General features: G+C 33.8%; 4 protein-coding genes across 6 annotated transcripts; 1 reads left to right on the top strand and 3 right to left on the bottom strand.

Annotated features, from left to right (window-relative positions):
- Positions 1–2735: 2735 nt before the first annotated feature.
- On the bottom strand, positions 2736–13350 carry LOC134257882 (kelch-like protein 26). The gene is made up of 10 exons (XM_062740460.1): positions 13313–13350; positions 12872–12996; positions 11751–12663; positions 11417–11578; positions 10630–10784; positions 9395–9500; positions 9098–9268; positions 7479–7622; positions 5535–5622; positions 2736–4498 (listed from the first exon to the last, which is right to left on the bottom strand). Exons 1-10 carry the CDS (start codon positions 13317–13319, stop codon positions 4423–4425), a joined length of 1947 nt encoding a protein of 648 aa, XP_062596444.1. The 5' UTR covers positions 13320–13350; the 3' UTR covers positions 2736–4422.
- A 5960-nt stretch (positions 13351–19310) lies between these two features.
- LOC134257883 (uncharacterized) lies at positions 19311–30307 on the top strand. Its single transcript, XM_062740461.1, has 7 exons — positions 19311–19810; positions 20743–20874; positions 20982–21144; positions 25460–25619; positions 26048–26177; positions 27276–27404; positions 30005–30307. The coding sequence occupies exons 1-7, from the start codon at positions 19426–19428 to the stop codon at positions 30187–30189; spliced, it is 1284 nt and encodes a 427-aa protein (XP_062596445.1). The 5' UTR covers positions 19311–19425; the 3' UTR covers positions 30190–30307.
- Positions 30308–30719: 412 nt separating this feature from the next.
- On the bottom strand, positions 30720–46958 carry LOC134257885 (heat shock 70 kDa protein 12B-like). The gene is made up of 4 exons (XM_062740463.1): positions 46575–46958; positions 46092–46310; positions 31916–32072; positions 30720–31822 (listed from the first exon to the last, which is right to left on the bottom strand). The coding sequence occupies exons 1-4, from the start codon at positions 46956–46958 to the stop codon at positions 30759–30761; spliced, it is 1824 nt and encodes a 607-aa protein (XP_062596447.1). The 3' UTR covers positions 30720–30758.
- A 6180-nt stretch (positions 46959–53138) lies between these two features.
- On the bottom strand, positions 53139–58745 carry LOC134257881 (heat shock 70 kDa protein 12B-like). 3 transcript variants are annotated; one of them, XR_009990023.1, is made up of 7 exons: positions 58689–58745; positions 58441–58527; positions 57680–57989; positions 57312–57530; positions 56862–57021; positions 54581–55701; positions 53139–54262 (listed from the first exon to the last, which is right to left on the bottom strand). XR_009990023.1 is itself a non-coding variant. In XM_062740459.1 (6 exons), the coding sequence occupies exons 3-6, from the start codon at positions 57983–57985 to the stop codon at positions 54632–54634; spliced, it is 1755 nt and encodes a 584-aa protein (XP_062596443.1). In that variant the 5' UTR covers positions 57986–57994; positions 58441–58527; positions 58689–58745; the 3' UTR covers positions 53139–54631. The 3 variants fall into 3 exon arrangements, 2 of the variants coding, with proteins under 2 accessions (XP_062596443.1, XP_062596442.1); XM_062740459.1 differs by having other exon boundaries at positions 53139–55701; positions 57680–57994; XM_062740458.1 differs by having other exon boundaries at positions 53139–55701.
- Between the last annotated feature and the right edge of the window lie 3124 nt (positions 58746–61869).

Raw genomic sequence — 61869 nt, 5'->3', positions numbered from 1 at the left:
ACCTGGAGAAGATCGGTGGAGAAAGGAAAAAAAAAAGAGAACAACTGCTCATGGGGACAGTTCCAGACATGGACACAAGATAGACCAACATGACAGTCTCACACCACTCCCGTCCCCATCAAGTTCCAAGAGCAACGGACAACTCCCTCCTCTATCAAGTTCTAAGAGCAACGCACCACTCCCTCCTCTATCAAGTTCCAAGAGCAACGCACCACTCCCTCCTCTATCAAGTTCCAAGAAAACACACCACTCCTTCGTCTATACAGTTTCAGAGAAAAGTCAAGGGAACAACACCTGACCCACTTCATTTAATGCCTGAAGCATGATCTCCACTACATTCATTTAGGTCATTATACATGTCTTCTTGAACAATTCAAGAAACAACACCCCACCAACTTCCATTTAATTCCATGGCAAAGTCAGAAAACAACACCCAACCAACTTTTCCATTCATGTACAAATGTAAATGGTGATCTCCACTATGCCCATCTAGACCAATATTCTAGGAACAAGTCAAGGAATAACCCCTCAAGTCCTTCTCCACTTAGTTCCAGGAATAGGTCAGGAAACAACACCCTACTCTCTCTTCCATTAAGTTTCGGATGCCAGTCCCAGCCTCTCCTTCAAGTTTTAGGAACTACTCTGAGAGCAACAGCCCACCACCTCCTCTATTAAGTTCTGGAAGATAATCAGACAAATAGCACCATCTGATGTTCAAACCTGGTAATCTCCACTATGCCCATTGAGGCCACATTAGGGACAAATTTCACAAACAACAAATTTGTGAAATGGCTTTTAAAGTAGGAGACAAAATAATACTAGTTCATAAAATTGTTTTAGGTTTATTTTATGCCAGTACATTTGAAAGAGAGGACTTGTTTTCACAAGAGGCAGTTGCACCTCAGATAATTCAAATTTGAGGTGTATCAGAGGATTCCATCAAAACAACAATCGTTGTAGACACATTTTTCACGTTCAAAAAATAAGGATGTGTCAACTAGAAGAGGCAAGCAAGGAGGAATTACTTAAAATTCTTCTAATTGTAAAAGGCTTTGAAGAAATAGAATATTGTGATAACATCATGAGAGTAATACGTAAAAACTGTCTTGATGTAAAGGAAAGCACATCATTTTTTAACACAGACATTGATACATGTACAATGTGCATGATTTTATTACGTGACAGATTTAAGCATCAAAACTGAGTTGGATGTTTTCTGCACGGCCATCTCATGAGTGCAACATCACGATTTTGAAAATAGAATTCAGCATTTAGAAAAATTAATGGCTTGTGTGAGATTCCTTGTGATATTCAAAAAAGAGCTCTTCCGATGCTTCAGATTTCAGATTATTTCCAGCTTTGTGAAACAATCAGAAATGTGTTGAAATAATTACTATGGCCAACTGGTACATGTAAGTATACAAGAATAAAATAATATTATTATATAATTTATTTAGAGTCCCTATATAATCTATATAAACACACACACATATATATACATGTATATATATACGTGTATATATATATATATAAACGCAAACAGTTCATAACACTACATATTCACTGGATATTGGGCCGTTTTCACCTGATGGTCACTGCCCATGAAAGGGCATTTTGACGTCACAATCAAAACCTCAATCAACATTGTAAACAATGGTTGCAGTGGCCGCAGCCACCTATGACATCTAAGCAGGAAAAATGTTCTAAAGACAAACCTTTCATAGGATTATATTTTCAAACATTTAGACATCTTTCATATAGCGAAACTCAAAGGAAAACACGGAGGTTACAAACTGTACTCTTGAGATTTTTTTCATTTTCAAAGACGGAGGTTCGGAAATTAAAATGGGGTCGTCATGCAGCCTTCAATGTCTTATTTATGCAAATACAGACTATATAATAAAACAATTATTGACTCTTTTGGTGTTGAATATGGTTTATAATTGTTAAATGCACCAGAAAAATATCAATACTGATATTTTTCTGGTGAATAAATAAACCATATTCAGGGGCGGATCCAGCAATTTTTGAAAGGGGGGTTCCAGGGTTGTTTCCCTCTTACCCCCCCCCCCCCCCCTCAATACATACTCTCAAGCAAAGATTCACAGACTTGTATGGAAATATCTAAGGTTGTGCTAAATACTATCTTTGTTTTATGGCCTTTTTTTTTTTTAAAGCGTACCCCCAGTACGAACAAAACAACAAATACAAAATAAACAAAACAAAACCAAAAAAAAAAAAAAAAACAAAAAACAAAAAAAAAACGTTTCAAAAACAAAAGAAGCCTTAAAATTGAATGGATTTGTATCATTTCCGAAGAGTATAAAGAATTTTCTTTAAGAATTTGAAAAAACTTTTTTTGGGGTGGGATGCGGGTGGGCTTTAAAACAGAGTTACATGTTAGTTCCTTCAATAGATCTAGATATGATAAAAAACGGTACAAGTATAGCCAACACAGCCAAAGATCGCGGGAATCCAATATCATATTAAACTTTGCATGCTACATACAAGATCTAGATATATAAAAATAAGTAGAATATTTTCTACCATTCTCTCATAAAAAAGTATAATAGAGAAGGTGATTGGAGGAAACTTAATGTGTGAGAATCTCTGTATTCAATAAATAAGTGGGACATACAAATACAAATGTATATAATCTCGGAAAACGTTTTATCCGCTCTCACTCTCCAAAAAATAAAGGGGGGGTTCCAACCCCCAGAACCCCCCCTCTGGATCTGCCAATGATATTCAACACCAAGAGTCCATAATTGTATAATATACTAAATATATTGTAACTGTACTTATTCCATGGGGGTCATAATTTCATGGAATCTCAATAAACAATCTGTTCAATCTTTGTGAAGAAAATCCTAGATCAGCAACACTTCATGCCTGAAATGTACTTAAAGTACATACGGACAAGCTTCTGTGGATTAAGACTGAACACATAACATAATACCTTATGGAAAACAAAATTACTTCCACTATAATAATATAATAGATTTCTGAGTTAAAACTTTATAGATCATTGCAACATTTTAATCAAATGCTAAATATATCTCAGATATGAAAAAATCCATGTTTTAGTGGAGAACATGGTACGTCTGTAGATCACTTAATTTTTGCGACACCTTATTTTTGCGAGATAGTCATTAACTCTTGATAAGCGAGACAAAATTTTCACAAATTGTGGTTATTGCTCTATGTAATCTTAAGGAATTCTATTATACACAAGAATAAAATTTTCGCGAGCATAATGTCTCGCGTAATTACGCGAAAATAAAGTTCTCACAAATAAAAAGTGATTTACAGTAATTAAGACACTAGGAACCTCAATGTGAGTAAATGCTTTCAATGAATTCCCTTATAAATTCTTTTAACATATATGAATGTTTTATCAACTCACAACTTCATTATAATTCAACAAATAATCTTGGGATTGTTTTGAACACTGCTCTAGAACTCATTTCCCTCCACCAATCCCATCTTAAAGTTTAGGTCACAATCAGTTTTAGGTAATTGACTCCTTGTAAGCAGATCAGTCTTCTCAATTGTTACAATACATCATAACAATATATTATGTTATAATATAACCCCCTGGGGGGGATAGGGTATGCCAGGGGCTTCAAATAGGAATCCAAGTTTAACATTGAAATATTACAGGGAAAAATTCAAAAATCTCAAATCTTCTCAAAAACTACTGAGTCAGAAAGCTGGAATAGGGTGAGACTACAATAGGAAGTCAATTTTTTTCCATTGAAATATATAGTATAAATCTTTTCTCCTCAACCACCGGGCCAGAAAGCTGACAGATGTAACATGTGGAAGTTTCTTGAAGTAGTGTAGATTCTTAATTGTCCAATTCATTACCATGGGGCCACAATATCAAGTATGAAGAAAATCTGATGAAGAAAAGCAAGGTCAAAGTTATTCAGGTGAGTGTTGTGGCACATGGGCCTCTTGTTAAGCACATGGTTCCTGTAGTTTATGTGCAAAAAAGAAAGTTTTTACAAATCCTTTCAAGTAATGTAATACAGACATATTAGATGACTTATTTATTCTGGAGTTACTGCTCCAAAATTCATTAAAAAAGTACTGGTATAAGTAAGATATAAAAAATAGTAAAAATACAACTAAAAGTAAATGCAAAACTTAACTTAAACTGTGGGCTTTTGAAACAAGTCATGCATGTTCCTACATGTAATAAACAATACACAGTGATTCCAAAAACATTTACACTGCTGAAAAGTTTAGTGTACTACAATGCTTCCTTCTTATTGATTAGCACACTTCTTGTCCAAAACGATATCAATAAAAAAAAAATAAATGTAAAAAAATCATTAACAAAGCTATCTTCCTATCTGAATCATCACCATGAGACACTTGAAGATGAAGGCTTGTAGAATATACTGGAGTTACTGGTTAAGAGTCCTCTGGTATTGTGCTGTAAAACCTGTCCAGCTCATTACTCAGATCTTCAAAATGGTTATCATTATTCCTATCAAAATCAAAGACAGAAAAAAATGTATGATAAAAATAGATAAATTTTGTTCAAAAAGTTATCACGTACAGCTAAACTTTAAAAATTATCCAGAAATCAAAAGTCTGGCTGTTCTACTTTCCAAAATTCTTTTTTTTTTTTGTTTTTGTTTTTTTGGAACAGTACTGATCTGCTATTAACAAGAGATGTTTGTAAAACACTTATGCCCCCCTCCCCCCAAAATTGGAAATTTTTCTAAATCCAAAAGGGCATAACTCTGTCAAAAATAGTGCGATTGTACCGAAAACAGAACTTGACCTAGATATTAATCTGATAAATCTGTATACCAAATTTCATCTCAGTATGTGCAACCTCTACAAGGAAAATGAACGAAAACTGCAAATAATTGGAATTTTTCTAGGTCTAAGGGGCATAACTCTGTCAAAAATGGTGTGATCGTATACAAAACAGAACTTGACCTAGATATTCATGTGATATATCTGTATACAAAATTTCATTTCAGTGTGTGCAATGGTTGCGAAGAAAATGAACGGAAACTGCAAATAATTGAAATTTTTCTATGTCCAAGGGGCATAACTCAGTCAAAAATGGAGCGATCGTACCCAGAACAAAACGTGACCTAGAAATTTATGTGATATATCAGTATACAAAATTTCATTTCAGTGTGTGCAACGGTTGCGAAGAAAATGAACGGAAACTGCAAATAATTGAAATTTTTCTAAGTCCAAGGGGCATAACTGTGTCAAATATGGTGCAATCATAACCAAAACAGAACTTGACCTAGATATTCATGTGATATATCTGTATACCAAATTTCATTTCAGTATGTGCAAGGGTTGCGAAGAAAATGAACGGAAACTAAGTGGACCGACAGACCGACCGACCGACCGACAGACAGCAGCAAAGCAATATGCCCTCCCTTCTTCGAAGGGGGGCATAAAAATGTATGTTTCAGTGCATTAATAACTTTTCCATGCTTGCTAATAATGGTTCAGGGATATATACATTGTACATGTATAATCATAATACTTACACAATATTAGCATATTTAGCGAATATTTCATCAGTTTCCATCTCCCCTTTACCAGTCAGTTTCAATGTCAAGGCACAGCATGACTGGACTGAAATCCAAAAAATATAGGTAAATTCAAATGGACTAATAAGTCATCAAATCATTAAAATAGGAGAAAACTTAATTGTGGCTATTTTAAGAACAAATTAGAGTAACTGTTTCATGATACTTTCCCTGCCAAATTGGAATTGTGATTTATACATTCATAATTAAATTCTTAACCCCCCCCCCCAAAAAAAAGAAGTAGCACTTATAAGGGACATTATTTGATTACATTTCAATGGCCTGATTAAGGTTCCCATTGATGTCTTAGTATTTATAGAGACATTATTTTATTACATTTCAATGGCCTGATTAAGGTTCCCATTGATGTCCTAGTATTTATAGAGACATTATTTTATTACATTTCAATGGCCTGATTAAGGTTCCCATTGATGTCTTAGTATTTATAGAGACATTATTTTATTACATTTCAATGGCCTGATTAAGGTTCCCATTGATATCCTAGTATTCATAGAGACATTATTTTATTACATTTCAATGGCCTGATTAAGGCTCCCATTGATGTCTTAGTATTTATAGAGACATTAGTTTATTACATTTCAATGGCCTGATTAAGGCTCCCATTGATGTCCTAGTATTTATAGAGACATTATTTTATTACATTTCAATGGCCTGATTAAGGTTCCCATTGATGTCCTAATTTATAGAGACATTATTTTATTACATTTCAATGGCCTGATTAAGGCTCCCATTGATGTCCTAGTATTTATAGAGACATTATTTTATTACATTTCAATGGCCTGATTAAGGCTCCCATTGATGTCTTAGTATTTATAGAGACATTATTTTATTACATTTCAATGGCCTGATTAAGGTTCCCATTGATGTCCTAGTATTTATAGAGACATTATTTTATTACATTTCAATGGCCTGATTAAGGTTCCCATTGATGTCTTAGTATTTATAGAGACATTATTTTATTACATTTCAATGGCCTGATTAAGGCTCCCATTGATGTCTTAGTATTTATAGAGACATTATTTTATTACATTTCAATGGCCTGATTAAGGCTCCCATTGATGTCCTAGTATTTATAGAGACATTATTTTATTACATTTCAATGGCCTGATTAAGGCTCCCATTGATGTCTTAGTATTTATAGAGACATTATTTTATTACATTTCAATGGCCTGATTAAGGTTCCCATTGATGTCCCAGTATTTATAAGAGACATTATTTTTATTACATTACAGTGCATGGCCTGATTAAGGTTCCCATTGATGTCTTAGTATTTATAAAGACATTATTTTATTACATTTCAATGGCCTGATTAAGGTTCCCATTGATGTCCCAGTATTTATAGAGACATTATATTATTACATTTCAGTGGCCTGATTAATGTTCCCATTGATGTCTTAGTATTTATAAGTAACATTATTATATTACATTTCAATGGCCTGATTAAGGTTCCCATTGATGTCTTAGTATTTATAGAGACATTATATTATTACATTTCAGTGGCCTGATTAAGGTTCCCATTGATGTCCCAGTATTTATAGAGACATTTTTTTATTACATTTCATTGGCCTGATTAATGTTCCCATTGATGTCTTAGTATTTATAAGTAACATTATTTTATTACATTTCAGTGGCCTGATTAAGTCTCCCATTATTGTCTTAGTATTTATGAGACATTATTTTATTACATTTCAATGGCCTGATTAAGGTTCCCATTGATGTCCCAGTATTTATAAGAGACATTATTTTATTACATTTCAGTGGCCTGATTAAAACTCCCATTATTGTCTTATTATTTATGAGACATTATTTTATTACATTTCAGTGGCCTGATTAAGGTTCCCATTGATGTCCCAGTATTTATAAGAGACATTATTTTATTACATTTCAATGGCCTGATTAAGGTTCCCATTGATGTCCACACATCCTCTTTCGGGTCATACATCTCTATATTATCAATTCCATCATCCTCATTATCTGTCTCTCCAGTCTTTTTACCGCCGACTAGTAAAATCTTGTCATCCATAACTACAAATCAGTAAAATCTTATCATTCATAACTACAAACTGGTAAAAACCAGAAGTCTCTGTTGAGACTGTAGCTCTACTGGTTTATACTTAAAACAAAGGAAGAAAAAAGTAGCAGTTGGGATTTGAAACTTTAAAACAGAAATAAATAGAAAATTGATCCTTGTCAGTCATCAAAATTAAAACTGATGCACAGAATTATGTATCTTAGTGTAGTCTACTTGTGTGCAAAGTTATACTGAAATCGGACCAAAACTGTAGGAGGAGTAGCATTTTGAAAGCATTTCACAGAAATTTCTATTTTAAGTAACCATGGCAACACCGTTCATCGAAATCAAAAACCGATGCACAGAATTATGTATCCTTGTGTAGTCTACTTGTGTGCCAAGTTATATTGAAATCGGACCAAAACTGTAGAAGGAGTAGCATTTTGAAAGCATTTCACAGAAATTTCTATTTTTAGTAACCACGGCAACACCGTTCATCAAAATCAGAAACCGATGCATAGAATTATATATCTTAGTGTAGTCTACTTGTGTGCCAAGTTATATTGAAATCGGACCAAAACTGTAGGAGGAGTAGCATTTTGAAAGCATTTCACAGAAATTTCTATTTTTAGTAACCATGGCAACACCGTTCATCGAAATCAAAAACCGATGCACAGAATTATGTATCTTAGTGTAGTCTACTTGTGTGCCAAGCTATATTGAAATTGGACCAAAACTGTAGGAGGAGTAGCATTTTGAAAAATTGTTTACAGACAGACAGACGGACGGACGGACAGACAGACGGACGGACGCATTACTATCGCATAAGCTCTTCTGGTCTCTGACCAGTAGAGCCAAAAACTTATGTCTGATGTGGCTAAAGGTTTGTGAAAAAAATATGTACATAGTCCCCCAAATTATTAAATTTTTTAAGTTAATCATAGTATTCATACCTAAGACTTTTTAAAAACTTCTGATGCTTGTCCATTAGGAGTCAGAGAAAAAATGGTTTATCAGACTTGTCGAAATTTTTGAATCACTGTCAGACATTTGGTCTGACACAGTCGAATGTTTTGTCGGACCAGTCAAACTTTTGTCAGACCAGATACTTGTATCCGTTATTTTGATGCTGGTAAAATCATATGAATAACAGCAGCAAAATGTCCTTTCTTATTTTCAATAGACTTCAATCTAACAAGTTTCCTGTCTTGGGATCTTTAATATTTTTTTATGACTTTGCTATAACAAATTTACTTAGCTATCGTCAACATGCTGTGTAACGCGGCCATTTTTTCTTGTTTTTGAAAAATCCCGATCCCGACCTTTATTAAATTTGCATTACGCTAAATTTTTTTTCAAACGTCCATTTTCTTAAATGTTATCGAGGCCTTGCCGACAGGACCGAAAAAATCTGGTTTATAAAATCAATTAAATTTATATTATTTAAAATATTTCCAAAATTAAGTTGAAAACTTTAACAGTATCTTACCAACTGTTGAAGCAAAACATACAGGCAATGGCAGAGTGGTACAAATCATTGTCCAGGTATCTTTGTCCACACTGTATGTTTCAATGGTGTCCAGAACCTCATATGTACCCGAGACACCACCCAGCACGTATATCGTGTCATTAACGTTGGCCATTCCATGTCCACTTCTCTCTGAGGACAAAAGATTTAAAGAAAAGATTATTTATAACTCCAAGCAGAGCCTATTTTTAGCAATACTTGCAGGTGTCCATATTTAATACAAAGTGATCTTGATCTTTAGTACGTTTTATGCCATACCTTTCAACATTGACGTCCTCTTGCGCCACCTGTTGAGTTCGGGACAGTAGCACCACACCATGTTTGTTATGTGGCCCCGTCTTTTTTCTCCACCAGATATGTATATCTTCAAAGATTTCAAAGCATTCCAGATATATAATTACAAGTTATACTTGTCAGTATTAACAAAGAGATTAACTTTCAGTACAATAACCCTTTTCACAAAATAATTATCTTCAGTTTTTGAGTAAGTTTTAAATTTCATCTAACAAAACAAATTTTCTTATCAAAATCAATTTTTCCAAGAAAGCTAAAATTGTTTTGTTTTTTTAAAATCCAGTTAAAGCCGCTTAACCCGAAACAGGCACATATTATCTTACACAATAAAAGTACGTCATTACATAGATAATATATAAAAATAAATTACAAGATTGATTTAATTAAGTTTATTACAACAATCCTTACATGGAAAACGCATATCAAAAACCATATTGACAAACAGTAGTTCCTGACGGAAGTTTAAGATCTGTTGTGAAGTCAATTTTGAAAAAAATAAATTTATCGGTTATATCTAATAATGAAGATAATTCAAACCCGAGTATTTTTTTTCTCTATTAGTAGAAGCCTTAGTCATAATACATCTTTTCAAAATTAAGAAATTAATTGAATATAATCCATAGTAATTTTTATATTAATATGCATATTTAAAGAATAAAGGAAAATCAGATATTTTAAATGATTTTTTTAAAGGAGCTAAAATATTGTCCGTGTACAGATAAAATATGTACTTTGTTGTGGAAAAAAATGCTTGGGTTTGTTCTTCATGAGATAAACATGTAAGCGATAAATTTAATTTTTCGAAGGTGATTTCACGCGATATCAACAATGATCAACATAGGATTATTTTTAGTGTGACCTAACAAAAATTATTTTTTTAACTTTTGAATTTTGATATCTTTTAAAAGAAAAAGACGTTGGGGATATAATTTGACAAAAGTTGAAACAATTTATGGACAATTATTTTTCAAGAGGAAAAACGAATATGTATTTTTAGCGATTAGAATCAGACCAAGCGGCTTTAATGATACATTGTTTTTAGGTAAAGAGATATAAATTTAGACATTGTTGTACACCTTAACTTACGATATCCATGTTAAATTTGCTTGACATGTTGTAACAGCTACATGCATAAATGTTTGTACACATACATAAATGTTTTTTCAATTATAAACTTCTTATTTCAGCATGTTACGAACCTTGTTTTTACAGACCACAGCAGCATGGGAGTCTAGAGAAGCTGATAATCCGCGGACGTACGACCAGGACATCTTATCCTCCTCATCACAGCCCAGCCTCTCCACAGAGCACAACTTACGTAGGCCATCAGATCCACCAATGGCATAGACACATCCTAAAACAGTCAACGATAAAACAAGGCTACAGATGGCATAGACACATCCTAAAAACAGTCAACAATGAAATAAGGCCACCAATGTTATAGACACACCCTGTATTAGCCATAAAATAAGCCCACCAATGGCAAAGACACATCCTAAAAATCAACAATAAAATAAGGCCACCATGCAATGACATGGTCTTGAAAACTTCAAAGATAAGGTCACAGGGTGTAAAAAAAAACATAGTATATCCAGAAAGGTCTTTTCACAGGTAATATACCTGTTTAATGTGAAACCTAATTTTTTTCCGTTTCAAAAGTTATGAATAATTTAAAGTTAGCGGGTATGCTAAAATTATTGAAAATATGTCAAACTTCAAGATCAAGGGGTAAAAAAAATTGTAGTACATCTGGAGGGATCTTGTCACATGTCATTAATATACATATGAAATATGAAAGCCCCATCTCTACTCATTTAAAATTTAAGACCAAGGTTAAAGTTTTTGTGACAGACAACCCCACACAGCTGTACCATTATTGCTCTTCAGGTGAAACTGAACTTTACATGCAGTCATGTACGCTTTAAATTTAGGCTAGCAAGAGAACTTTCCTCTAGAATGGAAAACTTCAAAAATGCTTCATTTTACCTTGCAGGAAGACTGCTGCATGCTTGACCCGAGCATGTTGCATGGACGGCATATCCCTCAGTCGACAGTCGCTGGCTGTAAATAACCAGGTCCTTTTTGTCACGTGTTTAGAAATGAGTCCTGTCTCAGTCACACCATATGTGTAGCCTCCACACATTATTGCTAGGAAACAAAAAGAAGCTTGTATAAATAAGCTACTGTCTGACAGTAGTTTTGCCTTCCACACAATAATGAACATGATACAAGATTTGAATTCTTATATCTTAAATACTGAGAATTTTTTTTTTACTTCTTATAATAATACATCTTTTAATGAACTGAAATCAAGTTTTACCATTTCCATTCACTTCTGTCAAAGCAGCATGTGACGAGAGTTTTGCTTGAATCTCAGCATCTCCAAGAGGAAGCCATTTCTTCAGGTTAGAATCATAATAATGGTTCCTATGCCAACCCAAAATATCATTTCTGAATAACATTGGAAAGTCTAATGCATCGTCCCAATAGTCATATGAGAATTTTATTTCCCCGCCTATTTGAATCAATGATTTTTTAGTGCCTCTTATTCGGGTCCTATGGGTGTCAAATGTAAATCTCTTCTCATAGTTCCCCAAATAAGAGTCGGCAAACTTGATAACTTCCTTTAATGCTGGTATCGTCTTGAATGGTTCACAGTTTATAGCATACTGCACAGCAGGCCATCCATCAATGACGTACCTGATTTTTTCAAACACCTCCAGGGCTGAATCTTTACGATTTTCTGCATCGTGATTGTACCAGTTCATAACAAGATGTAGAAGTATGCATTCTGAGGTTGTATTCAGAGCATCGTCACTGAGGTAATCTGCCAGTGTCTCACTGTCCAAATCAAGAAATTTATCTGTCAGTCCAAACTCTAGGAAATTAGTTAAAATGTACTTTCTGTAGTAACTTTTTAGTTGAGGTATTGAATACAGATCTGCTATCCTTAGCAACTCCTCAGCATTTTCAAACGTTAGCTTGTTCTTTAGATACTGGACACAACAATCAACAGCCGGCATGATCTGAAGAAAAGTTGCTGCATTCATCACTTCATAAATGTTTCCAAGGTTCAAAGTCATTGTTCCACAGTACGAGAATTTGATGAGAGGTTCAACTCCCGCAACTGAGAGGCTTTTTAGCTCTAAAATACCTTTTTTACTTTCCAGCATGTCATGTTCCAGCATGGCCCTGAAGTAGTCACTTACACTCGCCATCACAGCTTTATGGACCTGATGAATTAATTTATTTCCAATAAAATTCAATGAATTTTAGACCATGTTAAGTTAAAATAAGTACTGCATACACCTATATTTAATAATCCAATTTGAAGACAATCCTAAACATGCTAAATTGTAAAAAAAAAAAAAAAAATGAAAGGACATAGACACATTTGACAGCCGTTTGATACAACTGAAGCCTGAGTCAAACAAACCATACCTTAAACACTCTTTTCTCGACCGAGACATTAAAGTCACAGAACTTCTGCTCCTCATACAGCTGTAGGAGACTGCTGCTCAGTTTCTCACAGAAATCTGGAGAGCTACATTCTTCTTCCTGTAAATCTATATCCAAGCACAAAACATACACATATATTCACATCAATTTGATTAATTAATATTTACATATGTGCAAATAAATATTGTATTATTGATATGTAACGTTACTTCATCGTAGGCCTACGCGCCAATGATCTTTGATGATGTATTGAGCAGTGCACGTGCAGTGCTGCACATGGCATTCAATGAGAATATCTTGATCTTTTCACATAAAACAAATTATACGAAGAGGATTATAAATAAAAAAAATGATAATTAACCTTTCCTCATCATAAGATATAAAATAATCCTACAAAATCCTACAAATTACTGTTTTACTTACCACTCATCTTCTGCGAGTGTTGCGAGTTCTTCTGTTTGTGGAGGTAGTAAATCTACTTTCATTTTCACGAAACCCGCCAAAGTTCTGCAATGCTTGTTAGTCAGCCCGCGGGCTGACTAGTTATGGTACGAAGAACTTCAAATGCGCTTGCGCGTTTTGGAATTCTGGGAGGTAGTTCTGCAGCAAATCACACTAGCTTTCATTTCAGTAAAATCAGTATAGAATAAACAAAGAAATCCCTATTTAACACTACGGTAATCTGTAAATTTAAATTCAACTTAAATAAGAAAGTCATTATGCTTGTTTATTTCTAGAACCTTTGTGTACAATCCTACTTCCCATTTTTAAAACCTCGTGTAATTAAACTGGTTCGCATCTGAGTGAAATGTGTTCTAAAAGCAAAGTTGTATGAAATATCGCACAGTGTTTGATGCGTTAATTGAAGGACTTTTGCAAAGTATATTGAAGTTATTTTATATATGTATTTAAATCTACGACACAAACATTGGATTAATAGAGATTTTGAAGTTATTCAGTTTTTATTAGTTTTACTTTCGTTTTCATTACATCATTTCGATCCCGATACAATTAAGTGAACTGACTTATTAGTGCATACAGCGGATACTTCGATGGCTGAGCTTGCTCGTTTGTAATGTCCCCCGCTGGAAGTGGAGGATATTATTTTATTTCGGTCTGCCTGTCTAAACCCCTGTCTGTACTTCTGTCTACAGGTAACACTTTCAACTCCTTGAAATAATTAGAGAAGCCCTTGAGCTTTTGTTGTGAAATTTTACACAACTTACTATTGAAAACCTCTCTTGATTTTGAGGTAAAAACGTCAATGGTCAAGGTAATGAAAACAAAATTATGTCTGTTTGAACACCTTTGTGTCCATGCAATATCTCGATAAGCCCTTGAGCTTTAGAAATGAAATTTTATAGCACAACAACCTATGCTGAAAAGAAGACACGTATAGATTTATTTTGACGTTCAAGGTCAAGGTAATAAATTCACATCTCTGTGTGAGTGTGTGTAAAACTTTCATTTCCAGTCAATATCAAAAGAAACATTTTTGCGTTTTACAATCAAATTTTATACCATAACTCGATCCACCATATGGTCCCGTGACCACCCCCCCCCTTTTTTTTTTTTTAGATCTGCGCAATCCATGCTTTTTTCCTAAGTGGGAGACGCAGATTCTCTGAATTAGTTTGTTCAGTGAATGAAACTATTTATGTTGTGGCAATCAGATTAAGAGATTTATAGTTTTCTTACGTTATAGAAGTTTGATAAATGAATTTGTTTACCAGTCATCGTGTTGTTTATTTTGTTTCAATTCTACTTTTTTTAAGTTTCAAGTTTAAATTCAGCTAGCTAGGTCAAATTAAAGTAGTGATAGTTAACAAACTTAAATAAAAATACCCATGTCTTAAATTATGCAAAGATTAGGCTAAAAAAAAGCTTACATGTTACCTGTTTGGATGAAATTTTTCTAATTTAAGAGTACTAGAAAATGTACGTACTTGTTACATGTATTTAAGTGGCTCTTTATTGATATTCTCAATTAAGGGTTCAGTATGGCTGTTACTTTATCGCAGGGGCAAGGGTGTCTCTGTTGTCTAAACACAGTAGCACTAAGTGATTCAACCTGCAACATGACAAACTCTGACAGGGTGAAAGTGAAGCTTACGAGGTTCCGTTTGGTGGCCGCAGGATTGTTGAAATTGCTATGTCCCCTATCCTCATAAATTAAACTCCATTAGATCCGATGAGATAGGTTTATAATTTCATGGAATTATGTTTTGTGAAGTTGAACTTAAATTTTTATTACACTATATCTGTCTTTTGATTAAGAGACAAAACATGCAATACCGGTATAAAGCATTTTTTTCAGTACCGTAGTACACGTATTCTTCAAAACATTTTCACAAATAAGAAAAATCCACTGGCTGACTCTCTAAGCTTTTTTTAAAAGCTAAACTTGTTCAGTTTTAGCCTAAGTGGAAGGAGGGACATACTAAAGACCTGATATACTAAAGACCTGATATTGACCTGATGGAATTTTTTTTAAATAATATTATTAGAAAATTATGAGTTGATTATGATTTTTCAAAACTAATTATTGATTATCAACCATAATTCAATGATAAAATGAACTTTATTTAATAAAACATGCATAATTTTATGAAATATTCGCTGAAAACGTTAACCTGATAAATTTCAATTGACCTGATAATTTTTGAATGACCTGATAATTTGTATTAACTTCATAAATATGCTTGAATTTATGTTTTAATTGACCACATATATTCTAATTACATTGTTTTACTATAATATAAGTGTTTTATTTCAAATAATATAAAATATTGATGCAATTTTATGAAATATTCGCTGAAAACGTTGACCTGATAATTTTCAATTGACCTGATAATTTTTGATTTGTATTAACCTGATAGATATGGTTAAATTAATGTTATAATTGACCATATATAGTTCAACTGCATAGTTTTACTATAATATAAGTGTTTTATATCAAATCATATAAATATTTGATGCAATTTTATGAAATATTCGCTGAAAACGTTAGATTGACCTGATATATTTTGAATGACCTGATTATTTTTATAAACCTGATAAATATGGTAAAATTTATGTTATAATTGACCATATTTAGTTCAACTGCATAGTTTTACCATAATATAAGTGTTTTATATCAAATAGTATGAAAATTTGATGCAATTTTATGAAATATTCGCTGAAAACGTTGACTTGATAATTTTTGAATGACCTGATTATTTTTATTATCCTGATAAATATTGTTAAATTTATGTTACAATTGACCATATATAGTTCAACTGCATAGTTTTACTATAATATAAGTATGTTATTTTAAATCATATAAATATTAGATGCAAATCAAGAAAATGACATTATTTTTTATATGACCTGATCATTATACTAAATACCTGATAATTCCAATGCCCTTATATTATTGGATGACCTGATGATTTTAAATGCCTGGTATATTTATTTTTTTTTTCTCCTAGAATTAAGACATAACTTATTATTATCAAATATATGCCGATTATCACAAATTATATTTTTTACGGCATGACCTGATAATAATACTAAGGACCTGATATTTTAATGAATGACCTGATATTCGAGGATAATCTGTCGATAATTATTAAGATTTTATAAAATATAAATTAAAACGCTTTTATATACAGACTAGCAGGAAATATAGAAATTTCCTGATATTTTAATCGACTTGATATTTCTTATAAACCGAAAATTTAGCGAATGACTTGATAGTTTAAATATTAGTTGACCTGATGGTTTTAAGTGACCTGATGGTTTTTAATTACCTGATATTTTTAAGTTACTGTAAATTCTTGATAGTGTTTTTTCAGAGAAGAACTCTTAGCCATACATGTAGGGAATATATGGATTTTATTTTTCAATTAAACCGTGGGAAGAATCTCCAAATAAAAGAAAGTGAATAATATAGATTGGAGAATCTAGATCGTTATAAACTTAACAATTTTTTTTTTTTTTACTAAAGTGAAAAGAATTTTATATAGAAAACTTCACCAATATTGTAATGATCACAAAGAATTTTTACTATCAGTGTTTATGGAATCATTTTTTTCTTAATTATAGAGAGAAACATTGTTTAATCTCTTAATAAATTTTCAATTAATTTCACATTCCTGTGCTTATCAAAGCATGTGGGGGCATTGTTAATTGTCCTAACACAGGTGTGTATATCTTATCACTGTATATACAAACCCTATCGATTAGGCAATGTGTATATACAAACAGCATGAGAAAAACCCTTTGACACTCTCGTCAAGATAGTATTAATTTTTACTACCAAAGTAAATATATTTAACAAATTCTGAATAAGACATAAAAAGATATCTTTATCATTACCAATCTTTTACGATCATAAAATCCATATTTTGAGTTTCAAAATTTTATTTAATTAAGCAAGCCAAACTTGTCAAATATGACCCCGAACAGCAGAACTTATGCTCATTCCAGAACGATGATATTACAATGATAAATATTGAAATTGTTTATTACCTAAAAATAGGAAATTGCACGCTGTGACAAAAGCAAGATAATACGATAACACACGGTACTCATCTTGAAAAATCAAGAGGAAATGAAAAATCTAGATATTTTATTGCATTATAGTATTTTGAGACGATAATTAGATTTATTCCCGCCCATGTGAATTGAAAAATGTCAATGAATTTGTTTATTCTTAATTACTAATTATTCTTATCATTAGTAATAAAGCAATATGTAATAGAGAGAGTTTAATGAGGTTAAAATTTTTGTTTGCAACTTCAATCAAGCGGCAGTTTTTTTTTATGGTTTCTTGATTATGCTGATCACTGTATCAATCAATCGATTAACAATTAGTTAATGAGTTTGCGAGTTTTGAAAAAAAAATATACTAACCTGCACACTATGATTAATGATAGTAAAAAGTAGTTTTTTCAAGAATTATTATTCATAATAATTAGTTCTATGCCAATAGCCATGATTACACATCTATGATTGCACATTTCCTTTCAGAAAATAAATGACATAAAAAAAAATAAATTTCCAAAAATTAAATACAAATATTGAAATATAATTTTTAATAGGGATATATTTTTTTTTAACTTAACAACAAAATAAACGTGTACATTAGTTTATGAAATGTATACAAATACAATGCTTTGAGTTATTATCCAATACACCATTCATAGAAAATATCAGGTCAATAAAAATATCAGGTCATTACTTTCACATAGTTTACTAGTATGACTCGATACCGATTTATAACAATATCTTTAAAGAAAAACATCATACTATAGACATACCTATCTATATACTTATCTGTACTTTCCCCCAGAAATAAAAGAATAAGAATAAGAATAAGAGAACAACAAACACAGAAAACAAGGAGAATTTATAAGTTTTTATTTCTATCAGGTCAACGGAAAAATCAGGTTAAACGATTTTCCTAGTTTATGTCTCGTTACACATAATTATACCAACATTTTTAAACATAATTATGCTTAAAATATCTGTCCTATACCCCAAAAATATAAAAATAACCAAAACATCACGATAAACACAGAAAACTCGGAGAATTTATTTCTATCAGGTCAATGGAAAATATCAGGTCAATACACTTTCTTACTTTATAGCTCGTTACTCATAATTAAACCGATATTTTTTAACCCAAACATACCTAATGTATCTGTCCTATACCCAAGAAATATAAGAATAACCAAAATATAATGATAAACTCAAAAAACACGGAGATTTTATAAGTTTTTATTTCCATCAGGTCAATATCAGGTCAATAAAAAAATATCAGGTCAAGCCATTTCCGTAGTTTATGGCTCGTTACGCATAATTATACCAATATTTTTTACAAATAAGTATGCCTAAATATCTGTCCTATACCCTAGAAATATAAGAATAATCAAAACATAACGATAAACACCAGAAAACACGGAGATTTTATAGGTTTTTATTTCCATCAGGTCAATATCAGGTCAATAAAAAAATATCAGGTCAAGCCATTTCCGTAGTTTATGGCTCGTTACGCATAATTATACCAATATTTTTTACAAATAAGTATGCCTAAATATCTGTCCTATACCCTAGAAATATAAGAATAATCAAAACATAACGATAAACACCAGAAAACACGGAGATTTTATAGGTTTTTATTTCCATCAGGTCAATATCAGGTCAATAAAAAAATATCAGGTCAAGCCATTTCCGTAGTTTATGGCTCGTTACGCATAAATATACCAATATTTTTACAAATAATTATGCCTAAATATCTTTCCTATACCCCAGAAATATAAACAAAACCAAAACATAATGTTAAACACAGAAAACAGAGAAATTATTTTAATTTTTATTTCATCAGGTCAATATCAGGTCTTTAGTATATCAGGTCTTTAGTATCTTCCACGGAAGGATGAAGAAGTGCCAGAATTTGATAATATGCTGCATAATTTTTACAACACGATATATTGACCAGGATTCGTGATTTTTTTTTTACATGTCGTGCTTGAACAGTCGAAATAAGAGAAATGGGAAAAAAATTTCCAAATGAAGTATTGGAGAATATTTTCAAGCATATGGATGCGAGAACTTTAATGCATAGCAAGAAAGTTTGTATTCGTTGGAAAGAAATTATTTCGAAGATGGAACTGATGGGAAACCTATGGCTAGATTATTGCCTTCGAGAAATCCCCAAGTGCATTTTAATTGATATCTCTAAACTTGACCATGACTTGGTGGAAACGAGTAAAGGAGATATTTTTTATCACATGCTTTCTAAGATGGGGTGGATTTTCTGGAAGGAAATATTTAAAGAATATGTAAGAGCATGGCGTGTAAAACAGGATCTCTATGTTATGACAACTGTAAAATATAACCAAGACTTTGGCCAAGTAACAGCACTGGCATTTAATGGTAATCATCAGGGATTTTAAGTTTTCTTTTAGAGGTGAAACAATCAGGTCCAGTACAATCTCTTGATTTAGCTATATAGCTTTAAATAGCTATATAGCTTTATTAAGCTATTCAGTATAGTGCTTAATTTAGCTATTTTACTACACTTTTTTCTTAAAGGTGTAATTTTCTCAGTATGTACAAAAAAGCGCACCTTGGTGCCGTGATGATATACAACTTTGAATTCTTCTTAAAATAATGCATGTAAAAATCACTCATCAAATTACGTCTCCTTGAGAGACTTTGTACTCAAAGTTTTACAAGTTTTGGGGCTATATAAAGCAATTGATACAGTTACTTCTGCAATGATATTATAATGGAGACCAATTATGTTCAACAAGATAATTGATTGGTAACAGTTCAGCACAATGAGAAGCAATCATACTTTTCCTTGCCTCAAGGCACCCAAGGTAGTGGACAGTTAGTCTAACAATAGACATTCTTTTTTTGCTTAAAAGTATTCAAAAGCTGCAAGATTAGAACTATCTTTGATTTTGGTTGTTGTTTTAATAGTCCATACTACATGTACGAAGCGTCAAATACATGCGACTTTTTGTTTATTTTCAGCAAAAAACATTTTTGTGAAAAACTGTATATAAATAGCTAAATAAAGCCATTTTGAATAGCTTAATAAAGCTATATAGCTATTTAAAGCTTTATAGCTAAATCAAGAGATTGTACTGGACCTGACAATATGTGCCTTGTTGATCAAAAAATTAAAACAGTTACTTAATATTTCAAATCAACAAAAACTAATTGATTAGTATGAATATTGACTGTGAATGATATAATTATAAATAAAGTTTTCTAGGTGATTCATCATTTAAGTTTCTCTGTTAAATGTACTGATTGTACCAGCTGACCTTCTCAATGCAATAATTTTGTAATTCCAGATTTGGTTTTATATAGTGGTTTTGAAAATGGTGATGTTTTTCTCTGGAAGAATTTAGACACAGGTCAAAAGAGCACAAAAGTTACTGACTCAGTTTACTCTCCTGTGCAGGCAATTTACTGTAACCCAAAAGGTTTGTATTCACGTACCCTATAATAATAAATCCCTATTAACGGCCCCTGTCCATATAAGTATATGTATTGATATTGTACGCGGGTTTTGTATGTATGAACTTTGTAGGAAGTATAACCTCTCAGCTTCAAGGTATTGGTAAGAAGACAGAGACACTTATGGTTGTGTACAAAGATAAGGTGAAACTTTACAGAAATGAAGGGCGGAAATCGGCAAGCAATGTATCACAATGGCAGTGGCAGCAAGAAGTTTCTAGGAAGCCATGTGAAAAGTAAGGTGGTTTAAGGATATTATTCTTTATCAATATAATACAGTACTTTTTTGTTCCAAATTAAAAAAAAAAAAAAAAAAGAAGAAAAATGTAGAGTTTAAATGAGGTTGTTAAAATCCTTGTATCATCAAATTATCTGTCCGCAGCAGGCCTGTATTGTATTCAGAAGCATGTTTTTGAGTTATGAATAAGCTGGTAGACATATAAATCTCATATGCGAATGATAACAGAATATTGCTGTACATGTATAAATAATGAAAGTTGACAATGGAAAAACTGAGTCATCTCTCTGAATTGCAGGCATACAATTTAGTTGTTGTTTGGCCTTTATCTTCTATTATAGTCATTAAGACTAACAAGTATAAAACAGATGTGGCACACTCTTTAGTATCTTTTATAGGCCATATTCATCAATAAACCCTAAACCCTCAGTTTTTATCAAATTGGATAGTTCAGAGTATCCTTGGCTCAAGGGCTTTCCTAAGGAATCACTGTCTAGTTAGTAGAGTATGCAAGGGCATCAACTATAGTTGGAAGCATGGGATAATTTGCATAACGAGCGAAGCTTAGACTTATGTCTCATCCAAAGTCCAATCAATGCCTCTCATCTCCGAGCATCACAGAACCCACTTACAGTACCGACCGGACACAACCTAACACCAGAGCGAACCCCGAGCGGACCCCGCGTTCGCTTCCCGGGTTCGCTCGGGGTCAGCTCTGGGTCCGCTAGAGCGAACCCTGCGTTCCCTTCCTAGGACCGCTTTAGGCACTGATGCGTGAAGCGGACCCCGCTTTTATCTCAACGCCAGAAAGCCCCGCCCCTTGTATATTCCAATACAGTAATGGTATTGTGGATCGATCATTGTTGTTTATGCGACGATGTGGACATGTACACTGTACATGTAAACAGTGATATAATGGAGAACATTGATAAATTTTCTAAAATCCAACTGTACATTCGACGTAGATTTACATGTACATGAATAATTGATTTCCTTAATTTCTCGATCCCGAGAAATTCAAACTAATTTAAGAGCGGGTTATTAGGCATTTATTTTTCTTAAGTTATAACGAGAAAACAAAAAAAAAAGAGGAAAAACAGAGTGTTGAATTGATTTTCAGTTAATCGAATGGTGTACAAATGAAACTGACGAAAGAAATCTAAACTAAATACTTTTAAATTCATGCTTTATGTAGTCTAAAAATACATTTGTTATTCCTTACGTTTTGCTGAATCGTAGTTTAAATGTTTGCTTAACACGTGAATAATGATATCGCATCTATAAATTACATGTAACCTTTTGTACATCTGATATATTTAGATTTCATTTATAGTAGTTACACATTAAAAGTTCGTAATAAATATTTACTGGACATTTTCTATAAAAAAAAAAAATTACACTGTATATTAGATCATTTTCACGGTCAGAATTTTGGAGCGAGTATGATTTTTATCAGAAACAAGAGGCCCATGGGCCTTATAGGTCAACTGAGCATTATGCAACAACTTTCCAGTTATTGAATTTGAATCATGTTTTAAGCCAGATGCTATGGCATTCACAATTTTGAAAGAGGCATCATTGATCATAACTATACACTTAGCAGTTGCTTAGTTTGGTAACTTAATACCCAAAGGCAGGGCAGAGGAAAAAAAATGCTTTTCAACTAATCAGTAATATTCAGCAATAATCAGTAGTGCCCCTACCACACATGAACTCAGACCCTTAGGCCTAGATCCACACATTGCGAAATTTTTGAAGGCATCCTTGCTTTTCAAAAATATTTGATTAATACTAAGGAGCAGATTTCAAACAATTCATTCATTTTCAGTCTATAAGTACAGCCCCCCCCCCCTCCCGCCTCTATGGTACCCCTGACCCTGGGGCCTTGACATTCACATTTCTGAAAGATTAGGCCTTGTTAATAACTATATCGATAGTTCATCTGCTTAATACCCAGGAGCACAGAAGAAAATTTTCAAAGAAGTCATGTATTTTCACTCTATAATCAATAGAGCCCCACCCTAACACCAGAACCCCTGACCCTGGGGCCCTAAAATTCAAAATTGTGGTAGAGGCACTCTTGCTCATCATAACTATGCACTTAGTTTGTCTATTTAATACCCAGGAGCACAGAAGAAGATTTTCAAAGAATTCATGTATTTTCAGTATATAATCAATAGAGCCCCGTCCTAACACCAGAACCCCTGACCCTGGGGCCATTAAATTCACAATTTTGGTAGAGGCACTCTTGCTCATCATAACTATGTACTTAGTTGGTTTATTTAATACCCAGCAGCAGAGAAGAAGATTTTCAAAGAAATAATGCATTTTCACTATATACTTATTTAGCCCCGCCCTAGCACTAGAACCCCTGACCCCAGGGCCATGAATTTCACAATTTTGGTTGAGGACTCAATGCTAATTACAATCATGTAAACAGTTTGACTGCTTGATGTCCAGGAGTAAAGAAGAAGATTTTTAAAGATTGCATTAATTTTAGTGGTTTTGGCCCCACCCCTCAGGCCCCAGGGGGGGGGCAGGGATCATGAAATTCACAATTTTTGTTCCTTTTCACCCATAGATGCTTTGTGCCAAATTTGGTTGAAATTGGTTCAGTGGTTGCAGAGAAGAAGCTGAAAATGTTCAAATGTTATCGCACAACGCACGATGATGGACGAAAACAGATAGCAATAGGTCACCTGAGTTTACTCAGGTGACCTAAAAAGAAAAAGGCAAATAATAATTGTTCTCCCGACCCGATGAAAATATATTAATATATGCCCCGTATTTCACACACACATTGTCTTAAAAAATTCTAATTATTTAATTATTTTATTTATGATTTCTCAATTTACGTGTTACATTAAATTATTCAACTGAATTACTTCACCAGAATGAACGTGAATTAGACCCAATTCCTGATGATACTTAACAAGATTATTCTTTCAATTTAGTGTTAGTAACTCTACTGTTAGTTTGCGTTACCAACTCTCGAACAACCCACATAACTATGTATTCCTTACGCCTTTATTAATTATTTTTTCCCAATAATTAGTCCTAAAACATTTCAAAATTTATAATACATGTAGATCATAATTCATATGTTAAAATATTCCTTCTATATTATATTTCTCTGATTATTCTTTGTCAAGTATAGTTACGCCATTTTGAGAGAATGAAACAATGTACGATTTACTAAATGTCGTGATTAATTAGCGTAATTAATTTGTTCAGTTATGTAAATCGCACTTCAACTGAGTGTACCCCGATAAACCATACATATTTCATAGAGTGTTTATATAAATTTCCAATTCAACATGTAAAACATACTAAATATATAGTGTTTAGTAGTAGTGCTAGATGTTTTTGGTTTTTAACTTTTTTCTTTGTCCTGAGGAAGGGACAGAGCGTCCCGAAAACTGTTGGTCATTTTTAGTGCTTTATGTATATCTTCCTGTGCGTATATTTTTTGAAAAAAAAATAGCTGCAGCAGGCTTATAGAAAACAATTTGAGTACAGTATTGGGAGGACGACTCAGAAATTTAAGTAAAAGTCATCAGGTTTTATTATTAAAATCAAGTCTAATGATGAGTTTACAGTTATGATCTCTCTCTCTCTCTCTCTCTCTGTATAACTCTCTCTCTCTCTCGAAAATAAATATATAAATATAAAATACAACCCAGAGAATTAAAATAAATAAATATTAAATAACATTTTAATTATCATAATAGATTTACACAGCACATTCACACGTTTTGCTTGTATGTACAGTGTTTAGATTTATATCGAATTAAATGAACACATTCGATCTTATATCCCAATCGACAGATCAATATGCTATTTTGATTGGTTGATGCCCTGATTGGTTAATCGCTAATCCTGATTGACAGCTCTGTAAAGAAATACCGAACCCACGTTCGCTCTCTGGGACCGCTACTGAATTTGGGGTTCGCTCTCCGGTAGGTACTGTAGATACATTGGCCTTATGAGGATCATTGTTATAAAAGAAGGATTAAACTAACTTAACTCTTAAGAAAAAAGTGCCACTTGTATGACCAGTATGGGATTTGGGCACACTATTCTGTTTCACTGTTTCAGTCCCCATGAGTTCTGTCCCTTACCTGGTGGCCATTTATCCTCCTTTGAGTGTGTGTAAGTGTGTGTGAGGATTGGATGGATATTCATTGGCCTTATGAGGATCATTGTTATAAAAGAAGGATTAAACTAACTTAACTCTTAAGAAAAAAGTGCCACTTGTATGACCAGTATGGGATTTGGGCACTCTGAATTTCTATTCTGTTTCACTGTTTCAGTCCCCATGAGTTCTGTCCCTTACCTGGTGGCCATTTATCCTCCTTTGAGTGGTATTCTGGGGGATACATCCACCAGACAGAAGAAACCACAAAACGGATAAGTGTGTGTGAGGATTGGATGGATATTCATATCACAGCTGCAGCAGCCACCAAAGGAAAGGTAAGAATATAGGTGAAAGGTAACAAAATGGTTCTGAAATAGCCCCCCTCCCTTTTCACACCTCTTTTATTTTTATCCCCATTTGCCCTCATTGCATGTTGACAGATTTAAAAACAGGGAGAATTCCAAGTATAGATGGTATTTCCACTTTTTGAAGTATAAATAAAAGTTATCGATAATAACTGTGCCAACACAGATGTTGTGTGACTGTTTTGTGATTGGGCTTGGGATACGAATATATTCCATTAATGGTGCCATATTGTCTAGTATTGTACCTGTAGTAGCGCAAGTTTATTACAGTTTACATGCGTTAGTTGTGGATTCTCCCCTACCATTGCACTGGTAATACTTATACGATATGCTGTATGAAGAAAAAAAAACTGTGTCTAAAGCATGCTGAATTTGTCCTTAATTTTTTTTTCTTGTAGATAGTATTTGGAAGGAACTCAGGGGAAGTCTTCTACATCAGCGGTAGTTCTTCTGTAACAGTGCTGGATAATCTGAGATCCAGGGTCCGACAGCTGATCATCAAAGGAAAAACTATTCTGTGTTTGACTGGTAACACTTTGAGTTTATAACTAATGGAAATGAGGTCTTTTAAACATGTTTTATAAGTAAGCAATTCAAAAGATAAGTGATCATATGTACTTGTATGTTGAGGAACATAACAATCTGACATTTAAAAAGACAGAGTTTTGATACTGCGTTCTGTAGATGTTTTATTTTTAAGAGTTAAAAATCATTTCATATTGTACATTTCTGAATGTGCTAAAACATAAATGTGCTAGCCATATCAACTTTAAGCAGCTTTCAGCCTAAGATGCTAAATAAATTATACACAGTCAAAGGAAATGAAATCTGGTTTACAGCATCTTTAAGAGTTTGAATGTACATTGTAATTTTAAATCTACTCAAACACCTGTTTTCATTTTGAATTCACTTTATAGGTATATTGTCTCACAACAAAATTATTAAAGGTTAGAGCATACTAAATTCATTAAGTCTGTTTTTTGACAAGTACTGTAAAATCACATATTTTTGAGAGGTCAGATTTTTGTGGTTTTTGGAAAATATATAGGTTCATGGGGATTTGATTTCATGGATTAAGAATTGTTCAGTGGTAATATATGTGGAAAATTGCATTTCATGGTGGACATAAATTCGTGGGTCTCTTCTTACCTTGAAAACAACGAAATTAACCCCCCATGAGGAATATTTTACTGCAATTATATGCCCAACTATATTTATCATTGATGCATATAATCCCTTCATATATAACTTGCTTCAATGGATATGGTATTTATAGACTCGAATGTTAACACATCATATCATAGACAGTGACCCATGTGAAACCATAAAAGGGATAATGTTTTTTGAAGATGTTTGCTGAAAATAGTGATTTCATAGTAATACACATAACAAATATCCAATTCCTACCTCTAACATTTCATTTCAACTACAGTAAATACATTCACTCACCATCAGATACACTGCACCAGCATGTGCATGATCTCAGTTTTTACTTATTGGTAAAAATGATCAGGTGTGGTTATGAATTGAAATAATAGTGAAATCATACATGTATAGTGAAAAATAATTTTCCTATGCTTATTTAGGTTATAGTTACTGTATTCAAATAAAATGTTTGTATTTCAGATGATTCACACATCCATATATCAGCTAACTTTGCTACATTCTGTAAACTAGATGCCCACAAAGCCTTTGGGTGTCATGTGGAATGTATAGCATGGCAGGCGTCAATACTAGTGATTGGAACAAAATATGGTAAGTTAAGTAAAAATAATGTGTGCATGAAAAAACTGATGATACATGTAGCCCCTGCTGCTGTAAGGCAGCTCAAGGCTAAGGTTAAAGATTTCAAGATTTTAATATGTAAGTGAAACTCTAAGGTCAAGTGTGAAAAAAATTATAACATGCAAAGGTCTTGTCTCAGGGAATTTACATTTGAAATGTACCAGTAATAGCCCTAGTACTTATGACTAAGGTAACAGTTTTTCAAAAGTAGGTCAGTCTCATAAGTACAAAAATAGTGGTCCTTAAGGAAAGATCTTGTTGCAAGAAAAGCATTAGTGAAATATGAAAGTCAAAATAGCAACAGTGTTTCATTAACACATCTTTTCTTTCTTTTATCAAACTTGTCAGAGATGGCATGCAGATGCTGGTAAATTAGAGCACCATCTATAAAATGCTTATGCAGCGAAACGATTTGCACTTCATTATTCAAGAAAAACAATAAGAAATATGGTACATAATATATTAAAATCAACATACAGTCAAACCTCATTATTTTGAACTCGATAGCACTGAGAAAAAACTATGTCTGAGGGATTGAGACATTTAAAGGTTAAATATTTAAGAAATACATGGTAACAAGCTAATTCAAAGAATTGTGGTCCCCCACTTTCGGTGTCTTTGTGGGTGAGATTTTTATGACATATTGTCTCAAATATGAATGCCCTATCATATGTCATTTAGAAATTTAAAAATCAGTCCTGAAGGTCAAGGTCAATAGGTCACAAATCATAGCATGCTTGGAAATATTTTGTCACAGGTAATGCTTATATCAAATATGAAAGTCATATCTCTTCTCAATATAAGGAACAAAATATGTTTTTGAAACACTGAGAACCCCTAATGGCAACATGCCGAAGATTAAACTTTTCTTAAATGCATTTTAAATATATTATTACCCAAAGATTTTTTATTAAAAGTAGGTCAAACTCCAAGGTCAAGGTCATTCTTGAAATCCAATGAAAGGTCCTGTCACAAGGATTAAATATGTGAAACATGAAAGCCTTAGGCCTAACCCTTTAAAAGTTACGGTCATTGTTTGTTTTTAAAAAGTAAGTTAATATCCAAGGTCAAAGGGTCAAAGTTCTTTGTATCCAATGAAGAAGTCTTCTCACAAGAATTACATATGTGAAGTATGAAAGCCCTATCCCTTACTGTTCAAAAGTTATGGCCAAAGTTAAAGTTTTTTCACAAGTACAAAAATCTCAAAGATCAAGGTCAAAAGGTCAAGGCTGTTGGTATCCAATGAAAGGCCTTGCCACAAGAAATACATATTTGAAATATGAAAGTCCTAGTTTTTACCACTCAAAAGTTATGGCAAAAGTAAAATATCGGAATTTTTATGTAAAAGTGAGTCAAACTCCAAGGTTAAGGTCAAAAGGTCAAATTTGGTGGTACCCAAAGACAGGTCTTGTCAAAAGGAATACACATTTGAAATATGAAAGTCATAGCTCCACTTAAGGATGACGTTTACTCAGGTTTCAGATAACAGAAAGGAAATTTTATAAAGTATAATATGTTAAATCAAAAATTGTTCTAAATGGATAAAATAAGCAAGTTTTAAATCGAAATCAATTTAAAAATTTAATATTTTATTATTTAAAGAAAATATACAGGTACAAAAGTCAATGTAATGTAATGCAGAGGAAATTCGGACTAAATTTTTAATTTTTCAATTTTGTCAAAAATTTTGATTTCTTTCAATAATAATCACGAAGTAAAGGTTAAATGTATTTTTAAACATCATTTTGCAAATATTATATGTGTTAAAGCTCATAAATTATTTCAAATAATTGAAAGAATAAAGAATGCTACAAAATAAAGAAATTAAAAAATATGTACAAAAACCATTCCAGACAATATATCTCAATAATTTGATCAATGACCCCATATAATATGAATACTATGAGAATTAGGGCATCAAAAGTAATCTGAGGCTATAGATAGTTTAGAGTTCTTGTCAGTCAGATTTTTGTAATATTCGATTTAGAATGGGGAAAAAATATAGATATGACAGAGGAAATTCGGACTGTTATAATTATCACATTTCTGGGCCAAACTCCAATCATTTCTTTATATGAAGCAATGCTGTTCCATTGCTATAATATTTCATTATTTAAAGAGTTTAGTTGCTTGTAATATTTTGTGTGTATAGAAAAAATTGATCAAAGTGTGAAAAATTGAGGTATTTCCCGAGAAATACTCAGGGGCCATTAGCATGAAAAGTAGGTCATTGACCTAGTTATTTGAAATTGAAATTTAACACAAGAATCATCGGTGCACAATGTGCAATAGGGGTTTTTCGTTCTTATCAGTGGAATTTTTGGTCATCTGAGTAAAGGTGTACCTTAATCAAAAGTTATGGGCAATGTTAAAGTTTTTGTGATGGACGGACAGACTGACAGACTGCAAGGAGAGATGGACAGACAAATGAGATTTAATGTCCCCTCACTTTCGCAAAAGCGGGGGACAATAATAGGAATTGCCAATTATTTTGACATACCCAAGTTATTTGATATATCCATGTTCGAGTTACCAAGGTTCAACTGTATTTTGTGTACAATTTATTGTAGGTGTTGTTCACGTTTATCATGTTCCCACAGAAAAAAGTCTGCTGGATTTAGACTTGAACAAGTCCACTGTGATTCCGTTGAACTGTGAACATGTGAATGCCATAGCAATAGGGGATGATGGGAGTAGACCAGTGGTTGCCGTGGCAACAGATACTGTCGGAATCATGCATGTCATTCGTTGGTGAATTTGTGTTCTTGGATTCTTGATTCTTAGTTTTGTTTTTGAATATTTATGGAGTATATATAATAGAAATTGCTCCGATATCGGTGCAGTGTAAGAGTCACTAAAAATTTTTTGTTTTGTTTTTTTTTTAATTGAAGATTGTTCAAATAAAGGTCCACACCTTCTTCCAGAGGAGATAATTAGGAATTAGTGAACGAATAACATCTTTTTTAAATCTCCACCTCAAGAACTACTTGGCTAGAAAATATCAAACTATTATAAACGCATCTATAGGTTGTGTGGTTTTTTTGGTTTTATATTATGACCCTTGGGTTGAGGGTGATACCAGTCCCGGCCATAACAGGCGATTGTTATCTGAGAATAATTGTGGTTTATGTCTAAAAATTATTATAATAAACATATTAGATATGCTTTATGTAAAATTTGGGTTGTTTAATTAAGCAACTTTAATCATGTTCAAACACTGAGAAAAAGTCCCAAGACCATTGTGAGTATAAGTTCTGGATATAAGTATATATGCTAATAGGAAGTTCAATAATAAACGGGAAGCATTTGTTGAATGTTTGGGAATTAATTTCGAAGAAAATCGTATGAGTGGGTGTATGTTTCATTAAGGGTGTCGTCTGTCACAGTCACATCAAACTGAGTGCCACCGAACTCAACCACAGCTTTGATTAATGACCCTTTTGGCCAGCCTCCATTTGGTCGATGAAGCTTTATGGCACCTATTTTGGTACAGTTTTCCTCGGTAGTGTAAGTGGGATCTTCTGAGGTTGACTGGTAAATTCCAATACCAGTTTCTGCATCTTCATCATTTGGTGTATACATTTTAATTACTTTATGTCCGGTAGGAACCTCTTCCCCCTTTTGCACTAATGCTTGAAAGATATGCCGACACATAGAACGTCCATCTTCTGGTCTTTTATATTTGTATTCCTCTCGGTGAGAGCCTTCGATGAAGGGCACACCAACTTCAAAACCAATAGAATATCGACTGATTCTTGAAGAAATAACGCTTGGCATGTGACCAAACAATACAGCGCCTTTTAGGACGGCTAGTTCGGGATCAGCAGGAGCAATAACCTTTTTGTCAGGGAATAATTCTTTTATTGCTTTTAAAACCATAGGTGATTCGGAGAACCCGCCAACAAGAAGAATATTTGACACAGATTTTCCTTCAAAAGAGATCATAATTTCTGTGATGTGTTCTATTATTCCTTGTATTGTGTCTTTGAAAAACTCTTTGAAAATTTCGGGATGTACTCGTATTCTATCCTTTTTAAAGATGACTTTTTCAGCGTACATTGTCTGTGGAAGAACCTCTTCTAAGGTTTCACCAGTTTCATTCTTAAATATATCAAGTAGATTAAGTGGTATCACTATAGTCATCCACTTTTCAAGGTCTGTATTGACTGTACGTTTTTTAATTTCAAAATTTCGAAAAAGAGATATATAATCTTCCATATTATCTGTCTTGAATTTTGTCAGAACATCATTTCCAAAGAGCTTCACCAAAAATTGGTAGAAGGCCTCATCCACTTTGGTTCCACCCCACGCTCCACCAGTGGCATAGTGGATTTCTCGCAGGGTCTGGTTTGGCTGTACCTCATGAACTGTAATGTCGGCAGTTCCTCCTGAATATGTTTGAAATAAATGTAAAAAACCAGATGTATAATGCGCTACACTGAGTCATGCAAACAGGTTTTTTTTAAGAATTTATTTCTTACCTCCCAAGTCAAGTACCATATAACGCGTTCCTGTTGTGAATTTGTAAGATTCAGTCTTTCCTCTGATAGACTTAAATCCTATATGACCGACATTACAATAAATGGAGGCCGCCTCTGGCTCTAAAGCTAACATCAATTGCTTCCTTTCAATACCAGCCTGTATATCAATGAAAATACACTTGATGTTATTATCATAATGTATTTTGTATTTTTACATAATCATCATATACAAGGGTTGTTCGAAAAATTCGTGGACGATGTCAATCTTCGCTTTTATTCTTTGCTCTCAAGAAATTTAAATTAAACACAGTATAATATGTAAAAAATATTTGTTTTGTTGATGTGCGAAGTTTCATTCCATTTGATTTAACAGAAATCAATTTACTTCCTTTGAAAATCAACGTTTTGTACCCGCGGAGCACACTTAACGGCAATGTAACGTAAAAACACAGCGTAAAGAATTTCTCAAAAATACTATCCCTATCACTTGGCATTTATTTTTAACAATTATTCGCGTTGTATAATTTCCTTTGTTAGTGTTTTAATTTCTTTTATTATACTTTCATGTTAAATACCAAAATCTGATTGGTTTAAATGCAGTTAACAATCCGTTCTATTACCCTCAGCCTTAGCAACACTGGTGGCAACGGGTAACACAACGGTAATGCCACATGCGTGGAAATTATGCGCGTACGGTTCACCGTAGAATTCTCAATACGTCAGTTGCGCGTTTGAAAGAACCGGAATAAACTTGATGTCAATAATAGCTGCAGATCTGTAGCTCTCCGAAAAAATATATATTGATAGACCGGAGAGCTACAGTGCCACCCATTGAAAAAACTGTATATTTATTGCGCACAAAAAAGTGCGCTCGGTTTTCGATTTATTTCTCCATGTTTCTAAAACTGTAATCTCAAAATATTACTAACCGTGTGTTCCTAACATATTCTTTGACTCTTTACACAACAAAACATTCATCATAACTGTTGTTAATAGTCCTCCTGACCCAGATATTGTAATCATCGAACATTTCGCTTGTTTATGCTGCCATTTTGGTTTCAAAGATAATTCGGTCCAATATGCTTCGTTCAGATGTCAACTACGAGAGTACTTGATGGAGGAGAGAGAATTTTAAAAAAAAAAATTTCCCTTTTTGCAATTGAGGTAAGAATTTGGAAGAAATAATCAAGAACCGAGCGCACTTTTTTGTGCGCAATAAATATACAATTTTTTCAATGGGTGGCACTGTAGCTCTCCGGTCTATCAATATATATTTTTTCAGAGAGCTACAGATATGCAGCTATGTCAATAAAAGCTTGCGTCTGATGTAGCTTACTTAAAAACAACAAACGACAGACGAAACATGCTTGCGAGTGCTAGATAACGAAAGTTTCGATGATAAAGGACTCTTAGAGTATCAAATAAACAATAAAGAGGTTAGTAAATCTTTTTCGAAGTAGCGGGGAGTTTGAAAGCTTTCTATAAACGTGAACGTAAAGACAATCGACGATTTTTTTTGCAGACATCTTTTAATAAAAAATGACATTCAGTATAATAATATAAATGGTGCCTGTTTTGGAGGGTAACAGTTGAAATTGACACCCCTCGGAAAACCATTGTCAACCTCCGCTGACGCGTCGGTGGACAAGGGGGTTCCTTGGGGTGTCAATTTCAACTGTTACCCTCCAAAACAGGCACCATTTATATATTATTACTTAACTCTGCTTTCATAGAAGAAGCAACTCTGAAGCGCCTACTGAATATGTCTTTTCTTGAGGTTACAACTTTTTAAAATTTTGGTATACATATTTACAGTTTATATCGTTTCTTCACAGATTGTCTCCATCCGATTCAGAGTCTCTGTCACTCAAATACTGCCTGTACTATTTGTACACACATTTACAACTCGCTTGTGACATATTTTTTTTTATTTCTTCAACATTTTTAGAGTTTATTCAGGATATATCCCGAGTGAAACACAAAATTGCACCATTATCATTCTGCTGCTCCGTGGCGCTCTAAAACGTCATGGTTTTTGTCGTTTTTAATGAGGATTACATATCTTCTCATTGACAAGTTGTTTGGTTTTTTTTCAACGAAGCAAAATATTAACCTATAATTTGGAATACGAATCGATGTAACAATTCTTAATTTGAATTTCTAGTTTTTTAGCTCTACTGGTCAGAGACCAAAAGAGCTTATGCAATAGTAATGCGTCCGGCGTCCGTCCGTCTGTCTGTCTGTAAACAATTTTTTAATATGCTGCATGTACTCCTCCTACAGTTTTGGTCTGCTTTCAATACATTTTGGCAGACAAGTAGACTACACTAAGATACATAATTCTGTATATCGGTTTTTGATTTCGATGAACAGTGTTGCCGTGGTTACTAAAAATATATATTTTTGTGAAATTCTTTCAAAATGCTACACCTTCTACAGTTTTGGTCTTGTTTCAATATAACTTCGCACACAAGTAGACTACACTAAGATACATAATTCTGTGTATCGGTTTTTGATTTCGATGAACGGTGTTACTAAAAATAGAAATTTCTGTGAAATTCATTCAAAATGCTACACCTCCTACAGTTTTGGTCTTATTTCAGTATAGCTTGGCACACAAATAGACTATACTAAGATATAATTCTGTATATATCGGTTTTTGATTTCAATGAACGGTGTTGCTGTGGTTACTTAAAATATAAATTTCTGTGAAATTCTTTCAAAATGGTACACCTCCTACAGTTTTGGTCTGATTTCAATATAACTTGGCACACAAGTAGACTACACTAAGGTACATAATTCTGTTTATCAGTTTTTCACTTCAATGAACGGTGTTGCCGTGGTTACTAAAAATAGAAATTTCTGTTAAATACTCTCAAAATGCTACTCCAAATACAGTTTTAGTCTGATTATAATATCGTATAATTTGGCATGCAAGTAGACTACACTAAGATACATAATTCTATGTATCAGTTTTTGATATCGATGAACGGTGTTACTAAAAATATAAATTTCTGTGAAATTTTTTCAAAATGCTACACCTCCTACAGTTTTGGTCTTATTTCAATATACATGTAACTTGGCACACAAGTAGACTACACTAAGGTGCATAATTCTGTGTATCAGTTGTTCACTTCAATGAACGGTGTTGCCGTGCTTACTAAAAATAGAAATTTCTGTTGAATACTCTCAAAATGCTACTCCAAATACAGTTTTAGTCTGATTATAATATAATTTGGCATGCAAGTAGACTACACTAAGAACACAAAGAGACTTAATCAAGGATCATTATTCTATTTATTGCTGTTGTAAAGTTTCAATTCCCAACTGCTTAAGTACTTTTCTCTTCCTTTGCTATAAGTACAAACCAGTAGAGCTTCAGTCTCGACAGAGACTTCTGGTTTCCTTTTTGCTCCATTTTACGGAGAATATGACTACAAACATTATTTAGTGTATTGTTTGTAACTTACTCAATTGCGACCTGCTCCGCGATCCGATTTTTAGGTCACCTATTGATACATGAACCTGTTTTTTCGGCTTCTTCTCTGCAACCACTCAACCAATTTCAACCAATTTTGGCATAAAGCTTCTATGGGTAAAGGGGAAAATTTTTATTTAATTTCATAGTCCCTGCCCCCCCATTGGGCCTGAGGGGTGGGGCCAAAACTACTAAAATTAAGCAATCTTTAAGAATCTTCTCTAACCCTGGATATCAAGCAGTCAAACTGTTGGCATGATTGTAATCAGCTTTGAGTCATCTACCAAACTTTTGAAATTCATGGCCCCGCGGTCAGGGGTTCTAGTGCTAGGGCGGGGCTATATATAAATTAGATAGTGAAAATGCATAAATTCTTTGAAAATCTTCTTCTCTGCTCCTGAGCATTAATAAACTAACCAAGTACATGGTTACGTTGAATAAGGATGCCTCTTCCGCAATTGTGAATTTCATGGCCTCAGGGTTAGGGGTTCTTTATAGGTTCTAGGGTGGGCTGTATAGATTATATAGTGAAAATACATTATTTCTTAGAAAATCTTCTTCTCTGCTCCTGGGTATTAAATAAACTAACCAAGTACATAGTTATGTTGAATAAGGCTGCCTCTTCCAAAATTGTGAAATTAATTCATGGCCCCTTGGGTCAGTGGTTTTGACATTAGGGCCCTATTGATTATATATTGAGAATACATGAATTCTTTGAAAATCTTAGCTTGCTTCAGGGTATTATGCTTCGCGTCTCGTTAGATCTGATGATCCGCGCCTGTCAACTCATGCAATTGATCTCTAAAGTTTTCTTTTGCTATATTTATATCCCCTGCAAACGAAGTTTGGGGGGGTATATAGGAATCACCTTGTCCGTCTGTCTGTCTGTCTATCTATCCGTCCGTCCGTTTGTCTAGCTGTCCGTCTGTCTGTGCAAACGTGTCCGGTCCATATCTTTCTTACGGAGGGACATTAGAATCTACTACTCCACACAAAGATTGCCCATGACCTAAGGGTGTGTCTTGACCTTGACCCAAGGTCATTTGGGGAACTTCAAGGTCACTGGAAGAAAAATTTCATAATTCGTGTCCGGTCCATATCTTTCTTATGAATAAACTTGGTAGGTTCTCATTTCACACAAAGATTGCCCATGACCCAAGGTGTGTCATGACCTTGACCCAAGGTCATTTGGGGAACGTCAAGGTCACTGGAAGAAATTTCATAATTCGTGTCCGGTCCACATCTTTTTTATGGATAAACTTGGTAGGTTCTCATTTCATGCAAAGAATACCCATGACCCAAGGGTGTGTCGTGACCTTGACCCAAGGTCATTTGGGGAACTTCAAGGGCACTGGAAGAAAAATTTCATAATTCATGTGTGGTCCACATCTTTCTTATGGATAAATTTGGTAGGTTCTTATTTCACACAAAGATTGCCCATGACGTTAGGGTGTGTCATGACCTTGACCCAAGGTATTTGGAGAAGTTCAAGGTCACTGGAAGTAAAATTCATAATTTGTGTCCTGTCCATATCTTTCTTATGGATAAACTTGGTAGGTTCTCATTCCACACAAAGATTGCCCATGACCCATGGGTTTGTCATGACCTTGACCCAAGGTCATTTGGGGAAGTTCAAGGTCACTGGAAGAAAAATTTTATAATTCGTGCCTGGTCCATATCTTCGTTATGGATAAACTTGGTAAGTTCTCATTTCACACAAAGATTGCCCATGACTCAAGGGTGTGTCATGACCTTGACCCAAGGTCATTTGGGGAACTTCAAGGTCACCGGAAGAAAAAATTCATAATTCATGTGTGATACATATCTTTATTATGGAAAAACTTACTTCTGAAAAACCCAGCGGGGGGTATTTTTTTTTCCGTTTGGACAGTTCTAGTTTGCTAATTATGAGGGGGTATATAATAAATTTATCATTATAACAGTAACTTGATCCAAAGGGTCGTATCACGTCGAGTTACTGTTATAATGATAAATTTATTATACATGTATACCCCCTCATAACTAGCAAAATATAGCTAAATAAAACTTAAGAGATCAATTGTGTAATATTTATCCATAAAACAAAGCAGTAACGCGCAAGAAAAACAACGTCATGTTTCTGCGTACTACGTCATCAGTTTCAGAGAGTTTTGATATGGATTCAGAAAACAACATGTTGGTGATCCGGAAAATCGGATCACGACGTCACGTGATAGCGTAAATTCAACAGTAAAATAGGGTGATACACATTAGGTATATAATATCTGATGATCCACGCCTGTCAACGAGACGTGATACGGCTCTTCGGATCAAGTTACTGTTATAATGATAAATTTATTATATACCCCCTCATAACTAGCAAAATATAGCAAAATAAAACTAGAGATCAATTGTACAACATTTATCCATAAAACAAGACAAATAGACCGTTTCACGGTAACTGTGGTACTGCTCTTTTGCAGGGCAAAATGATATAGTTTGGTGAAATGACGTAAAAGTAATTGTTCAAGATACGTCATTTAATTATCTCTCAACAAAAACTTCGCCAAACATTATTTTGCCCTGCAAAAGAGTAGTACCGCAGTTATCGCGAAGGGGCTAATTAAAAAGGAACTTAAACGCGCAAGAAAAATAACGTCATATTTCTGTGTACTACGTCATCAGTTTCAGAGAGTGGTGATATGGATTCAGAAAACCAGTGTGATAATCCGGAAAGTCCGATCACGACGTCACGTGATTGCATAAGATAAACAGTAAAATTGAGTGATACACATTAGGTATATAATAAAAGTACATATTAAGAATTATGATGAAAGGTGCTTCTTCCAAAATGGTTAATTTCAGGGCCCCTGGGTCAGGAGTACTTGGATGGAGGGTTACATAGTCTGAAAAAAAAATTAGTGCTTTGAAACCTGCTCTTTAGTATAAATCAACCATTTGAAATACTTAGTATGTACCCCCAGGGTCAGTGGTTCCTGTGGGGTGGGGTGCACAACTGATTATAAAGTGAAAATGCATTTTCTCTTTGTTACTCTTATCTTCCTCTGGGTATTAAGTAACCAAAGTAAGCAAGCGAAGTATATAGTTATGATAAGCAATGGTGCCTCTTTCAAAATTGTGAATTTCATGGCATTTGGTTTAAATCAATAACCAATTCAATTGTTCGAAAGTTGTTACATGATACTCAGGTGACCTATAAAGCCCGTAAGCATGCTTACTTTGGTTACTAATACCCAGAGGTAGATCTGAGAAACAAAGAAAACTTGCATTTCCATTTTATATCCGGTAGTGCTTCACCCACAGGGACCACTGACATTTCACAATTTTTGAAAAGGCACCCTCACTCATAAATGATTAATTAATACCAAAGAGCAGATTTCAAAGCATTTATTCATTTTCAGAGTATGTCACCAGCACCCTGGTAACCCTGACCCAGGGGCCAAAAATTTAACAAGAGGCCCATGGGCCTTATAGGTCACCTGAGCATCATGCAACAACTTTCCAGTGATTGACTGTGGTTCATGTTTTAAGCCAGATGCTATGGCATTCACAATTTTGAAAGAGGCACCATTGATCATCATAACTATACAGCAAAACTCGTTTAGTACGAAGACGGATATTGCGAATTTACGGATATAGCAGTCATCTTGAATTCCCAGCTTTGTAAATTTCATGAATTTCTTATAAGGTTATAACGAATTACGAATATAGCGAAGTAATTTCATAGGTCCCAGTGACTTCGTTCTAACCTACATGTAGTTTTACTGAACACTTAGCCATTGCTTAGTTTGGTTACTTAATACCCATAAGCAGGGTAGGGGAACAAAAAATGCATTTCAATTAATCAGTAATATTCAGCAATAATCAGTAGTGCCCCTACCACACATGAACCCTCACCCTAGGTCCACACATTGCACAATTTTTGAAAAGGCACCCGAGCTTATCACAAATATTTGATTAATACCAAGGAGCAGATTTCAAACAATTCATTCATTTTCAGTATATAAGTAGACATCCCCCCGCCTCTATGGTACCCCTGACCCTGGGGACTTCACAATTCTGAAAGAAGGGCCCTTGCTCATCATAACTATATAAAGGTAGTTCACCTGCTTAATACCTAGGAGCGGAGAAGATTTTCAAAGATTTAATGTATTTTCATGATATAATCAATAGAGCCCCGCCCTAACACCAGAGCCCCTTATTCTGGGGCCATAAAATTCACAATTTTGGAAGAGGCACTCTTGCTGATCATAACTATGTACCTAGTTGGTTTATTTAATACCTAGGAGCGGAGAAGAAGATTTTCAAAGAATTAATGTATTTTTACTATATATTCAATAGAGCCCCGCCCTAAAACCAGAACCCCTGATCCTGGGGCCATAAAATTCACAATTTTGGTAGAGGCACTCTTGCTCATCATAGATATGTACTTTGTTAGTTTATTTAATACCCTGGAGCATAGAAGAAGATTTTCAAGGAATTAAAGTATTTTCACTATATAGTCAATAGAGCCCCGCCCTAACACCAGAACCTCTGACCCTGGGGCCATAAAATTCACAATTTTGGTAGAGGCACTCTTGCTTATCATAATTATGTACTTAATTTATTTAATACCCAGGAACAGAGAAGAAAATTTTCAAAGAATTAATGTATTTTCACTATATAATCAATAGACCCCCGCCCTAACACCAGAACCCCTGACCCTGGGGCTATAAAACTCACAATTTTGGTAGAGCACTTTTGCTCATTATAACTATGTACTTAGTTAGTTTATTTAATACCCAGGATCAGAGAAGAAGATTTTCAAAGAAATAATGCATTTTAACTATATTCTTGTTTTAGCCCCTCCCTAGCACTAGAACCCCTGACCCCAGGGCCATGAATTTCAGAATTTTGGTACAGAACTCAATGCTGATTACAATCATGCAAGCAGTTTGACTGCTTGATGTCCAGGAGTAAAGAAGAAGATTTTTAAAGATTGTACTAATTTAAGTGATTTTGGCCCCACCCCTCAGGCCCCAGGGGGGCAGGGATCATAAAATTCACAATTTTTGTTCCCTTCGCCCATAGATGCTTTATGCCAGATTTGGTTGAAAAAGGTACAGTGGTTGCAGAGAAGAAGCTGAAAATGTTCAAATGTTAACGCACACGCACGACGACGGACGAAAACGGATAGCAATAGGTCACCTTAGAAAATACTCAGGTGATCTAATTATTTTTAGAAAAGGCACCTTTCTTCATCAAAAATATGATCTTAGATCATTAGCATAATTCCCAGAAGTAAAGGAAATTCACAAAGGAAGATGCATCCTTCCTCATTGTAACTATGTAAAAACTTTATTGGTTTAGTACCCGCGAGCCTAGGAGAAGATTTCTAAGACTGACAGAGCTCCAGATAGGGTGCGCATTTGCAGAAATATGCATTGAATTTTTCAAAATACGTATTAAAAATTAAAGCCGAGCGTACACTTACGCATTAGCAATGGTTGATAAGCATTACACCACGAAAGTACTGCGTACAATGGGATGAATAATGCAAGTACGACTAAGCAAATGATATGAATTAGGTGAACTCGGTGTTTGATTTTTCTCAAAATGAAATACGAAAGCGTTTTAATGACAAAGAATATTCTTACAAGTAATGGCGACGACGATTTCCATTTCGGCAGAAAGAATCAAAGATTTAGATTTTAATCGATTTTGCATAATTTTTAGCCGGGCTTATTGCTCAAAGAGCAATTGCCGGCTTATGTGATCCTGTTCAAGGCAGGATGTTAACCCAATAGTCGCCATTTTAAAGTTACGCGCAAAAATATAGTTCTTACTCTCAACCGCTTTTGAGATAATACAAACGCTAAATAAAGCAACAAAAAAAAAAAAGAAGTTTTATCTATATAAAATAAACATTTGTAGTAATGACTTTGAAAACTTCATAAGTCAAAGAACATAGTTCATTAGCGTAAGGATTTTTGATAACCAGTGTTACCTTAGTTCTCTACACATACGAGGTAAAGCAGGAGAGGGAACCAGGCTGACCTGTTTGTCTACATTCAGCTACGGTACCAGACTAATTCTGATTCTGACAAAATCAGACCGTGGTATTAGGATTGAAAAACTCACTGTCAGTGTCTTATCATTTATATTGATAGTTTTAAAATAATTTTTTCATCAGAATATAAACGTGATTCATGTAAGAAATCCATTCTACTCTGTAAATGAGCCCGGCTCTCTGTACTTCTGAGTACTTTGATTAATTTACCGATCAAGAGTTCCCTTAATTCTCTAGAGTTCTCTGTTTAATAACACGCTTACATACGGTTTGTACATAACGTTTATTTTTAGCTCTACTGGTCAGAGACCAGAAGAGCTTATGCGATAGTAATGCGTCCGTCGTCCGTCCGTCTGTCTGTCTGTCTGTCTGTAAACGATTTTTCAAAATGCTACTCCTCCTACAGTTTTGGTCCGATTTCAATATAACTTGGCACACAAGTAGACTACACTAAGATACATAATTTTGTGCATCGGTTTTTGATTTCGATGAATGGTGTTGCCGTGGTTACTAAAAATAGAAATTTCTTTGAAATTCTTTCAAAATGCTACTCCTCCTACAGTTTTGGTCTGATTTTGATATAACTTGGCATACAAGTAGACTACACTAAGATACATAATTCTGTGCATCGGTTTTTGATTTCGATGAACGATGTTGCCGTGGTTACTAAAAATAGAAATTTCTTTGAAATTCTTTCAAAATGCTACTCCTCCTACAGTTTTGGTCCAATTTCAATATTACTTGGCACACAAGTAGACTACACTAAAATACATAATTCTGTGCATCGGTTTTTTATTTCGATGAACGGTGTTGCCATGGTTACTAAAAATAGAAATTTCTTTGAAATTCTTTCAAAATGCTACTCCTCCTACAGATTTGGTCCGATTTCAGTATAACTTGGCACACAAGTAGACTACACTAAGATACATAATTTTGTGCATCGGTTTTTGATTTCGATAAACGGTGTTGCCGTTGTTACTAAAAATAGAAATTTCTGTGAAATTCTTTCAAAATGCTACTCCTCCTACAGTTTTGGTCCAATTTCATTATAACTTGGCACACAAGTAGACTACACTAAGATACATAATTCTGTGCATCGGTTTTTGATTTCAATGAACAATGTTGCCATGGTTACTAAAAATAGAAATTTCTGTGAAATTCTTTCAAAATGCTACTCCTCCTACAGTTTTGGTCTGATTTCAGTATAACTTGGCACACAAGTAGACTATACTAAGATACATAATTCTGTGCATTGGTTTTTATTTTGATGAGTGGCAAGGATCATTTTTCTATTTATTGCTGATTTAAAGTCTCAAGTCCCAACTGCTACTTTTCTCTTCCTTTGTTTTAAGTATAAACCAGTAGAGCTACAGTCTCGACAGAGACTTCTGGTTCATTATGGGTTTATTGCCAATTTCTGATTTCTCTCAAATAGATTTTTTCTCTCATTTACTCTTGTTACGATATCATCTTGCATGGAGGAAAATATTTAAGTGCGTGTGATAACTTTTCCTACTGTATGAGCTTCCTTGTCAAAAAAGAATGTTTCTCAGTTTTCAAACTTTATTTAAATAAATGCAGACATTGTCCTTTGTAGGTAATTCCTCTTCTAAAACACTTTATAATAACAAAATACTCTGAAACAATTTTACTGAAAATCAGAATCTGCATTGATTTGAAATTCAGGGAGTAAATACACTTTGGCATGTTTGGGGTAAAAAAATATCTGGAGCTCTGCAGTAAGAGTTAGTGCATTTTATTTGCATATATATTATATGGTGTCTTCTACTATTCCCACTTTTTAAAAATCTCAATTCCACCTATTTCCACTTGCAAATACCAATAGATGTTTAGATGGTGTGTTCCCTGAACGTCTACTCCCTATATAAACAGTATAATTATCACACATAATTAAGGGGCCCCTCTAAGGGACATAGGTAGAGTTTACCTGTATTATCTGAGTTTTAAACTGTATGAATAAACTACCTGCATTTATAAGACTGTGTCAATGACTTATATAGGGGAAATCTTAGCTACAAGTCCTATAAAATAAATTAAATGTTATTCAAATTTTTAAATATTCTTTCCAAGTATTTACTAGGTATTTTAGTCAATTTATATTATTCAATGTTTCAAAAATCTTACCAATAATTCCTATAAAATGAATTAAATGTTATTCAAATTTTAAAATATTTTTTTACTCAAATTTTCAAAGTATTTATTTTCATTTTGTAGTAAAAAAAAACTACCTTCATCTGTTTTCCATTTTATTATTGAAAAGCATATTAGATAGTACTTAAAATGTGATTTTAATGAAAAGTGCTCAAAGTGTTTTTTATGTATTTTAAAAATAAAATATTTGTAAATAATAAACTTGTTATCACTTTACAAATATTGTGTCATAGTGCTTGTAATGAAAGGTACTGAAATAAAAATAAAACTATTTATATGAAAAAAAACCCCACTTGTTGGTTGTCTTGAATTATAGTTATTTAATCAAATAAATCAAATAAATTGTGGTTTGGTACATATTCTTTATCAGAAAAATAAATAAATTTATCTGATTTAGACTGTTAAATCAAGATAACACAGGTAAACTCTACCTGTACCCCTCAGAGGGCCTCTTAATTGAGTGTGATAATTATACTGTTTATATAAGGAGTAGACGTTCAGGGAATAACCCGTTTAGATAGTTAATTTTTTTAACGATAATTATACTAATTACATCCCCTCTTATATTTACCTGTATTTTTTACATTTGAAGACAGAAATTTGGGAGAAATATTATTTTTTTACCTTTAAAAATATGGATTTCAGAAATAACAAAAAGGTCTTATAAGAAAATGCATTTTAAAACATATAATAAATAGATTTATCGAGGAAAGACATTTAAAAATGTGGATTCTAGAATTAATATATTAAGGACAGATGATACAAACAAACTTTTGTCAAAAACTTTGAAAATAAACTTGGATTATCTTTAAATGAATAAAATGAATAAGTTTCACCGAGTAGTTTTTACTTTTTTATTCAAATGTGCACAAAAATAGAATTTGAAGCGAAAAATATTTGTATAGAATGATAAGGATGGTTTCACAAGGGTAGAATTTTGAACGTCACAGAAGGTTTACAATTTCTTTATATTCTAGAAATTTATTATTTGCATCATTTGCAATGAAATTAGGTAAAAAAATCATATACCAATCCAGGCATCCATTTTTTTGTTTGTATCATCTGTCCTTAATGGGAAAAATCTATATTGGTAAAAATTTTGATTTCTTATTTTAAAAAGCAAATACTCTAGTCCTGGCCTCTATAGGTGTACATTAAGTATTGTTTATACAGTAATTGTATGTTTTCATAGTTAATTACTTGTTTACAAAAAAATTTTACCTATTCTCACTTGAAATCTTACCTTTTCCTACCTGATTTTCAAAAAGTGGGAATAGGTAGAATGAACCATATTATATATATAAATATTTATAATATTATAATCATTACAGCCCCGTCCCAACATTAGAACCCTGACCGAGGGGCCATGAATTTCAAAAAATTTGGAAGAGGCATCCTTCCTCATCACAACTATGTACATAGTTCATTGGTTTAAATCCCTGGAGCAGAGGAGAAGATTTTTTAAGAGTTCATGCAATTTTACAATATAATAATTACAACACCAGAACTACTGATCCAGGGGCCATGAAATTTACAACTGTGGAAGAAGCACCCTTCCACATCATAACTATGTACATAGTTCATTGATTTAATATCTAGGACCAGAGGAGACGATTTTTAAAATAAAAAATACATTAAAAAATTTCACTATACATTCAACAGAGCCCCACCCTAGCACCAGAACCCCTGACCCTGGGGCCATGAATTTAACAATTTTGGTAGAGGGCTTAATACGTATTACAATCATGACAGCAGTTTGATTGCTTGATGTCTAGGAGAAAAGATGAAGATTTTTAAAGATTGCATTAATTTTAGTGGTTTTGGCCCCATCCCTCAGGCCCTAGGGAGCAGGGACCATGAAATTCACAATTTTTGTTCCCCTCCACCATTAGATGTTGTATGCCAAAATTGGTTGAGTGGTTTCAGAAAAGTAGCTGAAAATGACCTTAAAAGTGAGAGTGAGTTAGAGTCTCCCTACTTGTACAGAACATGTGCATGATTATGATTTTTTCTTGGAGTTACCACAACACATGTATCGATCGAACACGTGTTTACTAGTATGTTAAATTAGATTCTCAATTAAATTGATTATTATTTCGATGGAATACCTGACCCCAAGACCATAAACCGAGAACTGAGGTCAAAATGTTTATTTTTAATAAAATAAGTTTCATTCATTACCTAAACAGATTACAATTGTGCAAAACAATGCAAACATAAGATAAAAAAATATTTTATTATCAAAAGTATTTCGAAAGTAATGTCGATTTTTAAAATTTGACTTAAGTCTGTTCTCAGCTTATGGTCTCGGGGCCAGTTCTACAATATTCATATGAGCAACTTTTTCTTTCTTAAGAAATGGGGTGTCATTATATGACAATCAACATTCTATTTAAAGATAGCTGAAAACATTCAATTTAAATGGAAAATTTTACCATTTCAATGCTTTTCATTGTATGTTTGAAGTCAATACTAACGTCTTCTGCTGCTTCCATCATAAACTGTTTAGCACCCTCATCCCAGATAGCGGGAACAGTAAGTACCCATTGAATGAGGTCCTCAGTACAATTGTCCGCTACTTTTTCCAAAGTTTCCATTAGGTGCTCTTTGAGGAACTTTATTGCCATCGTAAATATTGCAATCGCAGGCATTTCAATACCGTTTATGTCCTTTATCAAGGTAGACCGCCCTAGTCTCTGTGAATAATACAAAGAAATTTACAACAGTCTATAGTCATTGCAATTGCAATGTTTGGTTTATTTCACACAATAAAGAACATGCGCGGATCTCTAAAGCGGGAGGGGGGGGGGTTAGCTTCCTTAAATCATTTACTAACGGACCCCTCTTGAATACATATGCTTGTATCTAGTGAACATGAAAAAGACTTTTCAGGTTTTGATGAGGATTCTCTCCCTCCTCTAGAAAAAAAAAATCTGGATCCGCGCTTGTTGTTTACCAACTTTATTATTATGAAGAGTCATCTTGAAGCGTTTGAAGTACAGCCATCCCTCATGCTCACTAAGTTCTGTTAGTGATGCGTATTTGTCTTCGGCATCATATCCAAATGAATCGAAGGTTTTATCCGGCTTCAACAGGATCACTGATGGTGCTTTATGAGAAATCAGGGATTGACTCCCAGCTATCCAGTTATAAGCCTTGATTCTCGATGGATCTTGATCAAAATCAACACGAAATGAGAATGCGTACCCAGAATATGTTGTACCAAAGTCAATGGCTGCAACCAAATGTGGTGCTATGAAACTCAACTCTACCTCTTTACTTTGTTTTAACTCCACCTCTTTACTTTGATTTGATTCCACCTCTTTACTTTGTTTCGAGCCCATATTGCTTGATACGTTAGGATAAAAGTGGATGAGATTCTTTTTCTTTGAATCCCCAATGTGTTCCAAGTTTTTGTTTCTTAAAAAAAGAAATAAAATTGTTAAATTTAAATTATACTAATTAATAAGCAAACGATATTTTAAGTGTAACATTACATGAAATACAAATAAAATTCCTGTAATATGACAGGAAAAAGTGTCACACAAAAACATGGCGTATGTTTTAATGACTTCACATAGCAAAACAGACCATTTCTAAACAGATACTTAAGAAATGAACAATAATGTTAAAAAGTTCTCTGGGAAATGAACTTAGTCTGTCACCTGATCAAATCCTGTGAAGCCCGAAGGGCTTCTCAGTATATTTGATCACGTACCAAATTCCGAGTAAAACTGCATTTATTACACGAAGGGGCCGCCGTATTGTTATGTTATGACGTGCAATGACCTAGAAGTTGTTTGGTCTTGAAAGTTCACCTTGTTCCAACATTTGAATGTTTATATTCATGTTTAGCAGTCCAGTTCAGGAAATGTTTGTTTGAAGTGAAAGACCAGTGATTGCTGCTGAGCAATATTGATGGGTACCCCAAAGGGTAACAGACGGAAGGACGTTCTTACGGACAGACGAAATCCCGATCACTCTATGCAAGCATAGGTATCTGTTGTTCATTATCTGCCCTTTCTGCTCGCTAGATAAGAGTTCCCCCGTTTTGCTTTCCTCCGTGTACCTTCAAAATCCCGGCTCCCGGCCCCGATTACCCACACGTAACATTCAAGGTTTCACTTTCAAATTAGCGGAAGTTTCCTGCAAATTATAGCTATATCTATATGCCATTTTTAAACCATCTTCAAAAGTCATGAAAGGGAATATGCAGAAGAGAATATTTCTCTCCTTATATTATTGGAAAATTTCAATCAATAAAGAAAAATGTTTAAATATTACGCGGGGGAAAAACCAAGGGCTAACTTTTCCTGAGAATAACCTTATGCTGTAGTTTTAATACGTAAGTTTCGATTTGGACTGATGCTCTCCGCTCCCCCATTCTTTTTGTTGTCGGAAGGTCAAAATACCCAAATGAAAACATTCGAAAGAAAAATGTTCTGAAATAGAAATTAAGGTGTAGTGCACAGGTTGTTTGTTTGTGAGTGTGTGCTTGGCTTGTCACTCTTTTTGGGGGTTTCCCCCCTTTGAAAACCGTTGCTACGCGCTTGAAGTGTCTGTTGTGCGATTCTATGCATTATTGGGGCACCGAACCAGCCCCTCCCCCACTTTTTTTTCCAAAAATTGCTGGATCCGCCTTTGTGTACATGGTGACTGTTAGTGTACACCTTTGTACTAAATTATATTCTGAAACGCAAAAGAAACGCAACAAGCAGTAATTTACAAATGTTTGATTGTTTTATCTAATGATTTTCAAAAACGAATACAGTAAGGCTTAACTCACTTTTCAGAACATCAGAGATTTGATAAAAATGTTAAATGTTTATCTTTTTACTTTAATACTAAGTAACATATGACTGTTAAAACACCCCCCTCCCAGACATTCAAGTGAAACGTGCAAGACTGCCCTAAACAACAATTGCTGCTTAATTTCTACGATCAATAGGTTCATCCATATCGAGATCTGAGCGAAGGAATTATTCTTTGCCATTTTTAGATGCCCGTTTTTCAGATGATTAGGTCGAATTTTCTCTAACTTAGAGCAGTGTAGCCACCCTTGGAATTCCGGTACAAGGACTGTCCTTAATGCATATGATACGTATGACCCTGATGAGGCGTAATGTAGTGAATTGTTGCATCAGCAATTCTCCATCACATTTACATTGAAATTTTCCAGCTAGAGCAATGGAAATGCGTACTTAAGCCATTTTCAAGAAGCCTTAGCATCGTTACGGGAAACGAAAGGAGAGTTTATTTTTTGAAATATTGCTGCATTACTTATGATGAACAGTAAAAACCCTTAAAACTCCATAATATTGCCAAATGTTTTGTTAAACATGCAATTTTTGATTTCTGTTAAGCAGACTCAAACTTGACTTCCGGTTATATGGTATGAAAATCGTTCAACCGTTAAATTACCGATGTTTATAAAATTGAAGATATCCATAATTTCAAGATACAAAATTCTTTACTTTACATAATTATTTCCCCCTAAAGTAGGGTGTTGCGTTTCTTTTGCGTGTCACTTTGGGTCTGGTGTATACAAATCAAGCGCACCCTACTGTAGCTACCTTTCAGCTCACCTTAGCCAAGAGCTCGAGGGAGTTTTGAGCTCACCTGAGCCGAGGGCTCAAGTGAGCTTTTTTGATCATATTTTGTCCGTCGTCCGTCTAGCTGTCTAGCTGTCTGTCCGTCCGTCTGTAAAGTTTTCACATTTTCGACCTCTCAAGAACCACTGGTTCAATTTTGACCAAACTTGGCACAAAGCATCTTTGAGTGAAGGGAAATTAAAATTGTTAAAATGAAGGGCCAAGTCCCCTTACAAGGAGAGATAATCAAGAAACTACAAAAATAGGGTGGGGTCATTAAAAAATCTTCTTCTCAAGAACCACTGGGCCAGAAAAGCTGACACTTATGTGGAAGCATCCTGGGGTAGTGTAGATTTTAAATTGTTCAAATCATGACCCCCGGGGGTAGGGCGGGGCCACAATGGGGAATCAAAGTTTTACATAGAAATATATTGGAAAAATGTTTGAAAATCTTCTTCTCAAGAACCACTGGGCCAGAAAAGCTGACACTTATGTGGAAGCATCCTGGGGTAGTGTAGATTTTGATATGTTCAAATCATGACCCCCGGGGGTAGGGCGGGGCCACAATGGGGAATCAAAGTTTTACAAAGTTATGAAGCTACTGTTGTTTAAAGGATATTATGAGTGATCTAAAAATATCAAGATCAATGTTATTTTTCTTTCTATTTGATTAACACTACCAATTGGGGATTTTAAAATATATTCCCCTATTATTGAAAATTTTGTTGATTAAAAATAAAAATGCAAGCATATACTCTTTGTATACTTACTATAAACCTGGCTCTATGCTATCCTAGAGTCCCGACAGCATGTACAGGACGAGCATCCTGATGAATGTCCAATCAGTTCGTAAACATTAGATAATCCATAGAATATCTAATTTCGAAAGAGTTTTTGCTATCTCTATCTCTCAAGTTGTAGGTGGAAATTTAAGCTTATACTTTCTAAGCCCATCCCTTATTCAGAAAAGGACTAACGCGCACAACCTAACATGTATAGACAGGGATAATCTAAATATGTGAATAGATAATCAATTTTACAAACGATAAAAGAAAATATGAAGTATAAGGTCTTGAGAGATAAAAATGAGTACACTGATAACCTAATTTCTTCTCGAAACCTGGTTTGAATTTCCTCCAAAAAATAACTGATGGCAGAATGTTCTTTGTTATAGTCATGCTGATGTCTTCCAGAGAAGTTTTTCAACAGCTTACATGACAGGTCTTTTACAAAATTTATAATATAATAATGGAAATGTTAATCAATGCACATAATTAGCGGTTCCATTTTTTTTTCAAACCGTAAGGAGTAATGATATGATAATTTGTGCCTTCTTACTCAATTTCCGATTCCCCCCCCCCCCCAAAAAAAAAAAAAACTGACGGCACTACTATAGCTTCATTTTTGTCCATGTCTCCCGGAAAAATCTAAATATATAGAGAATCCTGTTATTTATGAATGTTAATAACGGTGTAGTTAATTAGTATATGTTTTCTTTTTTTATTGCAATAATATTGTATTTTGTGTTCAACATGTATAATTTCATATTTGTATTGCATAATTTTTCATTTGTATTGCATACTATTATTTTTTAGCTCTACTGGTCAGAGACCAGAAGAGCTTATGCGATAATAATGCGTCCGTCGTCCGTCTGTCTTTCTGTCTGTAAACAATTTTTCAAAATGCTACTCCTCCTACAGTTTTGGTCTAATTTCAATATAACTTGGCACACAAGTAGACTACACTAATTAAGATATATAATTCTGTTTATCGGTTTTTGATGAACGGTGTTGCCGTCGTTACAAAAAATAGAAATTTCTTTGAAATACTTTAAAATGCTACTCCTATAGTTTTGGTCTGATTTTAATATAACTTGGCACACAAGTACACTACACTAAGATATCGGTTTCTGATTTCGATGGTGTTGTCGTGGTTATAAAAATAGAATTTTTTTGTGAAATACTTTCAAAATGCTACTCTGAATACAGTTTTAGTCTGATTATTATATAATGTAGCATGCAAGAAGACTACACTAAGATACATAATTATCAGTTTTGTGTTTTTGATTTTGATGAATTATGTTGCCATGGTAAGTAAAACTGAAAATTCTGTAAAGTTTTATTAAAAGCTACTCCTAGAGTTCTAGTCTTATTGCAATCTTGCCACAAAAAGAGACTTAATCAAGGCTCAGTATTCTATGTATTGCTTTTGTAAAGTTTCAAGTCCCTACTGCTACTTTTATCTTCCTTTATTTTAAGTACAAACCAGTAAGGCTACAGTCTCGACAGAGACTTCTGGTTTCGTTTTATCATAAATTTTTTATATCACTTGAGTCACTCAGGTGTCTTATTGCTAGTATCTCTTTTCGTCCGTCGTGTGTTAACATTTGTACATTTTCAACTTTTTTTCTGAAAGGGCTGAATGAATGTAAACCATTTTTGGCATGTGACATCTATGAGTGAAAGAAACACTGAAATCCATAGTCCCTGTGTGTTTGGGGGGGGTGAATTGGCAAAAACCATCAAAATCAATGCAAAATTAATGCATTTTTGAAAATTTTCTTCACTCCTGGACACCAAGCAATCAAACTGATGTCATGATTGTAATAAGCGTTGAGCTCTCTACCGAGTTTCTGAAATCAATGGCCCCAGGGTCAGTTTGATTATTATAAGGGTGGTATGCTGTTTTACTCTTGTGTGTATGTCTGTGTGTCCGTCCCAAACAAATTTTTGGTCGCAGTTTTCTCAGCAACTACTCAATACAATCTTTGTATTATTCATATACATTCTTATTCATATACATCTACGCTAATTCTGTCACCCAAGACGAAGTCGGGGAGACATATTGCTATTGTTCTATCAAATATGCGGTTCCGCACATCTTAATCTTAATTAAACTTCACTGATATTATATTGTACGTTCTAACTTCATTTCAATTACTCTACAAGAGTAATCGACGGAACAATTTAATGGTATAACTGCATGTATGTCAAAGTCTACCGTCTAATTCTAACTATATTAGAGTCCTTTTACATATATGTATAAATATATAAATTAAGTTTTGGTAAAGTTACATGTAATTTGTATAATTTCCTTTTTGTTTTATAATTTTTCAAATTTTTATTGCAAAATTTTTTACGTGTATTGTATTTTTTTTTATTAGCGTCTTACCGATAAAAACAGGGTGGTTACATGTATATGTCTCCTCTGCGTCTGTCTAGCTGTCTGTCAATCTGTCCCACTTGGTTTTTGGGACTTCTTTTATTTAATAAAACACTTTTTCTTGCAGATGTTAAAGATGATTTTTTGTATTTGAGTGTATCTTGGTGAGTTTCAGATCAAGTTTGCATTTCTTTCCGTTTCAATGATTTTTGACGAAAATCTTAAAGTTTTTGATTTTCCGCCTTTTTAAACGCTTGTTTTGGAGCTGATCTTTTCATATGTAACTTTATCTTTATGAAGTATAAACAGGTCAAGTGTGAATTTCATTCCACTCCGTTTTTTTATGTCAAAAATTTGTCTGCGAAAATTTTCCAGTTTTATTGTGTCCAAAAATTATAGTTTGTTTTATTATGCGCTTTAAAAAAAGTCATTTGCATTTTTTAAGATGATGAAAATATAATTTTTCGCTACGAAGCACTTTCTGTCTTTCATAAAAATCTTAAACAAAGTTAAAGGAAGGTACAGTTTTTAAAAGGAATCCATCTGGAACAATGACCCCTATATGATTCGAAAATTTTATCATTTATAAAAAGTTCTTGGGATAAAGCATTTTTCCCCTAATGTTAATTATATGTTTGTTTCTATACAACCTTTTCATGATGCAAAATTACATTGTATTTTACAGTAAGAGACGTTTTATTGCATACCGTTCAATTACAATTTATTCATTCAAACCAATTAATGGTACATGAGGTTTTATGTACAATATATACAAAAAATACATATGAAATGCAGAAATACATTCAAATTATGAAGTAACAAAAATACATTTTGGAGGAAAGACTTGTTCATATACTCTATTTAATATAACTGCATATTTTAATTAATACTTTGTAGTCAACAGATGAAAACAATTACAATATTTACTAGGTAGATATTTTTTTCTGCATTCTGAAAAAAATTGACATTCTAAAATAGTGATATTCATCAGCTATTTGTCCACTATTACACAGATGATAAAGTCTATTATTTTGGGAATTTAAACCATCTCCCAGTCTTAACTGGGAGAGGGTGATTTGTTGTTCTTAATTTAATTTTTAGTGTTCTGTAATTTTTAGATAGTAAGTCTAAATATTTTTCAAATCCAAATTCTGTTTTGAAGATAGTGCCCCTTACATGTACTAATGCAATAATACTTGGTGATTATGTTTTTCATATGATTCGAAATGCAAGAGCATTTTGTGAGCAAGATTAATTTTAAAAAGGAGGGATTGGGAAGTAGCTTAATCAACAACAGTATTTTTAAACAGATCACAGCAAGATTTACAATCATATCTTTTTTTTCTACTACATGTGTCGCACGTATAATTTTTTATTCTATTCATATGATTTTTTATATAATATATTATTTTACTATTAAATGGATTTACACTTCGATGTTAAATAAATTTTACTCTAACTATCTTATAGATAGATGTAATGTCTATTAAGGTTCAACACTTCATTCAGTAACGAAGACTTAAAAATACAGGATGTGTTTGTAAAACACTGATGGCCCCGTTTGAGAGCTGATGGCGATTTTTTTTTTTCAAATGCAAGTCAAATAAAAATCGACCAGTGGCAGCAGGTGGGGTAAAGAGCCCAACACATACAATGTATAATCTCTTCTATGACGTCAAAAAGTTTTCAAAATTTGCACAGAGTGTTTTTAATTGGGATTAATTTTATATTCAGCACTAATTGGTTAATTATGTAAACGACATATTAGTACATTTTGCAACTCGTTCTTCGTCGTCACAACCAAAGTCCAGTGTACGATCCTCTTCCATGATGGTCAATTTTTGGAGAGAGTTAATCTGCAAAATCCGAACCGTGACCTGAGACAATGCCCATTCCTATATATACAATCATTGAACCGGTGCTTTAGAGGTTGCTTCCGCTTTCTCAATGATATAGTACATGTACATTATATCTAATGGTTTTACATTTCGAATTGATGTAGCAAAAAAGGAAAACGAAATGCATAACTTCTACTTGATTTCTTTATGAAACAAGGGGATCGCGACTGATTCTTTGACAATTCAATTTCGCTTAAAATAATTAGGCCACTAATTGGCAACACAGAATTATTTCACAAAAATGATCTTTGGGAAAGTTAAAAACTCTTTATAATTTCCTAACAATGAGAATTAATCGCAAGCAAAAATGTATACATGTAATATGTTCTTATCAATGACTATATGTGATGCATGGGTGGTTAGAAATTAATTTTTGAGGAAATCATATGAATCTCTATATGTTTCATCGAGACAGTCGTCTGTCAAAGCCACATCGAATCGAGTTCCCCCGAACACCAAGACGGCGTGTATCAAGGCATCCTCGGACCAGCCTCCATTTGGTCGTCGGAGTTTTATAGCCCCAAGTTTTGTACAGCTTTTTTCAGTGGTATAAGTTGGATTGCGAGAAGATGACTGATAAACTCCTATCCCCTTTATTGCATCTTCTTCACTGGGTGTGTATGTATTTTCAACTTTGTGTCCAATAGGAACTTCCTCACCTTCCCGCACCAATATTTCAAAAATGTGCTGACACATAGGTGTTCCGTCAGTTTTTCTTTTAATTTTGTAATCATTTCGATGTTTTCCTTCAATGAATGGTGTATTAACCTCAAATCCAATAGTAAAAGGACAGACTCTTGAAGAAATGATGCTTGGTGTATGACCAAACAATACAGCGCCTTTTAAGACGGCCAGTCCTGGGTCAGCAGGAGCAATAACCTTCTTGTCAGGGAATAATTCTTTTATAGCTTTTAAAACCATAGGCGATTCGGAAAACCCACCAACTAGGAGAATTTTTGACACAGATTCTCCTTCAAACGAGTTCAGAATTTCTGTAATGTGCTGAATTATTCCTGTTAAAGTCTCTCTGAAGAAGTCTTTGAAGATTTCGGGATCTACTCGCAGTTTTGCGGCCTTAGTATTGTATGTGACTTTCTTGGCAAACCTTGTCTGTGGCAGTGCTTCTGCCAAAGTTTCATCTGTTTGCTCCTTAAATAACTCAAGCAAACGAAAGGGTAATGTAATGGATATTTTGTCCTCAAGATCTGGTTTGATGGTGCGTTTCTTTGTTTCAAAATCGCGAAAAAGTCCGATATAATCGTCCATGCTCTCATTCTTTAGCGTTGTCAAAACATCATTTCCCATGAGCTTGGCCAAAAATTGGTAGAAGGCGTCATCCACTTTGGTTCCGCCCCAGGCCCCGCCTGTGGCTTGGTGAACCTCTCGCAAGTCCTGATTCTGTTGGACCTCATGAACTGTGATGTCAGCTGTTCCTCCTGTAAAATAAATTAATACGAGACAATTTACGATAGTTTTAAAACACCTACAAGTCTGTTGAAGGAATTATTTATCTGATATCATTAGTATACATAGTATATATCGGAATTTCCTTTACCAAATGATGGTTTATGTAAAAGGATGAGGTTTTTCTTACAAGAATTCTAACTGTTGTATTTAAAGAACGTGCATGTAATAAACGTTTTAACTTTTTGAATTAGTGGGACAAGATTGTTTATATTATCGTCCATGCTTATCAAAAGGCTCATTAGTACGATGCAAAAGTAATCACTAAAAATTAAAATCTTAGAAATTAGGTCAAAGATCACGAAGGTCGGGATCAAGGGGTCAGAAATTAAAGCACGCTCGGAAACAGGTAATGAATGCATATGTCAAATATGAAAGTCCAATCTTATCTCTATCAGAATTTATAAGAAATGTTAACAAGTAGGTCAAACTTGATGGATAAGGTAATTTGGTCAAACACATAGTATTTTTTAGAAATGTCTTGTCACAAAAACTAAGAAAATATCCTGTAATATTGATAGGTTGTATGTTTAAAGATAAAAATATAGGGTTATATTAAATATGTGCATTACCTGTGATCAGTCCTTTCTAAACATACTAAGATTTTGACCCCGTGACCTTCTTCTTGAAGTTTGACCCACTTTTCAAAAACTTGATACGTAGTCATAACTTTTGATAGAGAAGATATGGAGCTTTGATGTTACACATGAACATGTATATTACTTACATGTGCATTTTTTTCTTTGATTTTGAAGTTTGAGTTTGACCATTAACCTTGGTCATAAATTTTGATATTGATAAAATAAACACATGTATAACAATAAAAACTGAAAGAGATAATACTTTAAATATGAATGACTTGCTTTAAATCAATAATTGTAAGTCACGATTTCAAGGTTGTCTAATTTTTTTTCAGTAAGGAAGGGCAGATGTTCCAAGACTTATGCATTACCTATAATTTTCCCTTCGTGATGACATTGCAACGGTTTTGGGGAAGTGAGACCTTTTGAGAATAGACTTGCAACACGCGAAGTCTTGGAGTACAGAAATGTTGCCGTCTTGATAACACGATGCTAAAAGCGTGTGTTTGGTTTGGAGGGGGATATAATGATTATATTTTGTCATTCCTCACCTCCCAAATCCAGAACCATATATCGCGTCCCAGGTTTGAATTTGTAAGATTCAGTCTTCCCTTTATTGACAGACATAACTCCCACTGGAACATGATTACAATAAATGGAGGCCGCCTCTGGCTCCAAGGCTAAAACCAACTGCTTCCTGTCAATACCAGCCTGCATAAGTAAATAAGTAAAATCAGACAGTCCACAATACCTACAGCACCATGTATAAGTCCTAAGCTTTTTTCGTACAAGTACTTTACAAAAGTTTCTGTGACATGGGGTCTGATAAAAATATCAAAGCTCCTTTATTTTGATGGTCGCATAGACTTCCACACTACCAGCCCATCAAAAGTAGAGAAGCTAGTGGAAGGTTTGATTGAAATCGGACTGCGTAAGATGCAGTTCTTTTTTCTTTATTGTCAAGAATGACTGAAAACTGACAATGTGACTATTATACTTACGTCAATTGCTGCCTCCATCATGAACTGTTTTGCACCTTCATCCCATATGGCGGGAACAGTAAGTACCCAACGTATTAGGTCCTCAGTGAAGTTGTCTACACGTGATGTCAAAGTTTTCATCAAGTGGTCTTTAAGGTACTTAACAGCCATCGTAAAGATAGTCATCGCTGGCATTTCCACTCCGTTTATATCTTTAATTGTGGTGGTTCGTCGTAAACTCTGCAAAATTATCAACAACTTTGCATTTAGGATGGGAACTTAATAAATATATTTTGTTTATTAATTTAATTCGTGTTAAAATAAAAAAAAGTTGCAAAAGAGCACATCAAAAATGTTAAAGTATTTCGACTAAATGATTTAAAACCAACTTTATTCTTATGGAGAGTCATCTTGAAGCGTCGAAAATATAGCCATCCTTCATGTTCATCGTCTTCTGCTAGTGTTGCATATTTGTTTTCAGCTTCGTATCCAAAAGAATGGAAGGTCTTGTCTGGTTTCAGCAGGACCACTGACGGTGTCTTTAGAGAAATTAATGATTGATTTCCTGCTATCCAGTTACAGGCACTGATTTTGAGAGGGTCTTGGTCAAACTCGTGGCGAAATGAAAATGCATACCCAGAGAAGGTTGTACCAAAGTCAATGGCCGCGACCAAAACTGGTACTGTGAAACTCATATTTCTTCGCTAAAATAAAAAAGATTGAATTGTTATTTCATTTTGAGTATCTGAATTTTAAAGGGATAATGTTTGTCATTCTATGTTTCATTTGGAAGAGATGCTCCTTAAAAAATCTATATGTACACTCAGATGACAAGCTTTGCAGTGTTAAGTGACTGATAAATGACAGAGGTTTCCATAACAAAAAAAGACAGAATATAATATTCCCCTACTATCAACATGATCAATAAAAAAGAAATCATATTATTTCAGGAATCACTAGCTATATAATTTGTTGAGTATGCCAGGGCACTAACGATAATTGGAAACGTAGGATAATTTGCATAATGAGCGAATACTTTTTTCGTAATCGTACATTAATTCTTCCTTAATTTGCAAATGTTGATTTGTCAAGATTTAATCCCAATATATTTTATGGTAATTTTAAACTCGTATAGTAAAAAGGGACTTACATTTCTGCAACAAGCAGTCACCAGCCCCCTAAAATTCCTTCAGTTCACAATAATGACGAAGTGACATAGGAAAATTGTAAAGTTAACCTGTTATGTAAATAGGATTCTATTATCTACTTTCGATTTAATGAAAAAGTAAATATATACAATTTTTGCGATTAATTATATTTAATTAATATTGTAAACTATTCCTCTATAATGTGTAATGAAGTAAATAAAATATTTATATGCATATAAACTATACTTACTGATACCTTCAAGTATGTTTTAAAGTACAGTTTTGGGGGGGATACTGGTCAAACAACAAACAAACATAACGCATTATCTAAATTCTAGTTTCGTTTTGTATTTACAAGTTATCTCTCTCTCTCTCTCTCTCGGGTCCCTATTGTACATGCATATATAGGCATTTGTTAATTCATAACAGTTCAAGAATACAAAACCATTTTTCAAATAATTGAAATACCGAAATGGGTCACGTGCGGAAGTGCGGAATACAAGTGAATCAATAAAACCAGAAGTCTCTGTTGAGACTGAAGCTCTACTGGTTTTTACTTATAGCAAAGGAAGAAAAAAGTAGCAGTTGGGAATTGAAACAGCAATGAATAGAATAATATTTACATCCACTAAATATTTTCTCCTTTATTTCTTAAGAAAACCCATTGCGTTAATCATGCACTGCATGAACTACATTAGACATGTCGTCTGTACAGATTTCTTGATCGGTGGCTATTCCATCAATGAAACGTATGCAGACGTTCGCATCATTAATACAGTTATTAATTTTTTAATCCTACTTTAAATGATTATTTAAACAGATATAAATATAAACAATAAAATGTCTTTCTTTGTTTGTTATTACTGGAATTAACGATCGCAGCTATTGCAAAAAAAAAAATTACATTACGCGGTTTATGTATTTTTTCTGCAACAGCTGCTTCCGTTAATTCCAGAAATAACAAACAAAGAAAGCATTTTATCGTTTAAATGATCCTTGATTAAGTCTCTTTATGTTCTTAGTGTAGTCACATTACATTATAAGCAGACTAAAACTGTATTTGGAGTAGCCTTTTGAAAGTATTTCATAGAAATTTCTATTTTTAGTAACCACGGCAACACCGTTCATCGAAATCAAAAACCGATAGAAAGAATTATGTATCTTATTGTAGTCTACTTGTGTGCCAAGTTATATTGAAATCAGACCAAAACTGTAGGAGGAGTAGCATTTCACAGAAATTTCTATTTTTCTATTTTTAGTAACCATGGCAATACCGTTCATCGAAACCATAAACCGGTACACCGAATTATGTTTCTTAGTGTAGTCTAATTTTGTTCCAAGTTATATTGAAATCAAACTAAAACTGTAGGAGAAGTAGCCTTTTGAAAGTATTTCATAGAAGCTTCTATTTTTAGTAACCACGGCAACATCTTCATCGAAAGAGAATTAAGTATCTTAGTGTAGTCTACTTGTGTGCTAAGTTATATTGAAATCAGATAAAAACTGTAAGAGGAATAGCATTTTGAAAAAAAAATGTTCATAGACAGACGGACGGATAGCTAGACAGACAGACGAGCGACGGACACATTACTAGCGCATAAGCTCTTCTGGTCTCTGACCAGTAGAGCTAAAAAAGAAAAGCTACATCACATGTTACCGTGTAACTTCCTTGTCAGTTTTATATTAGAGGCAAGGTCAAATCAAGGTCATTATCTTTTTCCTTGACATTAAGAATAAAACACCGTTGCCAATCATGTGATGCCTACTTCTATTTCAAAAATATTGTTCTTTTTGCATAAAAAGATATTACTTTATCGGGTCCATAGCATGATATTACCAAAGGAGTTTTCCACTTATGTATAGTAGCGTGGTCCCATTTTTGCCCTTATTTTACAGAATCTACACGAGGATACGGTATTATTTTTAGTTTCATTGTGTATAACAAACTTAAGTATTTCTAATTAACATTTTGTACAATCATTATTCATAACTTGGAATATCAAGAAATTAGCTGCAATAATGTATAACTCTCCCTTTTTTTTGGGGGGGGGGGGGTACAACTCCTTAGGATTTCGGCTCAAATTGTCAGTAAACGGCTATTTTACTAATATGTCTTACCTGGACTTCCAAAATGTAGTTATCCCAGACATAAATTAATCCAAAAATATACAGAACTTCCCATATATCCGTATTATTTGTGTATGTCAACATCAACAACTTTTTTTTTAAATTTGTAAATATAAATAATATATTTGAAATTATCATTCGTCTTAATTTGGCGATATATTGTAATATTGATTGCAATTAAAATCAAATAGAGTGCCATTTGATCAGAATTCTTGAATGATGAAAAGCGCGCCAATTTTCTCCGTGGAACCTTATTCGATCATTGACAATTTCTGGTACGACAAGAAAACACCTAGCAGGATGAGTCGAAAGAGGATCCCAAATTGTTCTCAGATTGAAATCGATATAATGCTTGATGAGGGAGAAAACACAAAGCCATTTTATTTTCAAAGTTTTCCAACGTATCTACAGATTCTTCAAAGAAAAAAGCATTGTACTGTAGGCAATATATGAGAATATTAAGGCAAATTACTTCGACAACTGTAGGACAATAGAAAGAGTCTCTCTCTCTCTCTCTCAGGTTCATTAGTTTTACATCTTACTATATATATGTTGTGCATCTGCGTGAGGCACTTTATGTCACAAGAATTCTAACCGTGGGTATTCTTGGAAAGTAGATGCATGCAGGCACGTAATTTAAAATGGGGGAGGGAGGGGGGTCTTAACATAATTAATAAAAGTAAAGTAAGGGTAACGTAGTAGTGTATGAGTAAAGGCACTGAAATAAGTTGGAACCTAGCCCTCTCCTTCTTGTTCAGCATGAAAAAGAATTTTCGAAAAAGAATTTTTTTTTTTTTTTGCTTACTTGTCAAGTTTTTTTTGTAAGTTGGATTCTTTTTCTACGGTCCCTTTTAAAAATGATGCTACGTCTCTGGCATATGTAATTGCCGTACATGTATCTCTAAATACTCGGCCAGGTTTGATACGACGATTTCGTCGAGCATGCACGTTTTTGCTTAATATAGTCTTAAGATATGTCAAAAGCTGTCGTCACTTTAAGATAATTCTTAAGAACTTTCTTAAGTTACGATACTTTCGAAAACCCAACTTAGTCTTAAGAAATGTCGTAAGTATATCTTAAGAAGTTTCTTAGTCCCAATATAGCTTCGTAAACATGCCTGCAGATCAACAAGAGGTTAATCCTATGTAAATGTACTCACCAAACAGATTCAAAACCATGATATTTTTAAGCAGAAAACATAGAGCGCAAGGTTGTTCAACAAAGATATTTACACACTATCTGTATAAATATAATATACACATTATATTTTGATTTCGACTTTGAACAAATCTGCGCTCGATGT

The sequence above is a fragment of the Saccostrea cucullata genome, unplaced genomic scaffold (assembly GCF_032062105.1).
Source record: "Saccostrea cucullata isolate Sc308-1 unplaced genomic scaffold, CSIRO_AGI_Scuc_v1 ctg2831, whole genome shotgun sequence".
Classification (NCBI taxonomy): Eukaryota; Metazoa; Mollusca; class Bivalvia; order Ostreida; family Ostreidae; genus Saccostrea; species Saccostrea cuccullata.
The sequence above is the reverse complement of the archived record's forward strand: the minus strand, read 5'-3'. Positions and strand labels throughout refer to the sequence as shown.

Bases quoted from the DNA above. Each gene is read 5' to 3' on its own strand.
- LOC134257882 (XM_062740460.1), bottom strand. The intron at 9,501-10,629 runs GTTCGTAACATG...AAATCTTTGAAG, and splicing joins CTGTGGTCTGTAAAAACAAG to ATATACATATCTGGTGGAGA. The intron at 5,623-7,478 runs GTAATAAAATAA...TTTGGATTTCAG, and splicing joins CTTAATCAGGCCATTGAAAT to TCCAGTCATGCTGTGCCTTG.
- LOC134257883 (XM_062740461.1), top strand. From the start codon at position 19,426: ATGGGAAAAAAATTTCCAAATGAAGTATTGGAGAATATTTTCAAGCAT. The intron at 19,811-20,742 runs GTAATCATCAGG...TTGTAATTCCAG, and splicing joins AACAGCACTGGCATTTAATG to ATTTGGTTTTATATAGTGGT. The intron at 25,620-26,047 runs GTAAGAATATAG...TTTTTCTTGTAG, and splicing joins CAGCAGCCACCAAAGGAAAG to ATAGTATTTGGAAGGAACTC.
- LOC134257885 (XM_062740463.1), bottom strand. From the start codon at position 46,958: ATGGGCTCGAAACAAAGTAAAGAGGTGGAATCAAATCAAAGTAAAGAG. The intron at 46,311-46,574 runs GTTGGTAAACAA...TATTATTCACAG, and splicing joins TGACTCTTCATAATAATAAA to AGACTAGGGCGGTCTACCTT. The intron at 32,073-46,091 runs GTTAGTATTGAC...ATTGATATACAG, and splicing joins TGATGGAAGCAGCAGAAGAC to GCTGGTATTGAAAGGAAGCA.
- LOC134257881 (XM_062740459.1), bottom strand. From the start codon at position 57,985: ATGAGTTTCACAGTACCAGTTTTGGTCGCGGCCATTGACTTTGGTACA. The intron at 57,531-57,679 runs GTTGGTTTTAAA...ATAATTTTGCAG, and splicing joins TGACTCTCCATAAGAATAAA to AGTTTACGACGAACCACCAC. The intron at 55,702-56,861 runs GTGAGGAATGAC...TTTATTTTACAG, and splicing joins TATGGTTCTGGATTTGGGAG to GAGGAACAGCTGACATCACA.